This window comes from Echinops telfairi, unplaced genomic scaffold (genome assembly GCF_000313985.2).
Source record: "Echinops telfairi isolate 266 unplaced genomic scaffold, ASM31398v2 ScPeMD7_2291;HRSCAF=2852, whole genome shotgun sequence".
Classification (NCBI taxonomy): Eukaryota; Metazoa; Chordata; class Mammalia; order Afrosoricida; family Tenrecidae; genus Echinops; species Echinops telfairi.
In genome coordinates, this window is record NW_022106189.1 from 12,528,811 (window position 1) to 12,596,717 (window position 67,907).

The 67,907-nt window shown below is 42.2% G+C and overlaps 1 protein-coding gene and 4 pseudogenes across 1 annotated transcript; all 5 read right to left on the bottom strand.

Moving 5' to 3' along the window:
- Nucleotides 1–22,265: 22,265 nt before the first annotated feature.
- On the bottom strand, nt 22,266–25,559 carry LOC101640276 (annotated as a pseudogene).
- Nucleotides 25,560–29,572: 4,013 nt separating this feature from the next.
- Nucleotides 29,573–31,222, bottom strand: LOC101639961 (annotated as a pseudogene).
- A 1,922-nt stretch (nt 31,223–33,144) lies between these two features.
- Nucleotides 33,145–34,017, bottom strand: LOC101639643 (annotated as a pseudogene).
- Nucleotides 34,018–37,177: 3,160 nt separating this feature from the next.
- Nucleotides 37,178–57,621, bottom strand: SNX20 (sorting nexin 20). The gene is made up of 3 exons (XM_045293892.1): nt 57,577–57,621; nt 50,839–50,990; nt 37,178–37,846 (listed from the first exon to the last, which is right to left on the bottom strand). Exons 1-3 carry the CDS (start codon nt 57,605–57,607, stop codon nt 37,178–37,180), a joined length of 852 nt encoding a protein of 283 aa, XP_045149827.1. The 5' UTR covers nt 57,608–57,621.
- Nucleotides 57,622–59,579: 1,958 nt separating this feature from the next.
- Nucleotides 59,580–59,958, bottom strand: LOC123522111 (annotated as a pseudogene).
- Between the last annotated feature and the right edge of the window lie 7,949 nt (nt 59,959–67,907).

Below are 67,907 nucleotides of genomic sequence, written 5' to 3' on the forward strand. Positions count from 1 at the left end.
CTTCCATTTTTCTCTCAATTTGTGACTCGATTTGAATCCTGCTTGGGTAACAAATGCTCTGGCAGCTTCCATCTTGCATGTCAAATCACCAAAATCAACTGAAAAAAAACTGGAGGGAATGAAATAAATTAACAACCAGTTTGCTGCCCCAGTGAGTATTTCATGTAGAAAAAAAAAATATATATATATATATATGTACATATATATATACTGAAAGGTAGTTTATTATTTCATCTAGTTATACTTAAATAAAAACAATTAAAGAGGTACACAAACTAGATTATGTTTTAAGAGTTTAAAAACTTAATGGAAAATATTAAATAAACACCAACCGAAAACAATAAAACTGCTATTTAAGGTATGTCCATGTTGTTTCTTCATTGGCATCCTCACTTGCAATATTCTTCACTTTTATCTGAGCATCATCAGTTGTGTGATTAATCTTTAATGATCTTTTCACTGTAGGAGTAGGATCCCATTCCTTTAGAGGTAGGCTGAGTAGACGATAGTCATTGTGTTTGACATGTTAGAAACAGGCGACTTCTCTTCTTTGGACATATTATGTTCACCTTTTAAAAATCCCTTTCTACTTCTGCTGAGCTTACACTAATTGTTCTGACAATATCTTTTAGCTCATTGAACACTTTCAGGAATTGCATAATTCCCTTGTAATATCTTGTAGGAATTTGGAGGATAACATAAGCTTAAATGATGACAGCATGTCATCTTCTGGTTCTTTGGCACTTTTTCTTCTTTCTACTATACGTTTGTTTTTTAAGTAACAAACAAAATGGAATAAAAATGTAGTAATTCATCAAAGTATACGTTTTATGAAATGAATAAATAAATATTATAAGCATTGTTCCATCTAATTTTTTATACCTATGGATGGAATGAGCATTACTATGGATGCTTAGAATATGCTGTGGCACAGATGAACATTAAAAATGAAAAAGGAATGTAATTTGTGATTTCCACATTGGTCAACTTCCCACCTTAGAAAGAACCCTGATTACAAGTGACATTTTAACAACTGGGTAGCCAAACTAAAAAAAAAATACTATCAGCTTTGCTGAATCAGTGTGACCTGCCTGAATCCAACCACTGCATGTTACCCTAAAGCAAAATTGGGAAGCCATGCCCTAGAGAAAAAGAAATGCATGCTGGGATTACCCAGCAATGTCAACTGCCTACACCAAATGATAAGTCTGTCTGGAGTCCCTTTCTCAGCCCCTATCTGTAGCCTCTACTCTTCTGAGCATCCAACCTCTCAAACACTAAAGGACACTCAACCCAAGGTACCCTACAATTCTCCCTCCAGGCAAAAGGAGCAGTGACCACGCTCTCTCAGTGCCTCTGATGTCCTTTGTCATGTATGAGACAAGCAAGCAATTCCTGTGAGCACAGTAAAAGGAAAAAGACTACTGTACTTAGACCATGGCCTGCGAAATATGACTAAGCAGAAGTTGAGGAAGGCAGTCTGGCTGTTTTCGAAGTAGACACATGGTTTCAGGTCTCCAGGCTTGCTTATCACTAGGGATGATGCGTTCTTACACATTTGTCTGCAGCTTGGGCTTTCAAACACGCCTAGGAACACCCAGGTTGGTGGGAGGGGGAGTCTCCAAGGGACTTGGCAGGAGGAAAGCAGCTGCCAAGCCTTTGATTATTCTGATGAATGGAACCTTCACCACAGACGATATTAAAACAGCCAACAAATATATAAAAAGACATTCATACTCCTTAGCCATTAGAGAGATGCAAATCAAAAATTAAAAACCAGCAAACAGGGAAATCATTTTTGGCAAGGATTTGGGGGCATTTGAACCCTTTTCCATTGCCAGTGGGACTGTAAAATTGAACAACTATGATAGAAAATGGTGTGGTGCTGTTTCAAAAAGCTAAAAATAGAAGTGCCCTATTATCCAACAGTTTCATTCCTAAGTAAAAACCCTAGAGACCTAAAGATAAAGATATGACAAGACATGACATATGTGTTCAATTCTGATTTATTCAAATAGCAAATAAATTGAAAACTGAAACACCCACGGCAATATATAGGAGGCGAGTCATAATGCATTGCTATAAAATCATAGAAACCTGCATTTGAAAAACATCAGAATCTGAACCTGTTGTCAATATACCTTCCATCTAGGTCTATACACTTCCGAAGGCATTTTTTCCATCTCTCTAAACCAGCAGTTCTCAACCTGTGGGTCACGACCCCTTTGGGGGTCAAACGACCCTTTCACAGGGGTCGCCTGGAAAACACATATTTCTGATGGTCTTAGGAACCAAGACCCCAGCTCCTCTACCTGTCTCCAGGCGGATCCGTCCACATGCAGATTCGCTCACATACGAGTACCCAGCGTGAAGATCGTTACCCATGCTACACCAAGCTTTAAGACAAAATTTCATTTATTTGTCATTAGAAATAAATATTTCACAATATATAATTACATATTGTTTTGTGATTAATCACTATGCTTTAATCATGTTCACTTTGTAGCAATGAAACTACTTCCAGCATATCAGATATTTACATTATGACTCATAACAGTTGCAAAATTACAGTTATGAAGTAGCAACAAAAATAATTTTCTGGTTGGGGGTCACCACAACATGAGGAACTGTACTAAAGGGTCGCAACATTAGGAAGGTTGAGAACCACTGCTCTAAACCTTCCCCCAAAGAATTCTGCTCTTCAATTTACACAGCTTCAAAATGGCAATGTGGACACCCTGAGGGACTCCAATGGTGTTTCTAATCAATGTTTTTGGAGTTTTGGGGAACAAAACCACATCTGAAGACAGGACATTGTTAAGTTTCCCAATGAAAATCTCATAGGACAACCTTTGCTACTCTCGAAGAATGAATGATGGGGAAAAAAATTCCTCGGCTCTACTCTTTTTTAAAAATCATTTTATTGGGGGCTCGTACAACTCTTATCACATCCATACATACATCCATTGTGTCAAGCACATTTGTACATATGTTGCCATCATCATTCTCAAAACATTTGCTTGCTACTTGAGCTCTTGATACCAGCTCCTCATTTCCCCCCTCCTTCCCCATCCTCTGGTCCCTCATGAAACCTTGATAATTTATAAATTATTGTTATTTTGTTATACCTTACACTGTCTGATATCTCCCTTCACCCACTTTTCTCTTGTCCATCCCCCAGGAAGGAGGTTTTATGTAAATTCTTGTAATCACTTCCCTCTTTCTACCCCACCTTCCCTGTACCCTCCTGGTATCTCCACTCTCACCACTGGTCCTGAAGGGATCATCTGTCCTGGATCCCTGTGTTTCCAGTACCAGTGTACATCCTCTGATCTAGCCAGATTTGTAAGGTAGAATTGGGATCCTGATAGTGGGGGGGAGGAAGCATTTAAGAACTGTAGGAAAGTTGTATGTTTCATCATTGCTACCCTGCACGCTGACTGGCTCCTCTCTTCCTTGTGACCCTTCTGTAAGGGGGTGTCCAGTTGCCTACAGATGGACTTTGGGTCTCCACTCTGCACTTACCCTCATTTACAATGATACGATTTTTTGTTCTTTGATGCCTGATACTTGATCCCTTCGACACCTCATGATCACACAGTCTGGTGTGCTTTTTCCATGTGGGCTTTGTTGCTTCTGAGCTAGATGGCCACTTGTTAATCTTCAAGCCTTTAAGACCCCAGATGCTATATCGTTGAATAGCAGGGCACCATCAGCTTTCTTCACCACATTTGCTTATGCACACATTTGTCCAGTGATCATATTGGGAAGGTGGGCACACCACACACTGATATGATTTTTTGTTCTTTGATGCCTGATACCTGGTCCCTTCTACACCTCGTGGTCACACAGGCTGGTGTGATTCTTCCATGTAGGCTTTGTTGCTTCTGAGCTAGATTGCTGCTAGTTTACCTGAAAGCCTTTAAGATCCCAGATGTTATATCTTTTGATAGCCAGGCACCATCAACTTTCTTCACCACATTTGCTTATGCACATATTTGTCTTCAGTGATTGTGCCGGGAAGGTGTGCATCATGGAACGCCAATTTGATAGAACAAAGTGTTCTTGCATTGAGTAAGTCCTTGAGTGGAGGTCCAATGTACATCTGCTACCTTAATACTACACCTATGAATATATGCACATAGATCTATTTCCCCACCATCCTATATAAATATGTTTACATATGTATATGCCTGTATTTAGACCTCTATAAATGCACTTTGCCTCCTAGTTCTTTCCTCTATTTCCTCTTACTTTCCTCTTGTCCCACTATCATGCTCAGCCTTCATTGGGGTTTCAGTAATTTCTCTCGGTTACATTGCCCTTGCTGAATCCCTACCAGTCCTCTCACACCCTCCTTGTCACTAATTTTGGATCACTTGTTGCTTCCTTCTCCCTGGGTTGGTCAACACCACCATCTTGCCCAATCCTCTCCCTCTCCCATGTCCCCCCAGAACCATCAGTCCCATTGTTTTCTCCTCCAGACTGTTCATCCAGCCTATCTTATCTAGATAGATCTGCTGAGATAATAATATGCACCAAAAAACAAGGCATGGCAAGACAAAGCGACAAAAGAGAGCACAAGTTTGATGACCATAAAGAAAACCAATGACCAAGAAAACAATAAATTAATTTTTTAAAGCAAAAAATTAAAAATTTTTAAAGAAAAGAAACACCTGTAAATAGATCAAGGTCTGATTTTTTTACCTCTAGGCGTGTCCTCCAGTTGAGTCCAATGGGGTGCCACGCTCTGGCTCAAAGTCTATCCTTTGCACTCCCTTGGGAGCTCCCTGCTCTGCTCCCCCCATTGCTCTGCCGAACACCCTTAGTGTTTTGCCTCGGTGTGGTGGGGTCAGACCAGGCCAATCCCGACACGGAGTCTCAGGTGTTGTCCCCCATAGGGCCATGGGTCAGCGAGGGATGTTGTGTCTCATAGTGGGATCAGCCATATGGTCCACTCTGTGCATTGGCTGTTCGGAGCAGAGATATCGTCTTCCAGGCCTGGTGGGCCAGGATGTGCTCCACTCTCTCTTCTTTCTCATTCATTTGTTCCCGTGTGCTCTTATCAGACATGTCCCTCTCCCGGAACTGCAGCTTCAGTGCCATTCTCTGAAGTAAATTCTTCTGTGGGGAGGGGTAGTTGTCCATGTAGCTGGGATTGGGGCCGAGCCCTCAGGCCCCTCCACTGGCTCCCCTCTCCATACCGCCTTGCTGCATTCGCATCCCGGGACACTGGAGGTAAGTCTGATCCGTCTTTCCCTGAGGAGACACAAACAATACCCTCCCCTTGGGTGGGTCAGTGCCCTTTTCCCCCGCCACACATCTCTATCTTTTTTTGTGTACACCAATTCAGTTTCTATTTTCTTAAAACTTTTTTCTAATAAGCCCTCTGTTATTGTCTTGTGTCTTTTGAAAAAATCTATCAAAATGACTACCTTGGAATCCCAGAAAGACAATTCCCAGAAACTTCTGAGCTGACTGACTTTCTGGTCTTGAATTTGACTGGCCCTGCAGATCTCCTTGGAAGCCATTGTTTTGATTGGACTTTGCTCTCTGCATATTGGTAATTCCAAGACTTGTCCCAGTTCTGATTCACTCCATAAAATCATCTTAATTATCTTTGATCTTGCTTAAAAGGAAGATGAAAGATCAGCTCTGTGAGCTTACTGATCTTTGTGCAACCCTTTTGACATCCAGAGAGCCTAAAACTTACTGAGGTCAAATGTTTGTTTAAAATTGAAAATTCGAGATCCTAATTTCAGTAGGGATCATACCAAGGGCAAATCTGCAGTTTTCCGCAAGTTTCTGGACTTCAGCCACGGTCTTCTTCATTCTTTGGTCTTGATTGGTTGATGGTCTGCCCTCCATTTGTTCATCTTTGAGGTTTTCCCAACTTGTCTGAAAATGCTTAGTCCATCTAATGGTTATATGTGGGTCAGCATTCTGATAAACTTGTTGGAACACTTCATAGATTTGGGAAAATTCATGCTTCAGTTTGATTTTAAAAATTGATATTAGACTTGAACTCAAAATCATGTTTTTCTCATGGCACAATTTTTTTTCCTTAAGGCATTCTACCAACACTGAGACGAAAATATTATAGAAAGAACTTGTCTGCAGGGATTCACTGATCACAGAGGCATGTTTGCTGTGGAATAGACCAATGCATGTATAAACTGGAACCCTAGTAGTGGTATAGTAAAATCCTGTTTTTATAAGACAAGAATAGAAGCATAGAGACCAAATAGATAGGTGCATACCATAAGGGAGTATGATAAGTGTGCTTTATAGAGTATAAACTAGTTATTTTTATAGTCCTTTTAAAAAAATGACTATTTCATTATTGATTAGGTGAGGGTTTACATTTCAAATCATCAACTCTGCATTCAACTGTTGAAACCACTCAGCAACCTCCACCCCCCTCATGTTCTCCCCCACTCCCCTTCACCTGATTTCTCTCCTCCATCTTCTTCATCCTCTCTTTCACCCAAGTCACCTGACAACCTTCTAATCTGTTACTCCATCTTGCCACCCTTGCTCGCCTGATTTCCCTTGGGAACTTCCAGAGTCTGGTCCCTTTGGTATGCAAGCCTTTGTCTTGGTTCATCCTTGTAATAGTGATCTGATGCAATAGTTGTCCTTTTGTGATTGACTGACTTCACTTAGCATAAAGGTCCATCCATGTCCTGAGGCACTTCATGGTCTCATCATTGTTTGACAATACATAGTATTTGATTGTGTGTATGGACCAAGGTTTCTTTATCCATTCTTCTACTGATGGACATTTAGGTTGTTTCTCACTTCTAGCTATTGTGACTAGTGCTACCATGAACATGGGGATACATATGTCTGTTCATATTATGACTCCTACATCCTTAGGGTATATGCCCAGCAGAGGTATTGCTGGATTGTGTGAAATTTCTATTCCCAGCAGTTTGAGGTACCACCATATCACTTTCCACAATGGTTGTACAATTGTACAGATGCTCCAGCAGTGTATGGGAGTTCCAATCTTTCCCCAGCCTCTCCAGCATTTGTTGTGTTTGGTTTCTCTTTAATTGGACTGGCATTGTTGATGTAAGGGGATCCTTCATGGTTGTTTTATTGAAACTAGTTATTTTTGATGATGGGTAAGTGGCATTGATTGAGGATGCCGTGAGCACAGCACGTCTAAAGTAACAACAATCATCTGAGCACACATAGATGGGGAGAGGCAGAGTGGCTTATGTCTATCAATGCATCTGTCATCCTCCTGCCACCACGTTAAATCTGACATGTAGCAACCCTATATAGTTTCTGAGACAGTAAAGCTCGCTGGGAGAAGACAGCCTCATCTTTCTTCCTTAGAGAAGCTTGTAGGTTTGAAGTGCCAACCTCTCCATTGGTAGCCCCATGTTTAACCCACAGCACCACCAGGGCTTCTTAGAATTATCTATCCCACCCACTGCCATCAAGTCGATTCTGACTCATAGCAACCCATGTAGGGTTTTTTGAGGCTATAAATCTATATGAGAGCATATAGCCTCAACTTTCTCTCACTGAAAGGCTGGTGGGTTTGAATCAAAGACCTTACGATTACCCCTCTACTGCTTACCTGAACCACCATAGGTATGTGCAGAAACAAATATGTGACTGCAAGCATGTTGATATTATTCAGACATAACCAAACCGTTTTTAAATTACTATACTAAGTTTGAAGTTTAAAACTCAAATCTCATGGGATAATTGGATTAACATAAAAAAGAAAAAACACCAACTCACTGCCATTGAGTCAACCATGACTCATAGAAACTCTATAGGACAGAGTAGAACTGCCCCTATGGGTGACTGAAACTGTACATCTTTAAAGGAATAGAAAGCTTCACCTTTCTCTCATAAAGCAGCTGGTTGTTTGGAACTTCTGACCTTGTGGTTAGCAACCCAATTTGGAACTCACTACATCAGCAGGGCTCCCATGACATAAGAAAGTTGACAAGAATTATGATGTGCATCTTAGTGAAGTGAGCAGTGTCAGGGTTCTTAAAAGCATGAGCGGTGCCATCCAGAAGGCAGCTACAGTTGCCCTTGAATAGCATGCATTTGGACTGTGAGGGCCCACTCATTGTATGGTTCTTTTTCTTGTTGCTACTTCAGTAAGCTCAAGTGTGGTGGTAGTTACATAGCCTCCTGTCACCTTGCAAAGGGGTGGAGTCTAGTCTGCCAATCAGGCCATAGCCAATGGGGCCTTTGTGTAGGCACAGTCTTCTTCTGAGGATTCTGGGAACTCCTCCCTGGAGGTGAGAGACACTCTCTGCTTCGTCTTCCTGCTGACAAGCCACATGGAGCTGCACTGATGCAGCCAGAGACCTGGAATTGGAGGAGTCACGCACAGACCTACGCCAGCACTGAGATATTTCCACCCTACTGGATCCATAAGATTTTCCACCCACGGCCTGTTATGTTCTTGCCTTCAGTGTCATTGTATTGCAGCATGAGTCTAAAGAGCAATGTATGGACTAGTTTTGGCATATGAGATAATATCGGACTTACAGACTTGATCTAGACTGAGCTGAGATGTTTTCTTCCTGTACAATTGCTCTTTGCTATGAAGTTCTCTCTTATGCATATGAGTGCCTGTGACTTTGTTTCTCTAGTCTACCCGGACTAACACAAGGTGCTTGGAACATAAAGCCCTCTTAGAAACCTTCTGTGCTACCGATCGTCTCCATGTGAGCAATTCATTAACAGTGTTTTAAACAAGTGTTAGTCCTAACACTTGAGCTCACTGCAGTAGCAACTGCGAGCAAAGAATCTGTGTATAAGTAGGCACACACCCTTCAAACTCATGGTTATTAAAGTGGCAACTATAATCTACACACAGATTTTCATCTGCTCAAGATGTTGGTGCCCCTAATCCCCAATGTGCAAGGGTCAACTGTCCTAGTCGCTCTACTTACTAGGGAAAAAAACCATAAGAAGGAACCAGAAGATCAGAGAATAAACAAGTCTATATGGAACCAGAACTAGCATCACAATACATGGTCCCAGGTGGAATTGATAAGGATCAAGTGGCCTGAAGAGTTAATCCTCTATTATTTTATGGTGGAAATATAATGTTGTTGAGAGAATTGTATTCTTTGTTTAGGTATAACACCTAGAAATTCTGCATAGCTGTGACCTTGAGCTAGACCCCCTATCTTGTCTCCCAGAGTGTCCTGTGAGAGTGTTCAGGCTGTCTCCCTCCCTCCACCAAGGGCCAGGATATGCATACCGGATGGTCTCCTCTAGATTTAGAGTCCCGAAGTAATGGAAGTTCTGTAACATAAGGTCTTTGTTAAACCAACTTGTGCCTGTCATTCCAAGATGTCTGTCTGTCTGAACACTGTTTCATTCAGCCTGTGTGTATACATCCCATGAGAACAACGAGACGAGAAGACTGGCTTTGGGAGGAAGGATACCCCATCCACCTTTCCCATACATGTGAAATTAAAACTCAGTATCTTTCACATCCACCTGGTTTCTGTAATCTGGCAATGGTGACTAGGCAACGCAGGTCTTCTTGGTGCCCACCGTAAAATATAATGGCGACCAGGACAATCGTGGGAGCCTTCTGGTAAGCTGAGAAACCCCAGTCAGCTGGCTGGGAGGCCCCTGTAAATTGCCTTGACTGAAGAGGCTGGGACAGGACCTCACGAGGCTTCTAGCATCACTAGGGAGCTCGCAGTCCTTCAACGTTCTTCCAGCAGCTCCTGCTGCTGCTGCGGCTCCCAGCAGCCTTCACTCAGGATTCAAGATTCTTAGCTTCTGGTTTGGACCCTTCAAAGTAAGTGCCCTTCCTGTGTCTGGTAAGCGCATTTCTGTATCTATAAAGGCCATAAATCTGTCACAAATAGAGGGCTGAATCTGTGAGATTTCATCTGTGCCATTGGCAATATGTTTAAGAGCGCTCTTCTGTGCCAGTGGCCCCCATCGAGCTGAATCTGGGACATCACCCCTGTGCCATGACAATCTGTCTGAAAGAGCTCATCTATGTCTGTCAGTATGAATGCTGAAATGACTTAGTACCTACTGATGTGGTAGCAGAAACTTTCATCTAGAATCTGATGGCCCCCGGGCTATCAGTTCATTAATGGTAGTGCCATGCAAGAGAGACGTTTTATCTGTGGGATAGTCATCTGGCTGGGGGCAGGTTTCTTTCACCTGACTGACTAGCCCTGTACCAACCACCTGTGGCATAATTGTTTTAGAAAGATTTCTCTCTTGCAGTTGAAAGTTTAGTTACTGAGAATATAGCTTGCTTGTTTCTTGAGGGCGGTGCTTTGTTTAAAGCACCAGTGGTCAGTCTAAGCTTCACTTTAAGACGGGGCAGGCTCATTTCACTTTCTCCATTTGGAAAAAGAAATAAGGGGGTGGGGAGAGTTGAATTTTATAATCTTAGAAACCCTGGGAAGAGTTTTCTGTTCTATCACAGAAATCACTCTGTGAATTAGGGTCAGCTTAATAAACAAGTTTATTTTAAGACAAAATGTAGAAATTTGAGCCTAATAAACAAGTTTATTTTAAGACAAAATGTAGAAATTTGGGGGAATCTAAGGAAGCTGAATCTGGGTAGAACGGAAGAAGTTAAAATGGAAATAAAAAAGTTTAAACTCTTTTAAATGATTTGCTAATATTATAATTAGGTTAATAACTATTTGCTGTAATGAAGAGTATATAGTTAATAAATATATAAATCTATCTATCTGTATCTGCTCTGTAGTGTGTTCACTTTTCCTAACTATTAAGAGTTATTATAAGAAGTTGAGATAGTTAGTTTATTGTGCCAACCTGGCCGATAAACACATGTGGGAGTAATTGAAGGGCGGAGAGATAAATGGCTCGAACCTCGCCTTTCTTGTCTCATGCTCTTTGATCATCGGACCAGTGTGCGGCTGCCTTGCTTGTTCTGTGCTTCCATTTGCAAACTACACTACCTGTGGGACACCTAACCCGTGGACTGTGTCGCTGTCATTTGAGGTTCCTTCAAGACCTGCTTTGCCACACCATTGGTATTTACACCTCTTTAGCTAAGGACTGTCGGACCCTGTCATCTGGCTGACTGTTGGTGACCTGCCTTGGTGTTTGCTGCCTGTGCCCACATAGGCTGAATTGCTCTACAGAAGACTACCTGGTGGCCATCAAGACTTGAAGGACTGCCAGTGTCTCACAACTATCTCGCAGCAGAGAGTTGCACTGAACCATTTATACTGCTTTACAATTTAATCAACGGTTTATTTCTTATGTTTTATATATATCTATCTGTATAAATATATATAAAAGTATTAGCATTCTGGTTTTGTTCCTCTAGAGAACCCTGTCTAACACAGAAGTATACAGGAACAATGTCTGAAGAACTCATTGTTAAATATAACTAAAAATTTTACCTCTCTGACTGAAAATGTAATTAATAATATTAATAATAAATTAAGTTTCAGTCCATAAAAAAATTATATTACTGGTTTAGGAATCTAAGTCATTCTTTGAATGATCTGAGTTCAAGTTGGAGGGTGACTTGGATTTACCAAACCACATGGTCTCAGAAAGAGCTGATGCTCCAACATTTCTATAGATTGGCCTGGAGGACAGCTTGAAACTATTCCACCCATGAGTTCACTACGAAGTACAGGAAGATTGTTAAACTATTGTGAATGCTTGGCACGCTGCTTTGTCAGGGTGCTAATAATAAGTCTATCTTATGTGTCTTATAATGAGATATAAGTGCCTTATCATGAGATTTGGTTTTGATTGCTGCATTGTTTCCTTTGGAGCTTCTGCTTGCCTACAGGCTTGAGTGGGGTTTGCCTTTTAACTTGGTGCCTTTCAGGTTAGCTTGTCTTCCTTGCATTGAAATGTGTGTATCACATTCAATTACTAAAGTGTAATACCGAAGGTGATAAACCCACTGAGGGAGCTTAATATAACCTGGGCTAAGGGTCTGAAGAGAAGACAGAATGATTAATGATAAGCTCTTGTATTTTGTTTTTTTTTGAGAAAGAAAAATAAAGTAGCCTTATCTTAAAACAGAACGTCTGCTTGTTGCCAGGATGTGAAAGATCGTAAAAGCCGATCTGAAGGTATGTAATAAGTTGAAGAAACTGAATGAAAGTAAACGCTGCATGGATGTAAAAAATACAAGAGGCAAGAAAAAGATATAAAATCTCTGTGGTATTAAGTTAAATTTTTCTTGAAATAATGAAAAATATATTCTTGGCATAATGAAAGGCTGTGAATCACCACAAAATTATTGCACGAGTGATTTTATGTTCTAATAGTTATGCAATTAATATACTATGCAATTAATCATAGTAGGGGTGTTTGGCCAGTGGAAGTAAAGTGAGAAAGATTGCAAATAGATCACTCCAACAATGTCTCCATCATACAACTGAGAGTCAATGACAGAGAAGTTTGGTAACTGAAATTTGGTTATATCTAAAACTTTCTCATGTGGTATTTTGAGCTGTTTCCTTTTATTAATTGACTGTTTGGTTTGTATTAGTTTGTAGATTCCTCACTTATGTCTTTTTAAAAATATATGCGTTTATGTATATGTTTATACATAACCATGACCATATCAGGCTTTTTCAACGACAGATGCACTTTTGATTTGTGGACCCACTGAGGTATTTAACCAAAATTCCTGGTGAAAAGTGGACTATATTGGACTTATTAAAAGGGCTACTCCCTGGGGGCAGACAGCAGAAAAGTGGATGAAGAGAGACATAGAACAGTGTAAGACATGACAAAATAATAATAATTTATAAACTATGAAGGGTTCATGAGGGAGTGGGGTGGGGAGGGAGGAGAAAAATGAGGAGCTGATACCAAGGGCTCAAGTAGAAAGAAAATGTTTTGAGAATGATGATGGCAACAAATGTACAAATGTACTTGACACAATGATGGATGGATGGATTGTGATAAGAATTAGATGAGCCCCCAATAATTTTTTTTTTAACGGCTAATATTCTGAGTTGGAGCCCATAAGTCAAAATTAGGATTCCTAGGATTCTGGAAGGTGAGGAGATTGTGAATTATAGCTGATCCAAAATTGGCCAAGAATAGATAGCTACTACCCAGACTGAATGTTTCTTCAAGTTTTATACGTGGAAAAACCGTGGGCATTTTAAGGTAGCGTCTGTATGTAAGTGTGTTAGGTCATGTTGACTAGAGAAACAAATCCAGAGACACCTGCGTATGTGTAAGAGAGCACTTTGTATCAAGAAGTAATTCTATATCAAGAAAGCATCCAGCCCACTTCAACTCACGTCCATAAGTCTGATACTAGTTTAGAAATTCCTCTTCGGACTCACACAGTCACAAGCAATGGTGCAGAATGCAGAAATATTACAAGCTGGTGGATGCAAAGTTGCACAGATCCAATGGCAGTGGTAATATAGCAGGGCTCTGGCAGCATTCAGGATCAGCCAGCAGGAAGGTGACGGCAGAGAGAGAAAGCATGGTTCCCAGGGCCCTCCTTATGAGACAGCCAGGCCCACAAGGAGGCACCATCAGGCTGGGACCTGACTGACAGGTTAAATACCACCCCTACACTTTTATATATCTTCAAGTTGTATGAAATTATGTAACTACCATAATAAGTAACAATTTTTCTCACTTCTCTCAGATTGTTTAACTTGTAAGTTTAAAATGAGTTTCAGATTGAAAGCTTCTCTTGGCAGATTTAATAAATTCCTAAAATAATGGTTAGAGAAGCTGGTAAACTTAGAGCTATGGGTTGTGAATAGAGTCTCAGTACAGTGTCCTGCTAAGTTACGTATTCATACAGAACCTGAATCTTTATAGATGGTAGCTGGTATCTGTGTTGTTTGAATATAAACACACAGCTGTTGGAACTTATTGTTCTCTTTCCAAACATTTCACCTAATATTGTTAGTATCTCCATTTGGTCTCTGGCTTCCTTCGAAGTTAACATATTCCATATGTGCATCATTTGCTCTATGATGTTTTTAAGTTTTTCTTTGAATTATAAAAATATATCCCCAATATTGGTGCTTGAAAGTCGTTTTGAGTTTATATGATAGCTCAGGAAAACCAGTAGTGTTCAGCTGAGAACATTGTACCCTATTGACAGTCTCAGGTTGTTTGAATAAGCAGATTTCAGAAAATAAAAATCAGACGACCCATTAGAGTTTAGGGCAGGTATATAGTCATTTAATGTAGTCTCTCTAGCAATGTTATAAGGTGCCTGTCTAGTGCAGTGGTTCTCAGCCTTCCTAATGCCGTGATCCTTTAATACAGTTCCTCATGTGGTGGTGACCCCCAACCAGAAAATTATTTTCGTTGCTACTTCATAGCTGTAATTTTGCTACTGCTATGAGTCATAATGTAAATATCTGATATGCAGGATGTGTTTGCATCGTTACAAATTGAACATAATTAAAGCATAGTGATTAATCAAAAACAATATGTAATTATAATTCATGAAGTGTCGTTTTACCTCCAATACTATTGCCTTCAACACAGCAGCTGCTGTCTACAGAGTGGATACTCTCTACACATGTGTGACTGGTCCACATAAGTACATAATGGCACCAACCCGGTCACATACACCGGGATTCGTATGGGGTGTATGTGAAGGAGTCGGCACGATGATGTCATCACGCTGGGTACTCGTATGTGGGCGTATCTGCATGTGGGCGGACCCGCCTGGAGACGGATAGAGGAGCGGTGTCTCGGTTCCTGAGACCATCGGAAATCTGTGCTTTCTGATAGTCTTAGGTGACCCTTGTGAAAGAATTGTTCGACACCACCCCCCCCCAGGGGTCGGGACCCCCAGGTTGAGAACCACTGGTCTAGTGCTTCTGGCCCATTTTGCACTCCCATACTTTGCTTCTTAGAACCAGTTTTTCAGAGGACCTCGCTTCAGTGAGAGCCAGTTTTATGTAAGACAGTGAACGCATAGAAATCCGTGACCAGCGAGGAAAGGGCGACTCCAGCTCTGACCGGTTAGTAACCGAACTCAACAAGAGCAGCTGCCTCTAGAGAAAGGCTTCGCTTAGTTTGTATAAGCTCCCAGTGAGAGAATCTCTTAGTATAATGTTACGAACTGTGCATGTATGACAGAATTTGTTTCCTACCTTTTTAGTGATCTAGGCCTGTATGCTGTCTGGATTTTGGAACTTGCTGGGTTTTTTGAGGGGTGGGAGGGGACACAGCTTTCCCCCCCCCCCCACAGATCTCATCAAGGAGACTGGTTTTGAGAACCTCAGTGTGTGAACTGGGTTTTGCCTTAAAGTCACCTGACAAAGAGAAATGGCAATCCTTCTTTGGCCTTTCAACTGAAACGTTGAAGAAGCAGCAAAGGTCTACTATGCCCGGGTTGTAGACTTAGAGTCTTCAGACTTGGGTTCAGATCTCGATTACTTTGATACTACCCAATGAATGACAACTTGAGACTACCGAATATTTGCCGTTTTTGTGTTGCTTTGCTGTCTGTGGCATGTCTTAGTTCTGCAAACAAATGGTTTTGCTCTTTGCTTTGTTTGGTTTTGTTTTCTTGAATAGTATTTTGCCAATTTTTTCAAATCTATGCAGGGGAACTTTCGTGTATTTTTGTCTAAAAAGCTTAACAGACATTTGGATGGTTTACCATTGGCTAAGTTAATAATGTTCTTAAAAATTCAAAATGACCCTTATACTACTTCTCAAGCTGATTAGTGCTGCCTGAAAAGCAGACCATAAATATATGGATGCCTTAGACATGTGAATCGATCTTGAACTTACACTTGGTCTGAGCCCTAATTTAAGAACAATTTGTTCTTATGAATGTGACCCTGCTCAATACTCAACCCCTGTGCCTTGCTCACTGAAGCTATAAATGCATGGCAAAGTGTGACAAAGAAATCAGAGGGCGCCTGGTTCTCAGAAAGAATAGTGTCTGGGATCTTACAGGATTGTTCAAGGACAAGCAGCCATCTAAGTGAAGTGTCAGCTAAGTCCACACAGAAGAAGTATATCACCTGGTGTGATCAGAGGATTAATAATTGTGCAATCCATAATCAGAGGGAAGAATTGTATTCAAGCTCAAATTTTCAGTACTTTAATGATCATGACAGTGAGGTGCAAGAGCCATTGCCAAGTTCTCACATAAATTCAGTTCCTACTGAGTTCCGTCTGATCATCAATTACAAATAGTTCCATGCTAAACAGATCTCAGAGATATGAGAAATTAAGATGAAGAGTGAGAGATGACAGGGAGTGACCTGAAGAGTTAATCGACTATTATTTTATGATGGAAATATAATGTAGTTGGGAGAATTGTACTCTTGGTTCAGATGTAACTCAGCCAGAAATCCTCCATAGCTGTGACCCTGAGCTAGACCCCGCGACCTTGTCTCACAGACTATCCTGTGAGAGTGTCCAGCCTTCCTCCCTCCCTTCACTCGGGCCAGGACCTGCTTACCCGGCCTGTCTCCTTGAGATTTACATCCCTATGTAATGGAAGTTCTGTACCATAAGGTCTTTTTAAAACCAACACTTTGTTTTCCCACCTTGCACCTGTCATTCCAAGAGTGTGTCTGTCTGAAAACGGTTTCACTCAGCCTGTGTGTAGATAGCACGTGAAAAGAAAGAGCCAGGAGACCAGCATTTGGAGGAAAGATTCCCCCCACCCCGCCCCCATTCTTCTTTCCCAGCATGTGAAAATAAAACTTTGACTCGTTCATGTTCATTGTTTTCTGTAATCTGGCAATGGTGACGAGCTAATGTGAACCCTCTTGGCACACGCCCTATGAAAGAATGACTGACAAAGTGGATCAGAACTCAAAGTTTTAAAAACAACAACCAAAAGACTAGACACACCAGAACAGTGGAGAAGAGAGGACTCTCTGAGACCATCGTCTCGAGACACACTCTACAACTGGGACTTGGAATATGTCTGGGGTCCTAGAGGCTTGGATGCAAGCAAGCAGCCATCTAAGTCAGGCATCAATCCCCCGCGGAAGAAGCGTATCCACTGTGTGACCCAAAGATGACAATAACAAAGTCCAGATACGATGGAGGGAAAAGTATCAAAGCTTACATTGTGAGCACCTCATTTGTGGAAGGCTGTGGAGGACAGTGGGAGCCCAAAATCCATCTACAGAGGATCTAGTCAGATTAAGCCACCGGTAGATAGTCTCTGTCCACGGGCGAGGGACGTGAACAGCTTTGCCATCAGACAGAGATTATTGGAAACTTGATTATGGTGGATTGAACTACAGTATAACTTGGTCAGTTGACCTCCCTCTTGACCCAATCTGAATTTGCTCTAGGCTTAAATATTTCTCGCTTGTTCCAAGACAGAATCAGTTTTACTGTTTTGTTTTTAATATTGCTGGTGGTCTCCTCTTTCTTACTCTTTGTTTTTAATTTTATGTTTATTGTTATATTATTTTTTTTCTTTCGGTTTCATTTTGTTTTTGTTTTTTATTGTTTCTATTAGGTATCCCAGTATGAAGCACAGAAGGAGTGGATGCATAGAGACAATACTGATGCAATGGTTTATCTGGGACAAGGGGTGGGGAGGGGGAGGGAAATTAGGGAGCAAATAAGGAATGTGGGAAGGGACAGGGAGCACTAGAACTGATTGTGATGGTATATATACAACTCTTTTTAAAAGTACCGAGACTATAGAAGTGTATGATATGTGAACTTTATATCAATAAATCTTTTTTTAAAAAACACTTAGGACTGAGCCTATGCCTTAAATAACCTTTCAGCAAAATGGCAGAATGGTACACAAACTAAAGATATTACCCTTGAGTTCAGTGCCCTACTTAGTGCCCAGCTGTATGAGATCAAAGTGTCAACCATGTCTCAATGGCTGAGAAGATAAAGTCCTGGAAATTGTTGTTACTTGTTAGGTGCCTTTGAGTCCGTTCAGAACAAAACACTTTCCAGTCCTGCGCCATCTTCACAGCCGTTCTTAGGTTTGAGGCCTTGGTTACAGCCACTGCGCCAATTCATCTGGTCAAGAGCCTCTCTCACTTCACTGCCTTACTCTCTTTCACTGCTTCCCAACCAAGTCCTTTTCCAGAGACAGGTGTGTTATTCTGGGTAGACTAGAGAAGCAAATTCATAGGCATTCGTATGGGTTAAGAAAGAGCTTTATATACAAGAGTAATTGAATATTAATAAAACAACCCAGCTCAGTCCAGATCAAGTCCATAAGTCCAATATTAGCCTATATGTTCAATACTAGTCCATAAATTCCTCTTTAGACTCATGCATCCATGCAATAATGCCAAATGCAGGAAGATCACTGCCCAGTGGGTGGAAAGTCTTGTGGATCCAGTGGCGGTACAAGCATCCCAACGCTGGCAGGGGTCTCTATGTGGCTTCTCAAGCTCCCAAGGCTCTGGCTGCATCAGCGTAGCTCCATCAGGTTCGTCCTCAGTAATGTCTTGCAGGGAATGAGTGTGTGTGTCCCACCTCCAGCAAGCTATTTATCTCCATAGCGCCTCTAAATGTAGTCATTAAGCGGCAACCTGATTGACAGGCTAAACTCCACCCCTTCACTCTTAAGTCTCAAATTGACAACCGATTATGTAACTACCACAGACCACCACTGGTCAATTTGGCACTTTCACACAACTCTTTAGCCATGAATAATTTTCAAACAAACAATAATAAAATCATATCTGTACCAGTAGGATAAAACTAAAATGTATATAATTCAATATGTACCATCCTCATTTAAACATCACGTTCTATAAGTGACAAAATAACAATATCTTGTGCCTAACAATTGCAGTTAAGTAACAACTACACCTTAATCCCATAATCCTATGACTGTATTCCAGCACCTATGAAAGTTGGTAAGCCAACCACTTCATGCCATTATCCCCCCATTTTGAGTATCCAATTTCTATTCTGCCCACTTACCTTAACCCAGTGCTCTGAGGAGACAATCATATTCTTGGATGTGAATAATCTTCATTCCAGTTGGAATCTTGTGATGTCCGAATCCATAAGCAAAGTCAAATCAGGACAGGCCATCCATAAAGTCAGCAGCAATATATACCATTTCACAGGCTTAAAAATCTTCTCTTCCTCTGGTCGAATTCTGGTAAACTCAATGTGGGCTGCCTCACTTAGCCTCACCAGGATGCCCATTGGCTGCCTTGCCTTTAGATCAGAGACTCCTTACAAATTCTCAACATGCCTAGCCACCTTGTGCTAGGTCATGAACTTCAGACCAATCAACCCTCTCTGGTTTTCTCCTCTAGTCCCTGTGAACCAGGTCCACGGGTGTCAGTGGCCAGACTCAACCCATCTCTTTATTGCTGCATTTCTCCCACTTCCACTCAACAGGCAGATCCAGGTGGTCACCTAGCAAGCATTTCAGCCTGCTCACAGGCTCCCTTTAACATTCAGTCCCAGAGAGGAGTTTTCTTCATGGTTCCAGATTTTTTCCAGCTTCTGACAAAGACTGCTGGTTCCTGAGTACCCCAAAGCACTGGGTGAGGCATATATTTTCAAAACTTTGTTTGCAGGTGTGACCTGAACCCATCTAAAGATCAAATTTTAATGGCTTAAAGCAAGTTGTCGTACAAGCTTTCTATTTTCATACTTCCCATATACTTCCCAGAAAACAACTGAGCAAACAGGGTGGCTTGATGTGACGAAGAAAAACTCCCATGAGGGAGAGGTCAAGCAAACATCTACTCTCCATCTTCTGATTTGTTTCCCTAGTTTACCCAAACGCAGCTGGTCTTGATGTTCTCCCACAGCTCATCAAATCCTCTGTCATTAGTGTTCAATGTGTCACATCTGTTCGTGCGATGCTCTCTAAATTCCGTGAGATGCACCCACAGTCATAGTTTGGCTCTTGTGGGCTTGTTTGCATTTTCGTCAGCTTCAACTTGAACTTACATGTGAGCAATTGAGCAATTGAGCAATTGAGCCTCTGACCAGGCTTCAGCTGCTGATACTGAGCTTCTCCGTTGTCTCTTCCCACCAATGTAGTCAATTTGACTTCTGTATATTCTTTCGGGAGAAGTCCAAGTTGTCTTTTTGTGTTGTTGGGAAAAAAGGTACCTGCAATGAAGCTGTCTTTGCAAAATGTTATCATTAAATTTCCAGTTTTGTTTCTATCGTCAAGGCCATTTTTTCTTACTTCTGTACCTTCCTCTCTGTTTTCAACATTTCATTCTAGTTGACAATAATTATTGATGCATCTTGATTGCATATTTGGTCAATATGAAGACCTCAGTAGATTCTTCAACTTTTGCATCACTAATACAGTGGTTGGTGTATAATGTTGAATTAGAGATGTATTGCCTAGAATTCCTCGTGTGCAGATAAGCAGTATCCTATCACAGGCAGATAATATGTAAAGACAGACCTTGAAATGTCCTTCTTTTGGTCAATGTGCCACCATTCTTGAATCTGTAATTCCCAGCATAGAAACCATATGGTTCTCTCTTTTTCTTCGAGTTTTATTGGCAGATAATTCACATATCATACATTTCAATAATATCAAGAAAAATTGTACAATCACCACCACAATCAGTTTTAGAACATTTTCCTCATTCTTGTACTCCTTGTTAATAGCTCCCCATTTCCCCCCAACTTTCCCTGCCACACCCCCAAGGAAGCGTTAATCGAGTTACTAAGTATAGATTTACTTATTTTTTATTTCATATACAGAAAAACATTTAAAAACCACCCAACAAACGAAAACAAAACTAACAAGAATAACAAAGTAAAACAGATAAATTCCTCAATAGAAAAGAGAGCAGAAGACAAGCTAGTCAGCATGCAGTGTAGCAACAATGAAACATACAACTTTCCTCTAGTTCCTAAATGCTTCCTCCCCCACCCCCCAGTATCATGATCCCAATTCTACCTTACAAGTCTGGCTAGACCAGAGGATGTACACTGTTACAGATAGGGAATCCAGGACAGATGAACCCTTCAGGAACAGTAGTGAGAATGGTGATACGGGAGGGTGGAGGGAAGGTTGGTAGAAAGGGGAAACTGATTATAAGGATCTATATATAACCTCCTCCCTGGGGGATGGACAACAGCAAAGTGGGTGAAGTTTGGACAGTGTAAGGTATGACAAAATAATAATAATTTATATTATCAAGGGTTTATGAGGGATTGGGGAGCGGGGAGGGAAGGGAAAAAATGAGGAGCTGATGCCAGGGACTTAAATGGAAAGCAAATGTTTTGAGAATGATGAGGGCAACGAATGTACAAATATGCTTGACACAACTGATGTATGTATGGATTGTGATAAGAGTTTTATGAGCCCCCAATAAAATGATTTAAAAAAAAAAAGAAGATAAGAGCAGAAAATACTGTAAAGTAGAATGAATTAAAGTGCCTCCTAAGGGAGAGCAGATGATAGGGTGCTAAATTTTAACCTAACTTCATCTGCAGCAATCTACATTCAAAATGCTTTCTGCATTTTAGCAAGGTTATTCACAGCCCTAGCCCATGAGCAGAGGTGAATCACCAGGAGCTTAATGCACCATATGATTTTTTTATTCAAAAGGCCCAACACCAATCCATTTCAACTCACCGATGCCTAGGATAATGCCATTTCATTCTTTCATGACTTCTGATTTTCCTGGATTCGTTCTTCACACATTGCGGGTTCCAGTTACTAATAGATGTTTGCAGCTATTTCTTCTCATTGTGAGTCATTCCTCTCAACAAAGGCAGGTCCCAGGCATTGCTCCAGCAGGCTTTACTCCATCAGCAGCATCATGAGCCACTCCACGTTGACAAAGCAGCTCTTCCTCAGTCGTAGTTTAAGTGCCTTTTGACATGATTTCTCACAATATTCCATTGCTGCTCGTGGGGTTTTCATTATCTGACAATATTCTGCTGCTATCCATCAGGTTTTCATGGCTAATTCCTCGGAAGTGGATGATCTATTCCTTCTTTGTAGTCTGTTCTTATTAGTCTGTTCGCTCTGGGTGACCCTGCTGTCATTTGAAGTACCAGTGCGTCTGCCCTCATGGCAATACACACACCATTTCATTGTGATGAACTGTCAGTACTTAGAACCCGTCTACAGGAGATCAAAGGAGGGTCAACCATAGCTCAATAAAGATGAGAAGACGTAGAGGCCTGGAAATGGAACAAATAGAACCTAGAGGGAATGTTGACACATTTTAATATGTGGCATTAACATCACTGAACAATTTGTAGAAAAACTGTGAAATGGGAATCCAACTTGCTATGTCAACTTTCCACCAGAATTCAATAAAATATAACTAAAAAAAAAAAACACCTCAGAAATGTTTCTGAAGGGGAGCTTGGTGTCCAGTCTTCCTCCAGAAGCGAAGTGATAGTTTTGCTCCCAACTCCTTCCTACAGAAGCGAACTCGCTTTTCAATGTTGCAGTCCTTGTCAGGGACGGAGCACTCAGTCAACATGGTCAGCAGGGGCCTATTGTACTTATTTACTAATCTGTAGTGGGCAATTGCACATGGGTTTCATGTAAGCGCAAGTCAGCTCATGCCTAGGTACTCAGTCCCTATCTGGAATTGTAAATTTGAAAAGATGATTTGATTCGGTTGGAAGGGACTCGGGGGTTGCGAGAGAGACAGATGCCAGCCCCGCCATAGCTAAAAGCAGAATCTCTGATGTGTGTGTGTGTGGGGGGGGGGGGGGGATGTGTTATTGTTTACTACATATTGGTAAGTAAGCACAAGTAAGACCGTGCTTATACTTAATGGGTACTCTGAGACACCACACAATATTAAGGCCACCCCTTCTTCCCCTCAATCCAAGTGAGTCATCTCCAGTTCTCCTTCACAGGATCCAGCAGGTAAGAAGTCTGACCTCTGTGAGAGAGGAAGCCGGGCCTGGCCCGCTCTGTGGTGTCTGTTCTAGGCTGGCCGAGCTGGACTGTGGAGTCGGAAGGTTCGGAACACCAACTGGGGGTACCCTGGAGTCTCCCAATCACTGTGAAATAGCTATGGGTCAGCACGTCCCCATAAATTCCCCCACCCCACCCCACACACACCAGAATTATTTGTTTGGAACGTTTCTTCAACTTTTCCCCCTGAAGAATGTTCCATTTCCCTCTCTGCCCTTTGGCAGTTGGAGCTTTCCGAGCCGCCAATGCAGCAGCGCCATCTGCCGGGAACCGTTTAAACTGCGGGATGGAGCCGCTCTGGGTTCCCTCAGACATCCCGGGTGCAAAGTGAAAAAAGAAACGTTTCACAAATATATATAACATTCTGAAAAATAAACACAACCGGTAAAGCTATGGAAAAATCTATCCTAAATAGTAATTAGTCCAGGACGGGCACTACTCTGCCTAAAGCAATAAAAAGTGGTGATAACCAGTGTGGTCCAGCGTTTCAGGAAATGGGCATTTCGTATCAGTGGATGGCAGAAACGGCTAAGCACGTATTTGCTAACCTAAAGACAGGCAGTTCAAACACACCCAATCACTCTGCCGTCTGCTTCCTTCAGTAACTATTACAACCATGAAGCCTTCATGGGGCAGTTCTACTTAGGGGCTTGCAAAAGTAGGAACCCGTGACTTCCAAAAACAATACGTTAGTTGGAGAGGGAGGCACTGTCTAATATATTCATTAGTGTGCCTACCCTCTGAGTGGATTCAAAGGCATTGGACTGTGTGGAGCATAACAAACTATGAATAACATTTTGAAGGATGGAAATTCCAGAACGACTCTGCTCATGTGGAACCTGTACACAGACCAAGAGGCACTCCTTCGGACAAAAGAAGGGGATACTGAATCGTTTAAAAACAGAAAAGGTATGTGTTGGGGTTGTATCCTTTCACCACATTTATTCAATCGATGCATTGACCAAGTAATCTGAGAAGCTGACTGTGCATCAGGAGTGGAGGAAGACTCATTAACAGCCAAGAAATATAGAGGAAACAAACTTACTAGTTGGACGTGAAGAGGACTCAAATCACTTAATGATGATTAAATACGACAGCTTTCAGTCGGACTATGCTTCAATGGAGAGAAAACAAAGGTCCTCACAAATAGCATCATGATAAATGGATAAAATATTGAAACTGTCAAAGATTTTATTTTTGATCCACAATCAATGCTTTTGGAAGCAGCAGTAAAGAAATCGAACAATGCATTGTGCTGGGTAAATCTACTACAAAACACCTCTTTAATACGGTAAAGGTGTCACTTTGAAGACTAACATATACCTGACACATTGTGAGCACTAAGGTACACCGGACTCAAGCCTTGATAGTTTCACTTGCCTTATGTGCATTCAAAATCTGAATAATAAATAAAGAACATCAAAGAAAAATGGATACATTTGAAGGACGCTGTTGGCAAAGAATATGGAATATACCATGAAATGCCAGAAGAATGAATACATTCATTTGGAAGGATGTACAGCCAGATTGCTCCTTGGAAGCAAGAATGGTGAGACTTGATCTCATGTATCTTGGACAGGAGGGACCAATACCTGGCAAAAGATGCCATGCTTGGTGATGTGGAGGGTCAACCAAAGAAAGACCACCAGTGAGAGAACTGGCATCGCGCCTAAGACAGTGAGCTCCCACGTAACAATTGGGAGGCTGCTTTGTGTGCAAGGCAGTGTTTGGTTCTTGTGTGCATGGGGTCCTTATTAGTCAGAGCCAACGTGATGGCACCTATAACAACAGCCACTATTTGATTCAGATATCACACAGTTAGAAATTGCTTTCAGAGCACACATACACAAAAAGACGTGTATCAAGGAGAGACGATGATGACGAGACAAGATGAGATCATGCAGGCCTGGCTCCTTACTGCTCTCCATGTCGGCCCTGGCGGTGGTCAGCTGTTTAGTAAGGCTGTCCTCGGTGTCTGTGTTCTGGGCTCACAGCCGCAAGACCTCGAGGGACGGAGCCAGCCTACAGAGAGAGAGGGGACACAGGTCTGTCTGCTTAATGCCCAGCACGCAGATGTGGCTCACGGCCTGCCCAGCCTGTAATGCCACTTCGCTGGTCCCATACTGGTCCCCTGAGAACTCGGCATGCTCAGTGAGGTCGCCTGCAGCAAGGCCTCTCTGCATGGCCTTCCTGGTGACAAAGTAATCACCTTTGCCATTCTCCTGTCTGAGCCGCAGGTCCCTCGTGGTATGGGGCACACTGAAGCCAACGATATGGCCATAGTCTTGCAGAAGCTTTTTCAGCAGGGAGATTTTTCCAGCCCCCGATGGGCTACTCAGCACGACCAGTCTGGTTCCTGATATCCCGAATTGTGAGGAAATATCTTATGTGTTGGTGGATGCTGTTAACTCCCAAACCCAAACGTCAGGCAGAGACGAACCAAATGCAGATGCAGAGCCAGCGATCAAAAATACCCAAAAGTCAAAGTGGGTCTTCCTGCTTCTCCCAAAGCTCAGGGAGGAGGAGCAGAGGAACGACTTTGGTGGAGGGGTGGGTTGTGTCTCTCAGCAGACCAAACCTCCATCCTGTGTGTCCTAAGTCACATCCTCTTGGAAAGCAGAGTCTTTCAGAATCTTAACAGAGAACACCTTCAAAATGAGATTACAGCCCCAGGGATAGAGTCCCAAATTACAGGACACGACATGTGAAGGGCCATATTAATTGACTACAATTCTGTGTTTTGTACCCACAGTGGAATTTTTTTTTAACTTTTAAAATTTCAGGTTTATTCATTCTTTTCAAAATATATGTACATTAAAAAAGGAAGATTTAAAACCTGAAAGATTGCCTCACAGGCAACACAAATTCCAGTGAACGCATGATGAATCGCACAGGATTGTGGATGAAGCTCAAGCCGATCTTCTAAGTCCATTTCCCAGCCTCAGTTTAGGCTCATACAAGGGATCCCAGAAGACAAAGCAGGAGGAATGAACATGAACAAACATTTTTCGCCTCTGGCAGCACTCACAGGGACAAGAGACATACAGCATAAAAGCTTAAAACAATTAAAATGTCCAATGTCACAGGGAAGAGAAATTATAACCAGAAATGGTTTATTTCTCAAGGAGAAAGCTAGAACTATGTAACACAACTTCACAATACCAAAACAAATACAAAAATACAAGAAAGGGGTAGGTAGTTGGGCTTCATTAGCTTTTTTTTCTCTTTCTTTTATTTTTAATATCTCAAAAGGAAGCCACTGGCTTGACAACAAAAAATGCTGTGGAAAGAAGGAGGGATCCATAGATGAATCTGAAATCTAGTTTATTTTAGCAAACTGTATATTTTCTACTTAATATTAGCAACAATGTAACGCTCCAGCATTTCCTTATTTTTAAAAAGGCAAACAGGCAGCCTCAATCCCAACTACAAGGACAGCTGTCCCTCCCCCCAGAAGAATTTACTTCAGAGGACAGCACTGAAGCTGCAGCTCAGGGAGAGGAACATGTCTGGTCAGAGCACATGGGAGCAAATAAAGGGAACACATCCTGGCCCACCAAGCCTTGAGGACGATATCCCCTCTCAGAGCAGCCAATGCACAGAGAGGACCATAGGGCCGGTCCCATTATGAGACACAACATCCCTCACTGACCTGTAGCCCTGCAGGGGACAACACTGGAGACACAGTATGGGAATTGCGCCCCATCTGACCCCACTACATCGAGGCAAAACACTAAGGTCGTGCAACAGAACAGCAAGGGGAGCAGAGCAAGGAAGTCCTGAGGGAGTACCAAAAATAGACTTTGGGGCCAGGGTGTGGCACCCCTGTGTGGCATCAGACTTGACTAGAAAACACTCCTAAAGGTCAACAAACAGAACTTGAACTATTTACAGGCTTTTCCTTTTTTGTCATTGTTTTGTTGTTGTTGTTGTTTTGTTTTCTTTTCTTTTGTTGCTTTGTGAGTTAGTTAAAATTTATTGTGCCAACCTGGCCAATAAATACATGTGGGGTTAATTGAAGGGCAGAGAGATAAATGGCTCAATGAGCCATTTCTAATTCTCGGGTCTCTTTCTTTCTGATGGTCGGACCAGGGTGCAGCTGCCTTAGCTAGTTCCCTGCTTTAGCAGGCAAGGCTCATTTTCAGACATCCCCGAGCAGAAATCGCATGGACCTACCCGATGCAGCCCTGGGTGCTGGAGCACCTGTGTGGAGACCCCTGCCAGCGCTGAGATGCTTAACCATTCACTGACTCGGCTTTCCTCCTGCAATCGGCATCATTGTGTCTGTTTTGTGAGATGGAGGAGGACTTTGTGGACTGGTGTTGGACATATGGGTTAATGTTGGACTTGTGGGCTTGGGAAGCACTGGGTTGGGATCTTTTCTTGGTGTGCACTTCCCTTACTATAAAACTCTATTATATATATATGAGTTTCTGTGGATTTGTTTCTCTAATGTTCCCAGGCTAACACACTTTGTTTTGCTCTGTCTTGTTTTTGTGCATATTATTATCTCTGCAGGTCTATCTAGATAAGATTGGCTGGATAAACAATCTGGAGGAGAAAACAATGGGACCAATAGCTCTGGGGGGACATGAGAGAGGGGGAAGTGGGAAAAAGAAAGTGGTGTTAACAAACCCAGGGACAAAGGAACAAGTGACCCAAAATCAGTGCCAAGGAGGGTGTGAAAGGCTTGGTAGAGCTTGATGAAGGGCAATGATGTAACCTAGAGGAATTACTGAGACCCAAATGAAGGCTGAGCATGATAGTGGGACAAGAGGAAAGTAAAGAGGAAAGAACTAGGAGGCGAAGGACATTTATAGAGGTCTAAATACAGGCATGTACATATATAAATGTATTTATATATGATGATGGGGAAATAGATCTATGTGCATATATTTATAGGTTTAGTATTAAGATAGCAGATGGACATTGGGCCTCCAATCAAGTACTTACTCAATGCAAGAACACTTTGTTCTATTAAACTGGCATTTCATGATCCTCACCTTCCCAACACAATCACTGAAGACAAAGTGGGTGCATAAGCCAATGTGGTGAAGAAAGCTGATGGTGCCCGGATATCAAAAGATATAGCGTTTCGGGTCTTAAAGATAAACAAGTGGCCATCTAGCTCAGAAGCAACAAAGCCCACATGAAAGAAGCACACCAGCCTGTGTCATCATGAGGTGTAGATGGGATCAGGTATCAGGCATCAAAGAACAAAAAAATCATATAATTGTGAATGAGGGGGAGTGTGGAGTGGGGACCCAAAACTCACCTGTAGACAACTGGACATCCCCTTACAGAAGAGTCTCAGGGAGGGGATGAGCTAGTTGGGGTGCAGTGTAGCAATGATGAAACATACAACTTTCCTCTAGTTCTTTAATGTTTCCTTCCCCCCATTATCATGATCCTAATTCTACCTTACAAATCCAGCTAGACCAGAGGATGTACACTGGTACAGATAGGAACTGGAAACACAGGGAATCCAGGACAGATGAACCCCTCAGGACAAGTGCTGAGGGTGGCTATACCAGGAGGGTAGAGGGAAGGTGGGATAGAAAGGGGGAACCAATTATAAGGACCTACATATAAATCCCTCCCTGGGGGACGGACAACAGAAAAGTGGGTGAAGGGAGATGTCAGACAGTGTAAGATATGACAAATTGATAATAATTTATAAATTATCAAGGGTTCATGAGGGAGGGGAAAAAATGAGGAGCTGATACCAAGTGCTCAAGTAGAAAACGTTTTGAGAATGATGATGGCAACAAATGTGCAAATGTGCTTGACACAAGGGATGGATGGATGTATTGTGATGAGTTGTATGAGCCCCCAATAAAATTTTTTAAAAGGCAAACAGGAAGTGACAATTCCTGCTCCAAATATTAAAAAACATATTTGAACATTTGTTCAAGAAGATTTTGTTTTGATTTTTGGTAACACGGGCGACACAAGAAGCACAAGTCTCTATATTTCTCTACTTCCCGTTCAGTCACAGACGGAGTGGTGGAGAGAGTGCGTGTCTGGGCCTGGACCCCCGGAAACTGGTGGGTGTGCAAAGCCGCTGGCCCCTAGCAGCCTGCATCTTCAGAATCGAATGCGATCACTTGGGGGCTTATTTCCAAAGTGGTCTCTGTTTACCGTCGGAGAGCGGTTGGTGGAGTGGTTTTTAAATAAGATCAAGAACGCTAGCTGTGACTGAAGTCACCAGGCAGGAAGCATTCCGATTTTACTCAGCTCTGCACCGCCTCCTTTTTACTTCCCGCACCTGACCAGCATCCCGTTCTTGATGCTTTCTATAAATATAAACATCTCTGCAACCATTTAGATAAAACTGAAAGAAGGGGTGGGGGGCGGGGGCGGGGAGATACAGTGAGGTAAAAAGCAAAAGCTGACCAAAAAAAGAAAACAGGGGCTGGGGTGGGCTAGAGTAGGGGTCAGAAAAAGGACCAGTGTGGTTTAGGAAATCCAGGATGGCTGCAGGGGGCAGGGCTGAACAGGCACCAAGAACAGCGCCCAAAGCTAAAAAAGCATCAATATTGTTTTATTTCTATTCCCTCCCAACAAGTTTTATTTCTATTGTTTTATTTCTATTCCCTCCCAATAAATTTATTTATAAAAATAAATTTATAAGCTGCAAGACTGAAAACAAATGCACACTGACCTTAGAAAATCAGATTCTGAATTTAATCACGATATCCTCTTTTCCTATAAAATTTACTTTCTTGCTTTGAAAGACTTCTTCATGGTGGATTTGCCCTTCCTGGGCGACGTCACTTCCTTCCTCACACTGGCTACGGGCTTCTTTGAAGAGCTATTACTCGGGCTCTTGGTGACTGCGGTTGTGGGGCTGGCTTTCTTGGCAAGAGTTTTGACTTCAGGGAGGGGCTTCCTTGGGCAGTCCTTGCTTTCCCCCTGTGGGCAGCAGGGGCTTTAACTGTGGCCTTGGAACCTCTTTGCTTCGTGGACGTTGCCTTCCCCCAGAGACTTGACATTGGGGTTTTCTTCTGCAACCTTCTCTTTGGAGGCATTTCCGCATCCTCAGTCTTCATCTTCTTCTTCGTCACCTTCATCTTTCAAATACTCGGGCTCTTTCTTTGGAAACAGAACTCCACGGCTGGGATGATAAGGAACACAGAGCTGGCAAGGGCCACGAAATCCTTTTCCAGAGATCTGTTTCACCCATCCATTCTTCTCACATTTCTGCAGAGTTTTCTTCAGCAGAAGCATTTGATAGTTAGAATGGGTCCCTGGGTGGTTCTCCAAGACGTACTTCTTCAGAGCAGTGGTGGAGCCGGTCTTCGGCTCATTGACAATGACAATGGCACGCAAGATTGCATATTCCATCAGGCTTCCACCAAGCAGGGGTTTCTCCCCTGATTTTTCAGCTGCAATGTCCCCAAAACACCTGCCAGTTATTTGTTCTAACTGGCTTCTCTCTACTGCCTGCTGTAGAGCCTTCTTCAATAGCCGAGGCCTGATGATCTCTCTAAGTTCAGGATCATACTGAGACCATATTTTCTGATGAGACTGTAGGAAGTTTCTTCAGGTTCACAAAGGCGAGTAAAGGCCAGTGGAGGGCATATCTTCCAATTTTACTGTGGTTCTGGATCCACTACAGAAGTCTTCTTTCTGTTTCTGGATTTCTGAAGTATTTTTCTTGATTTTTGAACCACAACAAAACTCCCAGAAGCACCTTTTCCTGTTACCTGCTTGATAACTCCTCTATTTAATTCTCTCTTCAGTGCTCATTTCAGGAGATAGCCCCTTCTCTCCAGCTCCAGAGGAGAGTTGCTATGGATGATATATTTTCGAATAGCCACTGAGGCACCACCCCTCTGGAAGCATGCTTTAATGGCCTCAGTGAGGATGGCGCCCATCTTGGGCTGTGGAGAAGAAGCCATCTGTGTGTTTTGCTGGGCCCTGGTGAGCTGGCTGGCAGAAAGGGTAGCCCAGGAAGGTATTGTGTTTTTGTTTTTGTTTTTTACTTTCTTCTCCTTTTCCTTAGATGGGTCTTTCTCATCCTTTTTGGTTTCCTCAGAAGCCTATTTTCTTCTTTTTCTTCATTTTCAGGTTCCCCCTTTGGCTGCTCTGTCTCAATAGATGTAACCGAGGGAGTGTTTCATCCTCTTGCTCATCCGCAGTAGAGGCGGCTTCCTCAGAACTTAGTCTGGCTTTTCTGCCTCCCCACCAGCAAGCTTGCTTGGGGGGCAGAGTTTCCCACGAAGAATTCCCAGCTCATCGATGGGGCTCTCTATCTTCTACCCACACAAGGGGTTCCTTAAAGTTGGCGGCGGAGACCCCAGGGAGGCAGGGGGTAGGTGGGTGGAGGGGGGGGTCTGCCACAGCCAGTCACCCCACCAGCATCTGTCGACCGAGAGGGGGGCCCACAGTGGCATGTGACTCAGTCATATCAAGCAGCAGAGTGCCAACATAGGCTGCAACCTGGATGACCTTGGGCACTTGCTGAGTGAAAGAAGCCACAAGCGAGGGTATTTCATAGAGCTTTTGGCTTTATCGTTTGATCTCTCCTCCGATACACTTTGGGCTTGATCTGGTTTTCAATATTTCCTGGGTTTTGTTTTTCGTATTAAGGTTTATCACTGATGCACTTTGTCATTGTGGGTGGTCTGCATGAATCTTCGGTGTGTGTTTCTCTTTTGTGGTGTATGATACTCAGGAGTGATGAACCATCAGCGGGGATCGCCTCAGAATGACCGCCCCCAGCCCCACCTGCGGGTGCTGGGCACATGCAAGAATATCTTCTATCATTGGGAAATGCTCATGATACATGGTTAAGATTTTAAAAGCAGAATACAATATATATATGAACTATTTCTGTCTAAGGCTACCCTATTGGCAAAGATTAAGTCCCCAAGTGCAACTTTTCTGGAAGCTAGTCTACTCCTGGACTTTTAGATAATAATTTCCTCCATTGCTGGTTAACTTTGGGTTTATAGTACTCATAACCTAAAGGGTCTATAAACCCTAATGGAAGCTTATGGCTCTTTTACTTTGCAACGATCTAATCCCTGGGTGTGGAAAAAGAGGCAAATCTAGTTTATAAGCTGTCTGGACTTGGTGCTATCCCTGTTTCATTACCTGACTAAGGGAATCAGACCCTGTTGATGTTTTAGTTTCCCTATCTTGTAAGCAAAGATGAGTGAGATGATCATTAAAGACTCTTCGGGTGGGAGGACCAGAAATATATGCCCTCCCCTCTGCTCTTTCCTGAATGTGGGGCTCAGTGAATAATGCACCGTGTGGGAGTCAAACTGGCCGGGTTAATTTCATACTCTACTGTTTGTGAATTGGGGCTTTGGGCAAGTCACTCAAAATGTTAGGGTCTCTATATCCTTCTTTCTTTTTTTTTGGCTTGGGGAATAAGTTTATTGTCTCTCTTTCTTTTGTTTCTTCTTCCTACTTGCCCAAACTTGATTAAAGAAAAAGAAGCAATGATGGTAATTCACTAGAACAGGGGTTCTCAACCTGTGGGTCACGACCCCTTTCACATTCATAGTAGTAGCAAAATTACAGTTATGAAGTAGCAACAAAAATAATTTTATGGTCAGGGGGCAACCACTACCTAAGGAGCTGGATTACAGGGTCGAGGCATTAGGAAGGTTGAGGACCACTGCATCTAGAGCATAAGTCTATTTTCTAGGATTCTTTCCTCAAAAATATAACACTGTTTTCCCCAAACACATCGCAGACATGTACACCGTCTCAAATCATACTAAGTAGGCGAGAAGCTGAAATCCTGAACTGCTCATCGTCCAACGTTGCTCCGTCTGTGGTCTGTCATTGGATCTGCACTAATTGACTGAAGAGCAACGATGGCTTCCTGGATGTCTGTCTGGAGCTCTCTGGGTTCCTCTGGAGCAGCTATCGAAGAAGCAGCTTCATTAAGAGCTGCATCTCCTGGTTCACAACCAAGACTCTGCTCGTCTAAAGCAACAGACACACCCTCTTTTGTTCAATGAGCTTTAGCAACCGCATCCTGCACCGGGCACTCCTGAATCAAAATTCCAATTGCTTTTAGCATGTCTGATTTTCCGGTCTTCAAGCCAAAGAATAAAATTTCTAAATTCTGTTTCATCTTTGCAGTTGAAGTGAGCAGGGCTGTGGTAGTTCAGGGCCCTAGGCTTGTGGATAAACCTGGTTCCGGCTTCCCACAGCGGTACCCCAGGCTGCAGCTGGGAGAGGAGGGGAAAGGTGAGGAAGAGCAGGCGGCAGCGCACGCCAGTTTATTTTTGGTGGGAAACACTCACGGAAAATTATGGCTTGGTTTAGCTCTCCACAACCCACTCCTGGGTGCCGAGGAAGCTTGCTTTCTGAGCTACTCGATCTTTCTTCTTGGCAAAAGACATTTTGGGAAGACTCTACCTCTTCTATTTAACATGTTTCATAAATTAGATTCTCTCGTATAGTAGCATGTGCTTTCTTACACCTCTCCTTCATCATATCAGGAGTTATATTGTTCTTTATGCATTGAGAAAATTGTTTCTAAGCAACGTCATCCTCTTCCATTAGGTAACGCATGTAGCTGTAATGCTCTGACCCATGTTATGTTTCTGATGTACGTATGTATTGAATTCCTTGCTTTCTGATTCATGAGTAGGGAATGGCTTGGTACTAGGAGGGATAGGCCAGCCTCTGTCCACGGTCCCCTTTGGAGCCCCAAACACTTTCTTTCCAGTGGTTATCCTGGCAAGGCCAGCATCCACATAGCGGGTGAAGGCACCAGGTTGACCATCAATGCTTTCCACATGGTAGTCATCTCCAGCTGCCTCCACTTGGCCTTCAGCGATCTTTTCCATGTTAAACCTATTAAGAAGCTTGTGGGCCAGCAGGCGACCAGTCCAATATGCTGCAGCATAATTGATCAGGCCAACTTTCACAACGTACTTGGGAAGTTTGTGTGCACAAATTGCCCAGACAGTCATAGCCCCTTCTTTATGGGCATAAGCAATCTGGCAGATGATATGCCTGATGGTTCCATGAACTGTTATCCTGTATTGGGGTATGTTGTACTTCTTTTTATCTTGGATTACCAAGCAATTTTGAGCATAATAATCAGTTATGCCCTCTAGTCGTTGTCTAAGTTTTACTTGGTATCTCTTGAAGTAGGCCTTGTTCTTGACAACTTTAACAAACCCCATCCTGAGGAACAGAGAATGGTAGCCCTAGCTTGCCACAGACCTCAGGGCTGGCAGCTGTCCTTGTTTATAAAATAAAGTCCTAACACTCTAAACCTACAGGTTGGGAGGAAGGGCCTGCCTGCCCTGCCCATACAGAAGCAATGCAAGAAGGAAAAAGGGAAAGCGAGGGACTAGACCCCGTACTGGCACACCAAGCCCTGAGGATGACATCGCTGCACAGAGCTGCTAAGGCACAGGGAGGACTGTAGGGTCGACAACAGCTCGAGACATGATGTCTCCTCACAGGAGGATACCCCAACAGAGGACAATACAGTGAACCCTCGTTTATCGCGGTTAATCGGTTCTAGACCGTACCGTGATAAATGAAATTCCGTGAAGTAGGATTCCTTATTTGTAAATCAAATATTTTCGTAGTTAGAGCATAGAGGACATGAAAAAACACCCTTTAGTCACCATTACACTCGTATTACCCAATTTATTAAACGAAAAAGGGAAAATACAGTAAAATATTTTGGACGTTACAATTATCATTTATTATTTATTATATTATTTATGGCATCTAGTTTACAGTATTACATATTTCACATACAGTATTATTATACATAGTTCTTACAAATACTGTAATCAATAGCCTATGAAATGACTTAAGGGATGTACTCTACAGGTGGGTCGCCGTCTTTTTCCTCTGAAGGAGCGGGTGTAGGCAGTGGGTGCTGTTACGCAAAAACCGCAATAGAGTGAAGCTGCGGAAGTCGAAGCGCGAAGTGGTGAGGGTTCACTGTACTGGGGGACACATGGCGAGGAGTGAGTCCAGTCTTATCACCCCCACAGTTGGGCAAACCTAGAAGGGAACATAACAGATAAGCAATGGGGGTAAAGCAAAGCCATAAACTCCCTGAGGAGCCCCAAAAATAGACTTCAGGCTAGGAGGGGCCATTCTCAGAATGCCCCAGGACTGGTGGAGAGATAATCATAAAGGTCAGCAGACAGACCTGGAATTATGTATGCTTTTTCATTTTGGGAGTGGTTTTTTTCCCTCTTTATTTCAACCTTTTGTTCTGTTTCTGTTTTTTCTCTGTTACTGTTGGTTTTCCTACCTATGTAAGACAGGCACGGAAAGAAATCCCGAGGAGAGAACAGCGGGACCAACAGTTAGGGAGGGACTTGCAGGTAGGAGGAGGTGGGGGAAAGGAGCAGTACGCAAACAACGGCATAGACAGGGGAACAACTAGGGAATTAAAAGCGACAACGAGGAGAACGTAGAGATCCTGGGGATGTTGTAACAACAGCAATCTAACTGAGAGGAATTACAAAGAGGCAGAAGAAAGGTAAGTGTGATACAGGGACAGGAGGAAGGTAAAAGGAAACAGGAATGATCTACAATGCAAAGCTATGGATACTGGTATAAACATAGGCGTGCATTTATATAAATATATAAATCCATAAAAATAGAGGTTGTGGTAGTTACATCATCTGGTGCCAACTTGAGACTACTAAGAGTGAAGGGGTGGAGTTTATCCTGTCGATCAGGTTGCTGCTTGATGACCTCATTTGGAGGTGCTACAAAGATAAATAGCTGACTGGAAGTGGGACACACAGACTCTCTCTTTGGTGTTCTTGATGACAAGAAACATGGAGCTACACTAGAGCCCTGGAGCTGGAGGAGCGATGTGGAGACCCACACCAGTGTTGAGATGCTTCCACCACCACTGGATCCACAAGACTTTCCAACCACTGGCCTGTGATCTTCCTGTATTTGGTGTCATTGCATGTGTTGCATGAGTCTGAAGAGAAATTTATAAATTGATATCAGACATATGGGCTAATATCGGACTTATGAACTTGATGTGGACTGGGCTAGGATATTTTCTCAATATACGATTGCTCTTGTATATAAATCTATTTCTTATACACATGACAATAAACATATTGTTTTTCTAGTCAACCCAGACTATCACAGAGGTATTGGTCTATGTACATATATTTATATGGAAATATACTGGGTAAGTGGGTGGACTTTGGGCATCTGCTCAAGTCCTCCATCAACACAAGAATACTTTGGTCTAACAACCTGGTATTCTGTGATGCTCACCCTCCTGACAGGATAGCCAAAGACAAAAATGGGTGCATAAGCAAATGTGGTGAAGAAAGCTGATGGTGCCCAGCTATCAAAAGATATAGTGTCTGAGGTCTTAAAGACTTGAAGTTAAACAAGCAACCATCTAGCAAGGAAGCAACAAGCCCACATGGAAGAAGTACACCAGCCTGTGCAATAATACAGAGGCAACAGGCACCAGAAGACCCAAAACAAAACAAAAAAACTTATTGTTCAGAACTAGGGGGGTCGGAGCAGAGACCCAAAACCCATCTGTAGACACTAGGACATCCCATCACAGAAGGGTCACAAGGAAGGGATGAGCCAACCAGGGCGCAGCATAGCACCCATGAAACACACGATATTCCTCTGGTTCTTTGAGGCTTCCTCACCCCCCACTACCAGGCCCCTAGTCCTGCCTTTAAGTTCTGCCTAGACCAGAGCATGTATGCTGGTACAGATAAGAGCTCATGGCATGCAAATCCAGGTCAGATAAACCCCTCAAAAACAGAAATGGGAGTAGCAATACCAAGATGGTAGGGAGAAGGTGGGGGACTGATCGCAATGATCAGTGCATACCCCACACCCAGGGGGATAAACAACCGAAACCTGAGTGAGTTAGGTTTATATGCTACAAGGGAAAAGCTACAATATGTGGGATACTATCTATAATAGGTATCTTTGTAAGTAATACAGAGTTGGAAGAAGTAAACAGTTAAGACTTGGGATAGCTGTGGCGAAAATGGATTAAGTTGTGTCATGGTGTGCACTATAAACCTGACCCTTACCTCCCCCGGGGAAGAAGCAATAGTACTCTCAGCAGACACAGGACACAAAAACAGAGACTTGGAGGATGTTTGGCCAGTACCGATGAGCAAATACATGGCCAGGAAGGAAAAGGGGTTTTCCAAAAGTTACCCAGTTAGTTAGGGCCAAGAATGGATCTTCGCCCTCAAAATGAAGCCCAAGTAGTCCACTGAACAACGGTGACCTCCTCCCTTGTTCCCCAACCCCGCCGCCCGGCCGGGACTCTCAGCTCCTCTGAACCATGCTTGAAGCGCTGGTTCAGTACAAATATTCCCGAACGACGAGCTCCTTCAGGAGGAGTCCGCAGGAGGTGGGCTTCTGCAGCTGGCATTCTTCCAGTCTCTGCTGCAGGGACACGAAGTCCTTGCCCAGCGCGTAGGCCAGGCGAGCCATGGCGTCGAGAAGAGGGGCGTAATACCGGTGGCTCTCCCGGGCCTGCAGGCGACACAGGGCCCTCTCGCCCACAGCGAGGGCCTCCCGCGGGCGCTCGAGGTTGCGGTGGCACACCAGCATGGCGCAGAGGGCTGGGACCACGGTGACCGGGCAGTGGGCCGTCAGCTTTTCCAGGAGGGGCTCCACGCGCGCCAGGATGTCCAAGGCCTTGGCGTACTGGCCGGCCCGCAGGCAGCCGAAGGCCTCGCGCAGCTCGGGCCGCGTGAGGAAGTCGAGGAACTCCCGGGAGCGGCGCACACAGCGGATGGTGTAGAGCAGGCTCAGGTACTCTTTGAAAGCCAGCTTGCGCTCACAAATCATCTCCTCCGTGAAGTTCCCCAGCAGGTGCTTCTTGGGGAAGGCGACGTCTTCTATCTCTTCCCTGAAACTCTTCAGGAGGGTTTTCTGGAGATTCTCGAAGTCCGAGTAGCGCCGTTCAAGGATGGCTTTATTGCAGTCAAAACTCCCTGTCTGCACGACGATGATTTGGTACATCTGCAGGGAACGAGAGGAGGACTTTAATGACAGCCTGGCAGCGGGTTTGAGATGACAGACAGAGCTGCTGCAAACAAAAACAGTAATGTTTACGATTTTAAACATATCCTGAAAATAGCTTTTCTTTTTTTAAAATCGTTATATTAGGGGCTCATGGAACTGTTAGCACAATCCATACATACATCAATTGTGTAGAGCACATTTGTATATTCATTGCCCTCATCATTCTCAAAACATTTGCTCTCCACCTAAGTCCCTAGCATCAGCTCCTCAATTCCCCCCCACTCCCTCCCCCCTCCCTTATGCACCCTTGATAATTTATAAATTATTATTTTTTCATATCTTTCCCTGTCCAATGTCTCCCTTCACCCACTTTTCTGTTGTCCTTCCCCCAGGGAGGAGGTCACATGTAGATCCTTGTAATCGGTTCCCCCTTTCCAACCCACCCTCCCTCCACCCTCCCAGTATCGCCACTCACACCACTGGTCCTGAAGGGATCATCCGCCCTGGATTCCCTGTGCTTCCAGTTCCTATCTGTACCAGTGTACATCCTCTGGTCTAGCCAGATTTTTAAGGTAGAATTGGGATCATGATAGTGATGGGGGGTGGCGGGGGAAGCATTTAGGAACTAGAGGAAAGTAGTATGTTTCATCACTGCTACATCATCCCCTGACTGGCCCATCTCCTCCCGGAGACCCTTCTGTAAGGGGATGTCCACTGTCCTACAAATAGGCTTTGGGTCTCCACTCCGCACTCCCCGCCTCATTCACTATGATAATATTTTTTCTTAGGATGATGCCTGATACCTGATCCCTTCGACACCTTGTGATCACACAGACTGATGTACTTCTTCCATGTGGGCTTTGTTGCTTGAAAACGGCTTTTCTTTATCTGTGTTGATGTTTTGGATTGTGGTTGGACTTGGCCTACTTTCAAAAAGTAAGGACAGGAATTAACCCCAAGAATAGCAGACACCTGAGGTGTACAGGACCCCATCTTGGTTTTACATTATCAAAATTGGGCCTTGGTTTTCTGAAGTGAGAAGCTTGAATTTGATCTGTATTATCCAAGTGTTGAATACTTGGGAGATTTTTTATGTAGTATAGTGATGATGGTATGATATATTAAGAATTTTTTCTCTTTTCAGTTCTCTTCCCGTGGCCACAGAGGATACTAATCAAGAACACAGATTCAGGAATCAGGGTTATAATCCCAGTCCCATTATGGACTAGCTGTGTGGACAAGGACAGATAATTGAACTTGTTTGAACCTGTAAAGTGAGACTAGTAATAAGAGTACTCTCACTCAAAATCTTTTTCAATAGGCTTTGAAAAAAGTTTTATTGACATATAATTCACATATCATGTAAGTCGATAGTTCAATCACATTAGAAAGAATTGCACAATCATCACTACAATAAGTTCTAGAGCATTTTCTTCCTTCATATACTCCTTGTTATTAGCTCCCCATTCCCCACCAATCTCCCTTGTCATACCCCAACAAACCATTAATCCAGCTACTGTCTCTACCGATTACCAATCTTGGATTTCATTTAAAGACAACAACAACAAAATAAATGAGAAAAAACACCTCAATCTAAAAGAAAAGTAGAAATAGGCTGTTGAGTAATAAAATCCCAAATACCAAAATCACTGCCATCAACCCTAACTCATAGTGACCCTGTAGGACAGAGTAGATGCCCCTGTGGGTTTCAGAGGCTGTCAATCTTTCTCCCTCAGAAAGGCTGGTGAGTTCAAACTACTGACCTTCTGGTTAGCAGCTAAACGCTTAATCTATTCTATCACCAGGGCTGGACTAAATGAATTCTAAAATGCCTTCTAAAATAGGAGGTTAATCTCCCAAAATTCTACTCTGCTGTGCCATCACTTGTCTGTCAACTTGTTGTACTGTGATGGCTTCTGTGTTGCTGTGATGGTAGAAACTATGTCACTGGTATTTCACATTCCAGCAGGGCCACCCAAAGCAAACAGGTTTCAGCAGAGTTTCCAGATTAATAAATAAGGAGTAGGCTATCCACTTCAGAGGAATTAGCCACTGAAAACCTTATGGATAGCATCAGAACATTGTCAGACATTGAAAATCTCATGAATAGACGTAAAATATTGTCAGAGATAGTGTCAGAAGATAAGCCCCCTCAGGTCAAAAGGCCCTTCAGGTATGACTGAGGAAGAGCTACCATTTCAAAGTAGAGTCAACCATAATGACGTTGAAGGAGTAAAGCCTACTGGAGTAAAGCTTTCCTGACCTTCAATTGCTAGTAAGTCGTTATTAAAAATGAGAAGAAAGAGCTAAAACATCTATTAATAATTATAACCTGGAATGTGTGAAGTATGAATGTAGGAACATTGAAAACCATCAAAAGTGAAATGGAACACATAAAGATCAATATTCCAGGCATTAGTGTGCTGACTGCTATTGGCCATGTTGAACAGAAAATCATATGGTTTACGAAGCTAGAAAAGAAAGATTCAAGAGGAATAGCACTGCCTTCATCATTGTCAAGGAGTTTTCAAGATCTATCTTGAAGAACATTACTGCCTGTGTTAGTATACTATCTATCAATATGCAAAGAAATCCAGTCAACACAACTAGTATTTAAATTTATGTCCCAACCACTAAAGCTAGTAATGCAGAAACTGAAGAATTCTATGAACGTGTTGAGTCTGAAATTGATCAAACATGCAATCAAGATGCATTGATAATAACTGGTGAATGGAATGCAAGCTGACTACATCTGTGAGAAGACACCATGGAGCAGCTCAATATCAGCAGCTGAAACCACGCCCGGGGCCAGGTGTTCAGACCACCAATGCACATATATGTAAGTTCAAGTTGAAGCTGAAGGAAATGAAGACACATCCACAAGAGCCAAAATATGACCCTGAATGTATTTCACCTGAATAGAGCATCTCAAGAGCAGATTTGATGCACGTAATAGACAGAAGGTCTATCTACTGTGTGAGGACATCAAGGACATCATACATGAAGAAAGCAAAAGGCCACTGAAAAGAAAGGAAAGAAAAGATCAAAGCGGATGTCAGAAGAGACTGTGAAGCTTGTTCTTCATTGTAGAGTAGCTAAGACAAATAAAAGTAATGATGAAGTCAGAGAGCTGAACAGAACATTTCCAGGGGTAGTTCAAGAAGACAAAGCACTATAATGAAATGTGCAAAGACCTGGATTGAGAAAATTGAAAAAAGAAGACCATGTTCTGCATATTTTAAACTGAAAGAGCTGAAGAAAAGATTCAAGCCTAGAGTTGCAATATTGAAAGATTCTATGGGCAAAATATTAAATGATGTAGGAGGCATTGTGTTAGTCTGGGTACATTAGAGAAACAAATCCACAGAAACTCATATGTATAAGAGAGAGTTTTATACAAAGGGTGAGTGCACATCAAGAAAACATCCCAACCCAGCACTGCCCAAGCCCACAAGTCCAGCATTAACCCATATGTCTGACACCAATCCACAAAGTCCTCCTCCATCTCACAAAACACACACTATGATGCTGACTGCAGGAGGAAAGCCCAGTCAGTGAATGTGTAAGCATCTCAGCGCTGCCAGGGGTCTCCACATGGCTGCTCCAGCACCCAGGGCTGCATTGGAGTAGGTCCATGCAGCTTCTCCTTGGGGATGTCTTTCAGGAAGTGAGCCTTGCTAGCTGAAGCAGAGAACTGGCTAAGGCAGCTGCACCCTGGCCAACCATCAGAAAGCAAGAGACCCGAGAACTAGAAAGGCGAGACTCACCAAGCCATTTATCACACTGCCCTTCAATTAACCCCACATGTGTTTATCGGCCAGTTTGGCACAACAAACTAACTATCTCAGGCATTAAAAGAACCTGGAAAGAATATACAAAGTCACTGTACTAAAATAAAAAGAAAAAACATTAGTCAACATTCAACTATTTCAGGAGGTAGCATATAATCAAGAACCAATGGTATTGGACAAAGAAGTCCAAGCTGCACTGACAACATTAGCCCAAAACAAGACTCCAGGAATAGATGGAATGCCAATTGAGATATTTTACCAAGTTGATGAAATACTGGAAGCACTCATTCACTTACAACAAGAAATTTGAAAGTTGACTACTTGGCCAACTGACTGCAAGATATCCATATTTGTACCCATTCCAAAGAAAGGTGACCTAACAGAACTCTCAAAATATAGATATAAATATCATTTATATTACAAGAAAGTAAAATTTTACTGAAGATCATCCAACAACAGTTTCAATAATTTATTGAGAGACATTAGCCAGAAGTTCAAGTCAGATTCAGAAGAGGATATGAAACAAGGGATATCATTGTTAACATCAGATGGGTCTAGACTGAAAGCAGAAAATACCAGAGAGATGTTTACTTGTGTTTTAGTGACTATGCAAGGGCCTTCAATGGTGTGGATCATAACAAATATGGATATTCTTGAGAAGAATGGGAATTACAGTACACTTCATTGTGTTCATGCAGAATCCATACATAGATCAAGAAGCAGTTGTGCAAACAGAACAAGCGAATACTGCACAGTTTAAGCTGAGGAAAAGATAGTCAAAGTTGCATTCTCTCACCATACTTATTCAACCTGTATTCTGAGCAAATAATCAGAGAAGTTGGACTATGTGAAAAAGAATGTGGCATCAGGATTGGAGGGAGGTTTAGTAAGAACCTGCAATATGCAGATAGCACAACGTTGGTGGAAAAGTTTCAGTGGAGTTTCTATCTAGACTAAAACAGACTCCTAAGAAGGAACCTGAGGATCTACTTCACAATTCACCAGCGAAACCCGAAGAATCATGCAGAATGTTGTTGTAAGGTGCCCCCAAATCTGTTCCAACTCATCGCAACCCTATTTACAACTCAATGTAAATAAGACCCAAATCCTCACAACTTGACCAATAGGTACCATCACAATAAATGAGGAAAAGGCTGAAGTTGTCAAGGTTGCTTTGATATATACATTCAGTGCTCACTGAAGAGAGTGCTCACAAGTCAAGAGAGCAAAGATGTATTGAATTAGGTAAATTTGCTGCACAAGACTTCCTTAGAGTATTGAAAAGCAAGGATGTTACTTTGAGGGCTAAGGTGTATCTGACCTAGGCCCTATATTCTTAATTGCCTCCAATCCATGTGAAAGTTGGACATTGAGTAAGGAGGATTGAAGAAGAACTGATGCACTTGAATTGTGGTGCTGGAGAAGAATATTGAAAGTCCCATGACTACTAAAAGGACAGAGATCTGTCTTGGAAGAAGCACAGCCACTGAGCTCCTTAGAGGCAAGAATGGTGAGACTTTGTCTTACATACATACTTCAGACATGTTGTCGGAAAAGATTAGTCCCTGGAGAAAGACATTATGTTTGGTAAAGTAGAGGGGCATCGAGAAAGAGGAAGGAACAATATCGACACAGCGGTTGCAATGGATTGACTGTCAACTAGCTCTTTTTAGTTTTTTGTTTTAATTTGGAGCTAAGACAGACATCATATCATTCCTTAGATCAAACGCATCAAGCAGTGTTACACGATTGCCACCACAATCAGTTTCAAAACATTCTTTCTCTAACTCCTTGATACTCCTTGTACTACCCTTTATCCGCCCCCTCCCCTCCCCTCTCCCTGTGCCCTCCCCCCTGCTCCAAGGAACCCTTATTCTACTTACTGTCTCTGTAGGTTCATCAACCTTGGGTTTCATATACAGAAAAACCATGTAACAAAAATTAAAAGTACTACTCCCCACTGACAAAATACATCAGAGATAAACCCCAATATGAAGGGGAAAAAACTCCACAGAAAATGTTGAAAATTAGATCAGGCCCAATGTGTACGGGGACGGATCAACTGACAAGGTTTGAATTGTCCAAGTCAAGTTTATCATTTGATTTCCTATAGTCATGTCCCCAAATGTACTCTGTTTTGTAACCAGTTTACTCCCATCCCTCCATTATTTACAGAGGGAAATCACCAGACACTTATTTCCTATAGAGATCTCACAAATGTATTTTGGGCTCCCACTGTCATCCATAGCCTTCTGCAAAGCAGATCTCACAATTTGGGCTCTGGTACTATTTCCTCCTTCTGCTTCATATTATTCTTTGATCATTGATGTTGGCTGCTTCTTTCATGTGGACTTAATTGTCATCTCAATGAGAAGGCTTCTTGGTTCGAAAAAAGCCTTTAAGACCCCAGACTCTCTTTATCTGATAGCTGGACACTATCTAATTTCTTCACCACACTTTGCTATAGCACTCATATATTCTGTGTTTCTTTCCTGAGGGCAAGTATTGATCAGGGCCATGATGTGAGAATTAATTGTTCTTAAATTGGAGCTAGAATTCAGTGCGAGCCTAAAACCCATTCCTGGATCTATCTTTTTTTTTTTTTTTCCCTTTAATATGCCTTTGGCTTCCTTTAGAGACTTCCTTGTTAATTTATGGTAGAGAGTCTTATTGATCATCTCCCTGGAGCATAAAGATCTTCAATTAACATTGTCATTGATTAGTAACCTCTGGTACTAATTTTTAAAACAGTTGGAAGAAGGGTATTGGGCCAAAATAAGCTACCTACATACTGTAATACCTAAATTATTCACATTGTACAGAATAAATCCGTTTATGGTTGGACACTATTTACACAAACAATGGGAATTGGTTGCCAGGGAAAATTTACATCAGTATTCATTGAAAATGTCAGTCATGAGTTTGCCAGAATAATATATATCTTATTACAGTACTTGGGGCATTAATATAGCAAGTCAATGATTGTCCACCTACCAACACTTCAATACTCATGGTATAGCTGGCTTCTGCTTCTGCAAACACCAAGACTTTTCAGTCTTAAGTCCTTAGGTAACAGGTGTTTTTGAGGTAGAGTACAGTTCGCCTAGTGGCGTTTCAGCATCGGATCTCTCTGGTGTGGCCTTTGGAGCATGTTGTGCACCTCACTGATCCAGAATTCAATGCCCCAGTGTTAATGGCATTTGTCCTGGCTCCCCAGATATGTCCAGAAACTCAGATCAATGTGGCTTATTCAGTGCCTACTACCAGAGCTATTTCCCCCTTAGGGTCCTGAGGAGTATTTTTAGACATTTCACCCCAATTGGAGGTTGGTCTCCCCATTTTCCTACCAGCTGATAAGCGTATCTGTTCTCACAGACGAGTCTGTTCCCTTACCCCTCTTCCGACTTGACTTTCCATCATCAACCCTCACCGTTCTCATAGGGATGTCTACCTGGGGGGGGTGGGGGGGAGAGGGGCTCGTCATTACTTTGCATGGCAGCCACTAAGTGCTTAATATCCCCTCCCCCTCCCTTGACAATTTGATTCCAACGAGCATGAAGAGCCTCTGTCAATGGGACCTTTGAGATACTGATCTTGAGAGGATGGTGTATGGTTCATTAGCACCTGTCAGGCTCCCTACCGGGCTGTCTGGCCACCCTGGCCAGCAGGCTAGATGCTCCGTAAGCCTGAGCTTTTGTCTGTCCGGTGGCATGTCTCTACAGCAGCGGACTCATACAATATTTGTCCTTTTGTGACTGACTAACTTCACTAAACATAATGATGTCCAGATCCCTCCATGTCATGAGGTGTTCTGTGGTTTCGCTGCTGTTTCTTAGGGATGCATAGTATTCCATTGTATGTACATACCAGAGCTTTTTAAAATCCAATCTTCTACTAATAGGAATTTAAGCAGTTTCCAAATTCTTGCTATAGTGAACTGTGTTGCAATAAACATCTGTTCATGATATTTTCTTATTTGGGGGTTATATACCCAGTAATGGTATTGCTGGATCATATGGTATTTCTATTGCCATCTGTTTTAGGATTCATCAAATTGCTCTCTACAGTGGTTATACATATTTACAAGCGACCCAGTAGCGTATAAGAGTTCCAATCTCTCTGCACTCTCTTCAAGATTTGCTGTTCTCAGGTTTTAAAACCTGGGCTACAGTTATGGGTGTTAGGTGGTATCTCATGGTTGTTTCAACTTGTATTTCCCCGATGGCTAGTGAACGAGAGCATTTCCTCATGTGTTTTTCAGCCAGCAGTGTCATTCTGCAGGAATCATCTGTGCAGGTCCTATGCCCACCTTCTCAAAGGGTTATTTGTTTTTTTCTTGTTGTAGGCTTGTAGTATGCGGTAGATCTCAATAATTAGTCCCTTTCCATTATGTCATTGTTAATATCTTTTCCCAATGTGTGGGCTCTGGATTTACTCTTTCACTGACATTTTGCAATGTACACAAGTGTTTTACTTTTTATAGGTTCCATTCATCTATTTTGTCTTGTGGAGTGGGTGCTTCCTTTGTTATATTTGATAGACTGCATATGCCCTGCACTAAGGCCCTTAGGTCAGCCCCAATTTTCTCATTGATGATCCTGATAGCTTTGGGTGTTACATTTAAGTTATTGATTCACCTTGAGTTTGCTTCTGTGTGTGGGTAGGGGGTGGGGGGTGAAGAATGGGTCCTGCCTCATTCATCTGCAGATGGATATCCATTTTTTCTAGCACCATTTGTTGAATAGAGCATCCCCTTCCCATTTAGTGCTTATTCTCGTTTAGTCCTTTGCTGAAAAATCAGTTGTCTGTATGTAGATGTTTTTATTTCTGGATTTTCTGTCATGCTCCATTGGTCTATGAATCTATTGTTGTACCAGTGCCAATTCTTGATTGGTAATTTTTCTCTTTCAACTTTTGGAATATGTTGCTCCAATTTCTTCTTTCCTGCATGGTTTCTGTGGCGAAGTCTGAGCTTATTCTATTAGTTTACCTTTGTATGGAATAATTTTTTTCTCCCTAACTGCTCTCAATATGCTCTGATTTTCCTTGAAGTTGGATAATTTGACTACTATATGTCTTGAAGTATTCGGGGTGGATGGGTGGGTGGGGGTTAATCTATTTAATGCTCTCTCTACTTCCTGGATAGTTATTGTCTCCTCCTTTGTGATAATATGGAAAATTTCTCCCATGAATTTCCTTACTATTTTATCTGTTGACTTGTTTGTTTCTTATTGTTCCTGAATACCAATGAACCTTATATTATTTCTCTTCATGATGTCCCACATCATGTTCAGACTTTCTTCAGATGCTTTTGTGTGTGTTTTTGTTTGTTTGTTTCTCTCATTTGCTGAAGTCTGCTCTGTTGTCTTCAAGACCATTGATTTGATTTGCTTCTTCATCCATCCTACTGCTCAGCTCTTGTACCATGGGTTATTATTATTATTTCTGCTAACTTGTTATTTAATTTCTGACTTTCCTTTGGGTGTGAGTTTTTCATTATCTCAATCTTTTCCTCTGTTTTCATGAACCCCAGGTCTCTTGTATGGCCCTAAACATCATTTTGCTGTACTCTTTATTGTAGTTCAATGGCTTCTTTTTCTGTATAACCTATTGGGTTTGGGTAATCTTCAGTTGCTAACTTTTGTTTCTCTTGATTTTTTGTGGTAGTTGCTGTTTGCATGACATAGTGGTCCAGCTGGAGATGATCATAGGCTTTGGGGTTGTGTAGAGTGAGGAGAGGTTGGGTTTTTGGGTTAGGGGAGGAAGATCAGGTAAGAGTTGGAAATCATATTGTGTGATGATGCGGAAGGATTGATACTTGAGTGGGTAGAATAGCTAGAAGATGGGTGCTTGAGAGGAGGCATTCAGTGATGGAATTAATCTAGGGAGGCTTCCTGTTAAATGTAGTCATTTTTTATAAATTGCAAGAGTTTAAGAGTTAAATTGGAATTTTCAGAGGTGTATTATTGCTTGATAGATTATAAAAGAGGTGTATTATTCCTCACTTGGGTGGTCAGGTCTTGAGGTAATGAATGGGGTAGATGAGGGGTATAATAAAAGAGCTACCAGAGTCATCTATTGACCCTGTAAATAACATAGCCAGTCTGCTATTTTGTTTATAGCAGAAGGCCCTTATTTCTGAGGCACACACATTTCCCTGTTCTTAAGAGAATGTCCCACATTATACTGTGGCACAGTAATAGGGTTCTGCACCACTCAATACAATCTGCCCTTTATACCGGGGTCCTAGAGTAGAACTAGACTGCAGGCGTGGAGGCCCAATGTAGAGGGGACTTCTAGTCAGATGGAGGTCCTGCTATGGACAGTAAGTCACAGCATCAGTAAGATGCCTAGCTCGGGAAGGAGGAGGCACACTGGAATACTGAGTTTCTGTTCCTTCGGTGGGAAAAAAAAGTTGATTTTTTTTCCTCCAAAGAAAATGTTAACCAATCTAAAATACTCTTGAAGCACTTAGGGAGTTCAAGTTGTCCTCCTGGGATACAGGCAGGGGCAGAATCCCTTTTTGAGTTAGCTGGGAGTTTCTATCCAGAGGCAATTAGAGCTGAACTCTGACAAGGTGTGCCTGTGGTGGGGTGGGAGGGTGGAGACTGGGAGAAGCACAGGATTAGCTAAGGGAGTGAAACAATGAAGGCTCTGTTCTGCCTCCTGAGAGCTCCATCCTCCAGGGCTCCAGGGGGTACATGAGGAAGGCGGTGCTGAAGGCTCCACTTGGGGTGTTGTGGAGTGGGACATTCTCCAAAGCCTGGAGAAAAGGAAACTGACCTGCTGAACTGGAGGAGAGGGTGGGGGGCAGGCATCCACTGCCATTTGATCTGCCAGCTAGAGGGGGAAAGGGATAGCACTCTCCTGCTGCCGTAGCAACCCTGGGAGGTAGAAGAGAGGAGACTGCACCTGTTTGCCACCTGGTGTGCTCAGCTGCATTCTCTGGGACAAAAAAAAAAATCAGAGAGGGGGGTCTAAAATATTGCTGGAGTGCCAAGAATTCAGACCCCGGATCTGAATTCCAAGAAAGACCTCCTTACTTATCAATCTCCGGGTCAAGCAAGGGTAGTTCTAGGCAGGGTACTCTGTCTTGGCACCATCTTCCCAAGGCCCTCCTCCACTAGATTTTTTTGGTACAATGGCTCTGTATATTCTTTCCATCTTCTTTTGATGCTTCTTGGGTCATTCAATATTTTCCCCATAGAATCTTTCAAGATTGAACCCCAAGGCTTGAATTTTTTCTCGAGTTCTTTCAGTTTAAGATATATTACGCCTGGTCTTCCTTTTAAATTTTATAATTCTAGGTCTTTAGGCCTTTAGTTATAATATTTAACTTTGTCTTCTTGAGCTACCCTTTGAAATTTACTATTCAGTTCTCTGACTTCATCTTTCTTCCACTTGCCTTACCTGCTCTACAATTAGGAGCAAATTTCACAGTCTCTTTGGACGCCCACTTTGATCTTTTCTTTCTTTCCTGTCTTTTTAATGGCTTTGTGCTTTCTTCATGATTGATGTTCTTGATGTCTTCCCACAGCTCATCTGGTCTTCGTTCTTCTGTCATTAGTGATCAATGCATCAAATCTCTTCTTGAAATGTTCTCAAAATTCAGGTATGATAGACTCAAAATTGTACTTTGGCTCTCATTGGCTTGCTTTAATTTTCTTTAGCTTTATCCTGAACTTACCTGTTGATACCCTGTTCCACCGTCAGCCCCTGTTCCGGTTTTAGCTGCTGATGAGTTTCTCTAGCATCTCTTTCCACAGATGTAATCCATTTGATTTCTGTGTATTCCCTCTGGGGAAGTCCATGTGTATAGAAAAAAGGTATTTGTTATGAACAATTTGTTGGTCTTGAAAAATTCTATCAGTGATCTCCACTTTCATTTCTATCACCAAGACCACACATATATTCCAACAACACTTTCTTCTTCTTTGTTTCCAACTTTTTGCATTCCAATCACCAATAATTATCAATGCATCTTGATTGCATGTTTGACCAATTTACAACAGAAGATGTTGGTAGAATTCTTCAATTCTTTTGTCACTAGTTTTTGTGGTTGGTGCATATATTAGAGTAATAGTTGTATTGATTGGATTTCCTTTAATGTGTATAGATATAATCCTATCACAGACAGCATTGTTCTTCATGATTGATTTTGCATTGTCTTTTTGAACAATGAATATAATACCATTTCTCTCCATTAAGTTATTTCTAATATAGTAAATTTTATGATTTTCTAATTCAAAATTGCCAATATTAGTCCATTTCAGCTCACTAATGCCTATGATAGTGATCACTATGTGCTCCATCTCATATTTCACAACTTCTAATTTTCACTCTGCAGTCATGATTTTTGACCAATTCTAGTTTGGTTTAACACAAGTTAAACTTTTCTCATAATAAAAAGGAAGGGCAGTGAAAAAGAGGAAGACCCTCAATGGGATGGATTGACACAGTGGCTGCATCAATGGGCTCAGGCATAGGAACAATTGTGAGGATGGCACAGTACCATGCAGCTTTTCATTCTGTGGTGCATAGGCTCTCTATAGATTGGTGCCAACTCAATACAACTAAGAACAATGAAGAGGCGGTCGCCAAACCTAAAACTTTCTTTCAGGCATAGTAATCATTGAGAAGCTATTATTGTTATTTATCGTTTTATTTTATTTATCATTCTATTTATCATTATTGGTTAATCTTCCTTGTATTTATTTTTGTAGTTAGTTACCTTTTTATCCTATGGGATAGTGTTTTTCCATTTGAAATTTTCCTTGAAATAAATGAATTTAGTGGGTTTTTTTAAAAAGCAATTCGACTTTTAAAAAACTAACCAATTATATAAACGCTATAAGGAGGTAGCAAAACCCATGAATAAGTGACACAGATGGCTGATAGCATGGGGTTAAATTATGTGTTTTTTCTTTCATGGAGACTTTGTTGTCTCAAATGGGCTAATCTCTTGTTGGAACCAGAGATCATAACTTTGATGTCTTCAATTCCCCTTGTACCTAACTCAATGCCATGTACATAGTAGGTGCTGATGAAATCTAACTTTTTGATCATTTTTCCAGAACTCTGAACTGGAGTGTGTCAACCCATTTCATGTTTGGGAATGCTGAGACCCCACAGGACTTGCCCAGGGCCCAAAAGGAGGCAGTATAAGGAGGTAGAAGATTATTTTTTATCTTGGCTTACCACAAACTTAGAAGTTTTTGTCTCCTCAATGCGAGCTGATGCGATCTCAAAGAGCAACTTGACATGTTTCCATTGGCATTTCTCATTCCTCCAGTACTCCTGTAGCTCTTTTGTGGTCATGCTGGAGTTAGGGCTTAGACTGCTGGAGGGATCTGCAGAGAGAACATGCTTTGAGATTTGTACCAGCCACTTTACTTTAAAGGCAAAACCTTCAGAAGATGCTGGGTCTGTGCAGAGTGGGACTTCAGAGTTCCTGAAGAGGGGTGAATAGCCCCTCTACCCAACACTATTTATAGGGCCAAACAGATCCATCAACCACAGGTCTATTTCCAAACTACCCATGTCCACCTACCACTGACACTGATCATTGAGCAATGTCAGATTACCCAATAAATAAGGTAAGCATGTGATTACGTGTGCTGACTTACTAATTTGTAGTGAACAATTTCACTTTTTTTTTAAACCACATTAAATATTCAACTTCTAGTTCTGGCTGGTATTTGCCTCTCTCCCAACCCCATAGCACTTTCCTACAGAATTAAGGCCTTTTTTGATTGTTTACCCTGACAGGGACAGAGTACCTGGTAAACAAGATAAACACGGACTTACATGTGTTTGCTTATTTACTAATGTGTAGTGAATAGTTTCACAGGTTTTTGTGGTGAAACCATGTAATGTAATTTACTACAGATTATCAAATAAGTACAGGAGCCTTGTACTTACCTTGCTAATTAGATAAACTGTCCCTGAAAATGGCCACCATGCCAAGGTGGTTTCTTGGTTCTGAGAGGCTGCATTGTGGTTGTGCTGCATTTCCTGCTTCTGGACTGTGGACTGACATTGTGAAACCATGTGCTTCTGGAGAAACAGACTGTGGCCCACTCATCTCTGCACACCTTACAGCACTAGCTCTGTGGTGGTTCCCAAGACTCTTTGTGCATCTACCAGTGAATGGTGGAGGAATGCTTTCTTTCAGGCTCTGCCTGTCTGGCCCCTACCTTACTCATTTCCCACCTGCTTTTTGCCTCTGTGCACGTCACTCCTTCTTTAAATGAAACCCAGTTCTTTCCCTGCCTGGCCTGCTCTAACACAGTGTTTCTTAAAGCCTTTTGTGAACCCCGAGTACCACTGAGAATCTTAGAGAAATGTAGAATTCCTTCCCAGTGAAATGCACACACAATTTTGAATCTTATTTCATGGATCCCCCAAACCCTTCTACAAAGGGTCCTTTAAGGTCTAGAAATGGTATGGATCATTTCTACTGCCTCTTATCATTAGATTGAGATCATCTTATTCCTTTGGCATGTTTTATGACATTTCAAATTAGTTTCTAATGTTTCTTCACTAACCTTGAGAGTCAACTTAGTGTTTGATTTGTTCCTGTAGAACCTGAAATAGAGCAGGCTGTCAATGAATACATCCTGAGTGATTACATGAATGAATGAATGAAATGGAAATTTGTTGAAGGAGATGGTACTATAGCAGGCATTGTCAGTGCCATCTCATGCTGACTTAACACTTACTATGTCACTGACTTTTTCTTAGAAGTACTTGCCAGTTTGTTGGGGACATAAGAGCTTGCTCAAAAGCATCCCTCATCCAATCAAGAAGGGTTTGAGTGGGTAAATAGCCTGACTTTCTTGCCACTCAGATGAGACAATTCTGAGACAGGCTTTACAGAGTTTCCCAAATGATCTCCATTAGGGTTGACACCCCACCACCACCATTGCCTACAGCAATAATCTTTTCAATGACATTCTATATTGGCATCTTGCCCTTCCCTTCCTCATTTTCCCACACTCCCATATGCCTCCTACAACTATCTCCCAGATAAACAATTTGTACCCAAATCCTTGTGCAAGTATCTACTTTGGGGTAATCCAAGGTAAGAAAACTGCCCAGCTAAAAGACACCAATGCATACATTGAATGAGACCCACACACTTACTTCAAATATCTTCAAACCTCTACATCTTGACCAAGCCCCAAGTTTCAAGCCCACCTAAATGTCCTTCATGTCCTGGGTGTGGGATGTCTGCACTAGCAGCTGATGCCTCCTGCTTGTTCCTTGTCATACCCTGGGCTACAGGATCCCCTGTCCCATCAGGACTCCTGTGATGCTTGAGATTTACCAAACTCCACTGCCATGGACATAATTCAGTGAGTGCCACTCATGTTGGGATTTCACATGGTCCTTATGAAACCTGCCATCTGTGCAATAATTTCTGTTGACAGGCAGAGAGGATTGACAACAGTCTTGTTACTAAGCCCTCCCCCACCCAACAAGCTGCCTGTTGAGCTGCCATATTCTAAGGGCTTCCCCTTTGCATCCAGTGTGGTATGGAGAGTTGGACAGATCTCTCCCAGAATGAATCTATCCCTATTAATCCTTATATCATTGAGTTGAATTTTAAATAAGGTGATCAAAGCAAAAGCAATAGCTTCAGTGAAAGAGAAAGATGCTTATCTAGATAAATGTTTCAGTACTTGGTGAAATCTCAGTATTCAGAGAAGGTCTTTACTGATGAGATTTTCCTCATCTGTCTCTTTCTCACATAACTTGGTAGGACCTGGTGTAAATTTGGGACTTAAGAGCATTAAGAGTGAAGGGGTGGAGTCTAGTCTATCAATTGGGTCATAGTTAATGAGGCCTCTGTGTTGGCATGGCTTTCTCCTGAGAATTCTGGGAAATCTGATTTTTTTTTCCTCCTGGGAGGCAGGAGACACTTACTTCTCTCTCGCTCTCGCTCTTGCTCTCGCTCTCCTCACTCCCTTGGAGACATTGCAGCTGACAAGACACATGGAACTACACTAGTGCCCTGAGCTGGAAAAGCCACATGGGCCTACCCTGATGGAACCAGACCTCTAGAGCCGGAGAAGCCATGTAGAGACCCTTGCCCGCACTGAGATGCTTACAACACCACTGGATCTAAAGACTTTCTACTCACTGGCCTGTGATCATCCTGCATTCTGTGTCATTGCATGTGTTTCGTGGCCTGAAGAGAACTTCATAGATTAGTGTTGAACATATGGGCTAATATTGGATTTATCAGCTTGGACTGGACTGGGTTGGGATGCTTTCTTAAAATACAATTACCCTTTATATAAAACGCTCTCTTATACACATATGTGTCTTTATGAATTGTTTCTCTAGTCTACTCAAACTGACACACTAACTATATAAGCAAACATTTACAGACAGCTTACTATACCCACCTCATACCCACCTAGGTTCTTAACACCAACTATCTTATCTAACACTCACAAAATATTGCTCCTGGTTAACAGATGAGGAAACTGAGGGTTAGCCTGCAGTCATGCAGCTGGTGAGTGTGCCAAATAAGTTAAGTCTAATTTGTTTCAAGTGTTTCTTAAATGTCAGGGTGAGTACTCTGCTCTTGACCAGACCTTTCTTATTTACTCCTATCACCCTGGATGATATAAATTGTCATGTCCATTTTTCAGTAAAGGAACTGTTAGAGTTACCCAAGATCAAGAGCTGCTAGATGGTAGACAGGCCACAAACTCAAGCTGGCCTGTTGCAGAATACTCTCCACCCTCCTCTGAGTGGAGGGCAACAAGGCAGAGTCCTGGGGTACAGTTTACACAATAATTCTATTCTCAACCCATGTAAACAAACCAGTTGAAAGAAGCAACAAAGCCCACATGGAAGAAGCACACCAGCCTATGCAACCACAAGGTGTCGAAGGGATCAGGTATAAGGCATCATCAGAACAAAAAATTTTACCATAGTGAATGATGGGGGTAGTGCGGAGTGGAGAACCAAAGCCCATTAGTAGGCCACTGGAGATCCCCTTGCAGAGGGGTCTCAGGGAGGAGATGAGCCAGTCAGGGTGCGATGTAACAATGATGAGAAATACAATTTTCCTCTAGTTCCTAAGTATTTCCTCCCCGCTCCCACTACCATGACTCGAATTCGACCTTGCAAGTCTGGCTAGACCAGAGGATGTACACTGGTACAGATAGGAACTGAAAATACAGGGAATCCAGGGCGGATGAGCCCTACAGGACCAGTGATGTGAGTGGCGAAACAGGGAGTGTAAAGGGAGAATGGGTAGGAAAGAGGGAACCGATTACAAGGAACTATATGTGACCTCCTCCCTGGGGGACAGACAACCGAAAAGTGGGTGAAGGGAGACGTCGGACAGGGCAAGATATGACAAAATACCAATTTATAAACTATCAAGGGCTCATGAGGGAGGGGGGAGCGGGGAGGGAGGGGAAAAATGAGGACCTAATGTCGGGGGTTTAAAGTGGAGAGAAAATGTTTTGAGAATGATGTACAAATGCGCTTTACACAATTGATGTGTGTATGGATTGCGATAACAGTTGTATGAGCCCCTAATAGAATGTTTAAAAAAAACAAAACCAGTTGATGTGACACCTAGCACGCTACTGAACTTCTTTGTGCTTCAGTTTCCAATGAAATGGACATAACAATAGAACCCACGCTCATAAGGTTAGTATGAGGATTAATTCTGACAAACCATTAAAACATTAGTTCAGGGCCTGGTACATACCACAAAAAATAATATTATATGGGGAATGCCACATAGTATTACCTCCTATAATGGTCAAACACATGCTATATGTGTTATGAAATACTTGTGAAATAAATGTTCTAGCAATATCCAAGTTTGAATAGAATCGAGCATGTCTAAGAATGGGGCAATGAAAAACCAGGTGTAGCTCAGACAGAATGAGTCGCTTAGGTACCACTTAACTTCAGAAATGTGAAATAAGGAGGATGCAAGTTACTTCACCTCCTTCCCAAGAGAATCTAAGGAAGCCATAGTAGTGGACATGGTGTAGAATTGGGTTCCTGGTCCTAGTGCTAAACACTTGGCTGACTGGTCCCAGCCCATAGTGCTAAACCTCCATACTGACTATGGCCTGGAAAGAGGTAAGACCACTGCTACCCCCACAGCTATCACTAGTCCCAGGGTGTGATCAGAGCCCATCTCTCAATGCAGGGATCCAACTCCTAGAGTTGGCCTGCATGGGGAGAGATGAGGTCAGCTGGGGTCAGGAGCTCTTGCTTGTGTTCTGTGACAGTTGCCCTGGGACATTGTGGCTCTGTACAGTTGGTCAGTGAGAATGGTGGCCCTCCATCCAACCTCACTTTTGAGAGATGGGAAGACCAGGGTGTTAAAGAAGGGTATGGCCTGGGGCTGTGCATATTCAACAGTGTGATTGTTTCCCTGACTATAGGGTATGCAATTCATCAATTTATCATCTCCCCTAAAGAAGTCTGGAGAACTAGCCTTCCATCCAGACAGCCTCCATATCCTTAGACAAGCTATTAATTAACCGATTAATTAATTAACACATCTAGTCCTTGATTGTCCCATCTACAAAATGTGGTCACAAGCCTTATCCCCTTGATAAGATAATAGATGACTAGGGACAGGTTCCCTATGTTCTGATAGGTGTCCAGACAAAATGGTGTGTAGGCCACATGCTATCTTGTCTAGTGGACACTTGGTGTCCAAGTTTATTGGAAGGGTGTCAATGTTTTGGGGAGTCATTCAATTGCATTTGCCTCACTTTTTCAGCTTATTTGAAAAATGGACAATAGTGAGTGGAATAGAACTCAATAATCTCAGCTTTTACAGTCCTGTTTTTTATGATCTAGCAACCGGCTCTAAGTCAGAAGTAGAACACTATTTGCCCAGAGGGTCCTACAAGACTTCAGAAATGATAGCCTTAGCTGGACACTCTAGCAGAGACCTAGGAAAGTTAAGCATAAATCCAAGGCTTGGAAGATAAATCAAATTCAGTAGCCCAAACCAAAGCCAGCTCCACTATGCGTCCACCCAAAAAGGAGCAGGAGGTATTGGTGCCTCCCATGGGGTCTTACACAGCTTCCCATCCCTCCCCAGGCTTCAGTTTCCATGTCTATGAAATGAGAAAAACAGTCCTGGACCCCCAGTGGTCGCGGGGATCCTGCAGGCTTTTCCCTCTACTCAGTACCCTCTACCAAAGATTTATAGGCTTTACAACAAAACACTACATAAGCTGATACTGTTGACTTAGGGCTTGCATGTAGTCCACGAGGTCCAGGAGATTCTCAGACCCTCTCCCACCCAATTCCACGTGTAGGAACAGCAATTCTCCCCATCCTCACCTTCATCCACTCCTCCAGGTGCCCTACAATCACTGCTCTTTCCAAGGATGTTTGCATGAGCAGTCAGGGCAGGTTGTAGATGCCTTTCAACATGGATAAGACCCAGGAGGGTGAAGTAAGTTCCTCAGCCCACTCTGGAGACAAGAGGCCACATTATACTGAGTGTGCCAGCTGCCTTGGTAGGCTAAGGATGAGCACCAGGGATGCTCATTAGAAGAATCATCACCAAGGGCAGGGTCTGGAAATGTGAATTCAGCAGATTCTCCTAGCAGACACTAGCAGATCTGTGAAGGAGCTTGGATTCTGAATTTTTCACAAGTTCTCTAGGGTTACACTGATACAAATATAGATTTTAAGACTTGTTCCTCAACCCTAAGAGAGAGGAGTTGTATATGATTCTTTCATTCCCAAAAGGATTGAGATTGTTGGGGGGACGAGAACTGGTTCTTGCTGAGTCCTAATTTCTAATGAAAGCCCCACACAAAGAGGCTGTGGCCTGCCCTACTCCCACCAGGTACTAAGGAAGGACACTGAAGGAGGGGATTCAAGTGTACAGAGGGCAGCAGACAGAGCTTGGGATCAAACACTGACCTGAGGCCTCTGGGCCTTGTGGTGTGTCCATGGATCCAGGAGAGGTATCAGAGGAGAGTTAGATCTACCTTCAGAGATCCATTCTAAAGACTGACAAGCAGACAAGTGGCTGTCGCTTCACTAAGTTCCCTGTTTGAAAACAGGAAATGGGGTGTGTGACCTGCTCTGAGTCAGCCTAGCCTACTGGTTGGTGAGAGATAGTGGTTGAACTCAACAGATGGCTTGCTGCACCTAGCCCTCCTGCAGCTGCCTTCAGGCAGGGCGGGGCCAGCTTTGGAGGGTTTTGTCATTGGCCTTGTAGCATCATGATTGTCTTTCAGAGTCCTGGATGATCCTTGGCATCTGGACAACAATTCTCAAAGACCTTTAGCATTGAATATCCCACCCAGTGAGATTGCATACTGGGACCATTATCCTCCAAACAGATGGGGAAGCTGAGGCTTGGAGCACGGAGCTGATGAGCTGCAAAGGCAATGCCTTAGGTTAAAAAAAAAAAAAAAGTGTAACTGGGTTCAGTTTCTTCTTTGTTGCCCCTTTCCTGGGCAAAGATGTACCCAACACTACCAATAAAAGTAACAGGGAAACTAAACCACTGAGTCATGATGTGATTCAACGATGTGATAGAGGACAATAAGCTGAGAAGGAACAAGAAATAGACCCTCATCAACCCTTAAAAAATCCACCCATGTCACAAAATAATAATTTATAAATTATCAAGGGTTCATGAGGGAGAGGGCAGAGGGGAGGGAGGGGAAAAAATGAGAACCTGATGCCAGGGGCTTAAGTGGAGAGCAAATGTTTTGAGAATGATGAGGGCAATGAATATACAAATGTGCTTTACACAATTGATGTATGTATGGACTGTGATGAGTTAAAAAAAGAAATGTAGTTGATATTGTTCATATACCAGCCTGAGGATGTTTGTTAAGATAAAGTTGTAGGCAATCATGGAGAAAAAGAATTTATGTTCAAGTATATTATATTTCATCTATTTAGTAATAGCTGGAAAAAATAACCCCCCAATAAACTTACTATATGGGAAAAAATGCACCCATGATCTCTTGCCAATCACGATGTGCACCTCCTCATAAGAGGTAATCACAGTCTTGATTCTTTTATGTATTCATTTATAAATTGATCTAGGTGAAAGTTTACACATTTTGTTTTGCGACATTGATTCCGATTTCCACAATATAACAACATTCTTCCCACTTTCTTCCTGTGTTTTCCATTTCCCTTCCTCCTTCTTCCCTGTCCCTTCTTGAATTCTGAGGTTTACCCTTGGGCATAGCTACTCTTTGGATCTCATATAGTTCATTGTTGTTTACCTTATAGGCCTGTCCATCATTTGGCTGAATATTGAGCCACAGAGGTAAATTCAGTTCCAGCATTGACTCAAGGTCAATGGTCTAAGGGTTCCACCAATCTCTATCAGATCTGTAAGCCTGTCTTTTTATTATATTAAGTTTTGTTCTACATTTTTCTCCTAATCTATCCAGGACCTCTGTTGTGATCCCTTATCAGAGCAGAGAGTAGCGGTGGTCAGGCACCATCTGGTTCTTTTGGTATCAGGGTCATACAGGCTAGAGTTCCCATGGTCCATTAGTCCTTTGGACTAATTGTTTCTTTGTGTCTTTGATTTTCTTCACTTTTCTTTGCTCCAGATTGGTAGAGACCAATAGTTGCACCTGAGATTGCCACTTACAAGCTTTCAAGATCACAGTTGCTACTCATCAACGTAGGATGAAGAATGTTGTCTTTGTGGACTATTAATACCAATTGACTTTAGTGTCCCCCAGATATGGTTCTGAGCCTGCAGGCCCAACAACTTATTCCCTTATGGTGTTTGGTTATGTTAAGATGTTTCATAACTTTGCACTCTGTATATTCTGCTCTATTAATGGATATCATATTTACAGTACATTAGAGTTTAACTTTGCTTGTTTTTAAATTTTATATTGAGTTATACATACAATTTTTTTAATTTAGTAAAATTTAATTGTTCAAAATGTACATTTGATTGGACCTATTGAGGCATCTTCACTGGCCACTGGGGCGTCTCTGCCTTTCAGGGTTCTGGGTGTAAATTACTCTAGCTCTGTGTTTTAAAGCCAGTTTGAGAAGACTAAGGCGCTCCTGGACGGTGGCCCTGGCCAGGGAACCTCAAATCTCCAGTCTCTCAGAGACAACAGGGGTGATAAGCTTATGGTTGGGCCCTTCTTTACAGAGCTTGTCATAGGTGGCTTTGTCAAACAAGACCCAGCTATTGAGCTTGTCCTCAACTTTGCCTTTGGCCTTGCCCTCAGATTTGCTTATGAGGTCTTTGCGTTTCTTGGCCAACTTTCCAGCAACCTTCTTTGTCTTGTCATCCTTAGGCAGCATTACCAACCTTGGAGAGCAACTATTACAGCCACAGCCTTGCTACAATATGAATTTTTAAAAAGTCAATTTGTATTATTTGGTGTCTTGCTTTTTTCAATCAACATTCTGCTTGTAAGATTCATCATTAATATTTTTGTAGCTTGAGTTGTTCCTAATTGCTATATTGCTACAATATTTGAATACATCACTCCATAACCTTCCTACCTGCCCCCACCCCTTGGCTGACTGCCGAGTTTGGGCCATCATGATTAATGCTGCTGGAAATAATCTTCACCTTTATCCCAATGTGTACACTTCTCTGAGGTGAAATGGACAGATCTTAGAGTAGGAATGACTTCAGCTGTCCTAGCTCATGCCAAATGTTTCCAGAAAGGTTCTACCATCTTGCATTCCTGCCACAGTAAGTGTTGCTGTTTCACACATCCTCCAACAGTTGCTGTTGCCAGTATTTTTATTGTAGCCATTCTACTTGTGCAGTCATCTCTCACCGTGGTTTTAAGTTGCATTTTCTAATGAATAATGATCTTGATCTGCTCATGTGCTTATGTGTTAGCCCTACATCCTCTTGAAGGAGTCCTGATGGTACAGTGGTTAAAGCGCTCAGCTGCGAAGCAAAGAGTTGGCAGCCGTAGTCCACCAGCTCCTCTAGGAATGAAAGATGTGGCAGTGGCCCCTGTAAAGATTCTCAACCTTGAAAACGCTATGTGGCAGTTCCAGTCTGTTCTGCAGGGTCACTATGAGTTTGAATCAACTCAACAGCAGCGTGCTACCATGGATTATCCTCTTGGGTAAATTATCTGTTGAACAAGTCCATTGCTTCATTCTTTATTGGATTATTTTCTTAATGATTTAGAAGTGTTTTGTGTATTCATTTGGGTATATGCCCTTCTCAATATCCTTTTCCAACTTGCGATTTACATCCACTCTCTTAATGGAGTGATTTGATGAAAGAGAAATTATAAATTTGAAGTATTCAACCATATGAATATGTTCCTTTATAGTCAGAAACATATCTTGAGGTCACAGCCATTTCTCCTTTATTTGTTTCTCCACAACCTCATAGAACTGTATGAGTCTTTAGATGTGCCAAGCACTTAAGACATTACTGGCACATATTAATTTATGTATATTATTATTATTTTAATAATTTTGTTTTTCTCATTTTGGGACTCTATAATAATATGCTTAAAGTACATTTTTGTTGTATGATGTGAGGGAGGAGGAGCTTTGGTGGTGTAGTGGTTACACATTAAACTGCGAACCACCGGGTTTGAAGTTTGAAACTACCAGCTGTTCTGAGGGAGAAAGAAGAAGGGGCTTTCTACTCCCATAAGGGGAAGTTCTACCCTGCCTTATAGGGTTATTACGAGTCAGCATCCTCTCGATAGAAATGAGTTTAGTTTGGTTTGGTGAAGTAGGAGTTCTGATCCCACCCCATGTTTACCTAAACCCATTGCTATTGAGTTGATTTGATCTTTTAAAACTGGAATTGCCATCCAATTCCATTGCTCTACAATGTCATCACTGTCATGAATAGAGTATCCACATATGTAAGAGATTGTTTCAGGGCAGCACTCAAGTGGAATATCATGAATAGTGTGCCTCTGACTTGCTGGCCGATGAGCCACGCGAGTGCTAAGTCGTGTCTCATTCAGTTGTGTCACTCTGCCCCACAGAAGACTCAGAACAGCTGCTCTCATTCTTTCTATTGTTGCCTTCTGCAGCTTTCTTCCCCACTGTCTTCTCTGCCTTGTGCAGGCCTGAACTCTGTGAGACACACAGACAGACTCTGACCTCTACTCTGTGGTATGAGGTCTGTTATGAGCCTCTCAGAGCAACCGGCAAGCAGAGAGGAAGTGTGTGGTAGTCAATACTTCCTCTTCTGAGTGCAGAAGATCCTCTGTGGAAACTCCCTGATTCAGAAGACTCATTTAACTTGTAGAGGAAGGGCAGACATAACTGGACTGGAGTGATCAGAATACACCACACTGGACCACCCTCTATGCATCCAAGTATGTGTTTTTCTCTGAGGTTGAAGTTGATGGATTTTAGAGATGGAAGAGCTTCAGCTGTACTAAATCATGCTAAAGGGTCCAGAGTGATTGTATAAAACACGAAGCTTATTATCTTCTTGTGCTCTCTACAGCACAGCGCTCTACTGGCAAAAGAGTAAGGTGCTCCTACCACGGAGTTGGGGCGAAGTATAGGATTAGAAATGGGTATTCCCCATTGCAGTACTGAAGCCAGTGGTGAGCAGACACTTAGGAACCATGGTGATGCATACAAGGGAATGTTGACATCTCAGAGTCAGGTGCTGCAAATAAAATTCAAAGTCAAAGTGTATCTCTCCCATACTTGGATTCTGAAATGAAAGAGCAGCCTCCAAAGTAAACCCTAACTTGCTGCTAGAACCTGTAAGTCCCTCCACAACCTGCTACTCACCATTCTACTAACCAAACTTTGTACACTCCAGCATCACTCACTGCAGCCAGTCTCCCTGAACTGCTTTCTGATCCCGGAGCATGCCTCCGTCTTCTCTTGAGTCTTTCCAGGATTATCACTTTCAGGATCAGTTACATTGTCTCTCCTCCCTGTAGCCTTCTCGCTGGCCCTTCTATCAAGAGTTATCATAGTTTTATTTGTTGACTTATTTGTTGTCTGTCTCAAATGTTATGATTCCTATATATAGTGGGTGCTCAGTAAGTATGGGTTGAGTTAATGAATGGGTGAATAAAGAAAAGTGACCATCTGGGTCACTCTGTAATCCTGTGTGTTAGACAGGGTTCTCTAGAGAAACAAAACCAGGACACAGACATATATATGGATAGATATAACAGCTCATTAGTCCACACAGCAGAACAGAGGGCTCAGGTCAACTCACATCTGTGGAACAGTTAATATACTGAAAGTCCTTCAACTCGTGAAGGCCACTGGGTCCAAGGTCAAGGGAGCAGAGTCTTCTGTAAGGCAATGCGGGCAGTCGAGCCACAGGCAGCAAACAGCAGGACGAGTCACCAACAGTCAGTAAGATGACAAGATCTGACAGTCCCAAGCTCAAACGAAGCAGGTCTCAAAGGAACCTCAAACTCTAGTGACACGATCCATGGGTTGGCAATCCCACGGGTAGTGTAGCTCATGATTTGAGGAAGAGAACTAGCAGCTACACACCGGTCCAATCACGAGAGAGAGAGAGGCAGAGCTTGCTGAGCCATTTATCTCTTTGCCCTCCAATCAAACTGGGACCTGATTAATCCCACATGTTCCTATTGGCCAGATTGGCACAATAAACCTACCTATCACATGCTGGATCATGTCTTGTCATCAGGAAGTCTGTGTGCATCTGGCCTCCAGTGAGCTATTTATCTCTGTGGCATCTCTAAATGAGACCATCAAGCTGCAACGTGATTGACAGACTAGACTCCACCCCTTCGCAAGTTAACATCAGATTATGTAACTACCACAGAAACCTCCAGAGGTAAATCTGTCTGTGAGGCTGGTCTCATCTGCTTGGCTAAAGCTGAGAGTTGGATGCAACCATAACTCTCCTCAGCCCCTTCTCACTAGGACACCGTTTGGAACGTCTGGTACTTTGTTAATGGCTGTTTGTCTTTACAAGCTGCTGCTTAACAAGTCTGATAAATCTGGAAATCTGGTTAGCCATGGCTATCTTTCTTTTTGTGTAAATTGACTATCTTTTTGTGTTGTCTGTCTAGTTATTTGTCTTTTTGTGTATGAGCATTTTTATGTTTCCCTTTCAACCTTTCTGTCTCTCCTCCCTCCTGGTGACTCACAGTCACAGACCTGACTATTTGGATGCCTGGAAAAAAAGTTATCTTTTGATTGCTGTTATCGACTTATTTGTTGTTAGTAGGTTTAAATTATTGGCTAACAGCTAATCAAGACAAAACAGTTTTGTTTTCTAAATTTAAAAACTTTCTGTGCCATTTTTAAAAAAAAGAACATTGAGTTGTTTTATCCACAAACCTGGACGGACTGAGCAAATAGATTATTAATCTAACCTGCCAGGGCACTTGGCAGAAGTTTAAACATTGGGAGGTGGATTTCTTTGTTTTTGCTTTTGTCTTTATTATTAAAAAATGAATTAAAAATTGAAACAGCTTATACAGAAGAGGTCTAGTTTGTTTTTCAGTTTTCCTGGTTTAACTTTTTTGTACTATCCTTTTCATGTTGCCTCCAAAGATCTTTTGGCTTTAAAAATGTTTGTTCTGTCTTCTTTGCAGTATTGTTTAAAATAGACCTGAAGATCTCTGTGTCTTTGTTGCTGAACTTTGAGTAGTTTCACCCAGATGTTTGGGAATCTGGATGTGTTTCTGAAGACGTAATTAATCATTGCTTCCAAGAAACATTTTGCAAGTTCAGCCTGTGAAAGGAGTTTTTCTTTACTTTTGTTTATTTTTTCTGGTAATTGTTTATATTTCCTCTTCTTCAAAAGAAAATTAATGGTTTTTAATTCAAAATTTAGGCTGGCGTATGTTTGTGTCTAATTAAAGCTCTAACCTGTGGGTTAGGCTGAAGGTTTCACTTTAAATGGAACTCCCCTTCAATTTGTCTGCATCATCTTGAGGGTTAAAAATCAGCTCAAAGAACCACCATTTCTTGGTTTGTTTTATATCTTTCAGGTCACACTTTTTGATTTCTCAGTGGCTCTGACTTTCTGTACAAGAGTTTTCTGCAGTTGCAAAGTGCTCTCTCCATGCTTGGTAGCTTTGAGTGTTCTCTGTAACACTCCTGGTTCTGCTGTACTCCAGGATCCCTTTGTAAAATAAAATATTCTCTGCGGTGGCTCCACGCCCCTCCACTCTACTTCGGCTTCTTGGGCAAAGCCCCACTGCCTTGCTTGAATCTGTCTGCTGTAGCCTCTGTCCCTGATCCCTGCATGCAGCAGCCAGCCCCAACTCTCATCCACAGAAAGCAAAGAGTGGTCACAGATGCTGACTGCCTGCTCTCACCTGTGAAGAGCAGAAAGCATCAGCAGATGCTGGCTCCCTACTCTTTAGAACTCTGGTAGAGTCCGTGTTTGTTTGTTTGTGTTTCTAAACTCATCACTCCACTTGAAATGACTGCCTGCAAATAATGGTTGTGCTTTTCACCTCAAAGGAGCACAGTTTTATTCCCCATGGGGTCCAAAAAGCTGGGTTGGGGATGGGCAGCATGAATTAGAAAGGAATTTTTTTTTTTAATTTCTTTAGCAGAACTAATAGAAATTGCTCAAGGTGTTCACAATGCCTAGACAAACAAGCAAAAGGACTGAATCCCGAACTTTGGTGGCAGCCTTAAAGGAAGCAAGTCATACCCCTCAGGAGCCTGTAAAACCAAAGACAGTTAGGGTTCAGATTCAGAACAGGCGACCCTTAGGAAGGAACCCATGTAAATATTATAAAGAAGAAAAGCATTGAAAAAATATTAAATATTAAAATCTTTGCTCAATCCAGAAAAAAAGTTGTATTTATATTTCAACAAATAATAATAATAATAAAGTATAAGTTTCTCTTTGGTGTGTCTACCTTAAGTGAGTTGTTTCCAGTGGTTCCTACAAGGACATTCTCATTCAGAAATCTAATAATTCCTCCTAAGACTCTTGAACACACGGTTCTGGCCAAGCTGGCAGTGCTAGCTTTTTCATCTAAAGTAAAGGCAGATCACTCGTATTGGGCTTACATTCTTCATACAAATTGTTAAATAACATTTGTCAGGACCTGTGGTTTTCACCAATGACACTCAATGAACTCCAGGACAATGGAAAAATGAAAGGGGAAAAAAGTTGCTTTCTTAAGAAGAAAGGACATGCATAGGCTTTACTTGGATTATAACTCTTATCCATTGTGTGTGAAATCTGCATAAGGTTGTCTTAAAACTAAAAATCAAGTGTAAATGTCTTGATTGTCTGTTAATCAGACTAATTACATATTTTTCTCCTTATTAGGAGTAGCTTAATAAATATAAAAATAATACTGCCCAGCTTAACAAAGAAAATAATAAATTTTATAATGTTTTCACTTGTGGAATTTTATAAAAGGAATGGCATTAATTACACTGTCAACAGCCACATTAAAAATTGTTAATAATTCTGCCACTATTGTTTTTTTTAATCATTTTATTAGGGGCTCATACCACTCTTATCACCATACATACATATATCAATTGTGTAAAGCACATTTGTACATTCATTGCCCTCATCATTCTCAAAATATTTGCTTTCCACTTAAACCCCTAGCATCCGGTCCTCATTTTCCCCCTCCCTCCCCGCTCCCCAATCCCTCATGAACACTTGATAATTTATAAATTATTCTTTTGACATATCTTGCCCTGTCCGATGTCTCCCTTCACCCATTTTTCTGTTGTCCGTCTCCCAGGGAGGAGGTCACATGTAGACCCTTGTAATCCCCATTTCCAACCCACTCTCCTTCTACACTCCCAGTATCGCCATTCACACCACTGGTCCTGAAGAGATCATCCGCCCTGAATTCCCTGTGTTTCCAGTTCCTATATGTACCAGTGTACATCCTCTTGTCTAGCCAGACTTGCAAGGTAGAATTCAGATCATGATAGTAGGGGGACCGGTGGGGGGGATGGTGAGGGGAGAAAGCATTTATGAACTAAAGGAAAGTTGTATTTTTCATCATTGCTACATCGCACCTTGACTGGCTCATCTCCTCCCCAAGACCCCTCTACAAGGGTCACTAAATTCAGGAGTTCAGGAGCTTAGTGAAGCAGGTCTGGATTAAATATCGAACTAAAGTAATGCAAGACAACAGGATCCAACAGCCTCAAGCTCAAGCGATGTACACACCAGTAGTGTAGTGAAGCAGGTCTCAAAGGAACCTCAAACTCTAGCAACATGATCCATGGTTGGCTGTACCACAGGTAGTGTAGCTCACAAGTTGAAGGAGAGAACTAGCTAAAGCAGCCACACACTGGTCTGATCACCAGATCACAAAAAAATGAGAGGGGTGGGCCTTGTTGAGCCATTTATCCCTTTGCCCTCCAATCAAACTGGCACCTGATTACTCCCACATGTTCCTATTGGCCAGGTTGGCACAATAAGCCTACCTATCATAAATTCCTAGAAGTTATCTTTGGTCTGTCTAAAATGGCAAAAATAAATGTAATAAACGTAAATATTAAGCTAAGGGGGCAAAAAAGCCCCTTAACCTCTCTCTGAGAGAGACAATGCTGCTTAGTCAAAATGACTGGCAGAAGGCCCTGCCTGGCTTAATGTAGTCAGAGGCCTAAGGCCTTATTTCATATCAATAAAATAGTTGAAATAAAGATTAAAATTAAAAAATAAGAATTAAGTTTGATTGTTTAAAAATTAAGTTTAGGAACTGAATTTATTAGGTTCACCTGTTTTCTTCTCACTATTGTTATAAATACAGTAATTGATTAAAATAATGATTGAAAAGTGAAAAATACAGTTTGTAAACGTACTTGCTTTCAGTCATCAATTTGAATCTTTAAAATTGGTATAGACACCCCTGAAAAGAAGGTTCTAAAAAGATAAGCCCCACCCAAAGCTTTCAGTGCTCTTGACATTTGCAGACACTCACAAAGATTGATGTTGGCAGAAGAAAAAGGAACCCTTTTGGATTTTTAAACTTTAACTAGTGGTTTATGCATATGACTGAAAAAAATTTAAAACCTTGAAGGAACTGACTGACCATTAAAAAGAGCCTGTATGGAGCCTGAAATGCTTGTTAGGTGACCACCTGGGTCCACTTGTTGCATGGAAGGGGAAAGAAATGCAGCAATAAGCACACCAGCCTGCATGATCACGAGATGCCGAAGGGATCAGTTATCAGGCATCAAAGAACCAAAAATCATATCATTGTGTGCTCACCTCCCTGATATGATTGCTGAAGACAAATGTGTGCATAAGCAAATGTGGTGAAGAAAGCTGATGGTGCCCGGCTATCAAAAGATATAGCATC

Coding starts and splice junctions, on each gene's coding strand:
- SNX20 (XM_045293892.1), bottom strand. CDS start 57,607: ATGGACACACCACAAGGCCCAGAGGCCTCAG. Junction 50,991..57,576: donor ACAAGGCCCAGAGGCCTCAG/GTCAGTGTTTGA, acceptor TTCTCTCTGCAG/ATCCCTCCAGCAGTCTAAGC. Junction 37,847..50,838: donor CAAAAACTTCTAAGTTTGTG/GTAAGCCAAGAT, acceptor CGTTCCCTGCAG/ATGTACCAAATCATCGTCGT.